Source organism: Apium graveolens, chromosome 8 (genome assembly GCF_009905375.1).
Source record: "Apium graveolens cultivar Ventura chromosome 8, ASM990537v1, whole genome shotgun sequence".
In the NCBI taxonomy this organism is placed as follows: domain Eukaryota; kingdom Viridiplantae; phylum Streptophyta; class Magnoliopsida; order Apiales; family Apiaceae; genus Apium; species Apium graveolens.
Window position 1 is genome coordinate 26,732,758 of NC_133654.1, and position 72,089 is coordinate 26,804,846.

The 72,089-nt window shown below is 34.6% G+C and overlaps 1 protein-coding gene across 1 annotated transcript; it reads right to left on the reverse strand.

Moving 5' to 3' along the window:
* Window positions 1–33,307: 33,307 nt before the first annotated feature.
* On the reverse strand, window positions 33,308–53,446 carry LOC141679016 (uncharacterized protein At3g06530). Its single transcript, XM_074485493.1, has 39 exons — window positions 53,205–53,446; window positions 52,233–52,446; window positions 52,044–52,139; window positions 51,831–51,948; window positions 51,548–51,721; window positions 50,968–51,138; window positions 49,942–49,997; window positions 49,758–49,847; window positions 49,536–49,684; window positions 49,278–49,360; window positions 49,076–49,183; window positions 48,496–48,570; window positions 48,035–48,203; window positions 46,506–46,645; window positions 46,311–46,403; window positions 45,365–45,545; window positions 44,765–44,862; window positions 44,499–44,651; window positions 44,241–44,394; window positions 43,469–43,602; window positions 43,252–43,333; window positions 43,015–43,174; window positions 42,371–42,446; window positions 42,030–42,203; window positions 41,815–41,883; window positions 41,610–41,714; window positions 40,964–41,053; window positions 40,071–40,282; window positions 39,716–39,926; window positions 39,426–39,608; window positions 39,023–39,118; window positions 38,882–38,949; window positions 38,458–38,803; window positions 37,683–37,904; window positions 36,631–37,293; window positions 35,936–36,342; window positions 35,035–35,293; window positions 34,204–34,374; window positions 33,308–33,985 (listed from the first exon to the last, which is right to left on the reverse strand). Exons 1-39 carry the CDS (start codon window positions 53,365–53,367, stop codon window positions 33,755–33,757), a joined length of 6,444 nt encoding a protein of 2,147 aa, XP_074341594.1. The 5' UTR covers window positions 53,368–53,446; the 3' UTR covers window positions 33,308–33,754.
* Window positions 53,447–72,089: the final 18,643 nt, after the last annotated feature.

The window sequence follows — 72,089 nt, forward strand, 5'->3', positions numbered from 1 at the left end:
TTGACAAAGGTTAAAAAAAGATTCTGAATTAATCCATTAACAACTACCTAAGCAAAGCCGTATGGTAACAGATGCCTTATGCTGACAGAAAGGATTGAATGTAATTAAGACCACCGAGGAGTTAATAGACGAATTGGAAAGAGTGGAATCTGAAGTTCAAATACTTAAAGATGATAATACGTGGATATATGAGATTACTTTTTAGCCTTAACTAATCAAAAGGAGTAAGAAATGTTTAAATGTTTGGAACCAAGTTGAAAACGAGCACCACCTATCATCCTTAAACGAAGAGTCAAAGTACGGAAGTGGTTCGGGAACTGTAAGATATGTTGAGAGGATTGGTCTTAAGGAAACACTGGAATGATCATTTATCAGTGATGTCAGCTTTGGAATGCCACCTTACCAAGCTTCATGTGAACGCAAGTGTAGGTCCCCATTTCTATTAAAATAAAGTGGGAGAAAGAAAGTTATCAAATTCTAAGTTAAATCGGCATACCAAGAGCGTAGTGCTATTGGTTGAAGCAGCTCGGAGTAGACAAAGGAAGAAGGCGAAATTGTATCGAAAGAAGATATGAGTATGGAAATAGGACCAGTAGTGTTAGTAAAAGTGTCATCTTGAAAGAAACCGGATAATCTAGATAGAAGGGACATATCAAGTCCTAAAATTAGTGAACCATTCGAGGTATTGATAGATATAAATAAAAGTTGTTCATGAGTTGATATTATCGTCACAAACGTGTGTACATATAATGTGTTGCCTGTCAATGCTAAAGTGAAAAGTATTTGATTTGAATTAAGCGATTGGTTAAGAGCCAATGGGCTCTTGTTTAAGTTTATTCTGTATATAGTGATCGATCAAAATTCTTGATCGTTAAAGGAGAGTTCGTGGAAATAAGAATATATCCATAGTAAGTACGTTTGAAATCTTCGAGTAAAAAGAGTCTACCTGGGAACTAGAGTCAGATACGCTTGACAAATATCCTCACTTGTTTAATTAGACCAGATTCTGAGGACAGAATCTTTTTAAGGGGGAAGGGTATAACGACTCGTATACTTTTATATTATTTAAAAGTGTAATAAATTAATAAATAAATAGTTAAATAAAATATGTGTATTGGTTCTGATTGCTATGTGTTATTTTATTATGATCCCTGTGTGAATAAAGGTGTACCGGGTTGTTTGTGTAATTAACTATTGAGTGGTATCGAATCGTTTTCACTTTTTAAAGTGACTTTAGTGCAAATTTATTTGCATAAATATTTGAAATGTCTCTAAAATTGTTTTTATGGTTTCATAATTACAATAATTATTTTTAGAATTTTATAAAATTGAGAAATCAATATTTTATTATATATTTATCTTTAAATGATTTTCTGAATGCTTTTATTTGTAAAATCCATATATAATTCTATAATTCTTCAAAAATTATGAAACTCATATTTATTCAAGTTTGGAATAATTTGAGAGTTTTAAAATTATTTTGGAAATTTTCGGGGTTAATTTTACCCGCGCGTTGTTTCAGTTATTTGTTAAAAGCGGGTATAAAGAGCATTTTAAAAATTGTTTTAAAATTTCAGAATTTATGTTTTTGTAAACTTCGGAATATTTGTAATATTTTAAAACTATTTTCGTAATTTTCGGAGATTATTTTATTTGCACCACTGGTCCGTTAATTTTAAACTTCGGGACAAACTCGGCTTTTAACTCCTCGTATTTATCTCTAACTATAACGTGTCAATTGTTTACCACAGCTGTGTCCACGTGTTGCAAGCTGGAGGGGAGGAAAAGAAAATAATAATATTAAACCCCCCCCCCCGTTTTGTTCTCTGCGTTTGCCTTCATTTCTCTGTTAATCTCTCTCTCGAATCATCTCATATCTCTCTAATCTCTTCCTTCTCTCTATGTTCTTTCTTTTTTTCCCGAATCCTTCCTCTTCCTCTCTGTTTCACGGCTTTTCGCCGCTGCTCACCGTACTCCGGTCGTCTCTTTCTCCGGTTGGTCCCGTGTCTTCTCAGTTTTGTTTCGTATGTATACGTGTGTATATATATGATTATGTGTATGGGTGTGTGACTGTGCATGTGTGTGTGTGTATAAGATTGTGTGTGTGTTGTGAAGTGTATGTGAGTGTGTGCGTTGATGGGTAGCGGCGTGGCCGTGTTTGTGGCCGCGGTGGTGGCTGTGTTGCTTTGGTTCTTCCTCCTGTTGTTGTTGGGCTGAATTTTTGGCCCTGTTACTTTGGGCTTGGCAGTATTGGGCCTTTTTGGCGTTGTTGGATTGAATGTTGTAAAACTTTTTGATATAATTCCATTTTATTACAGGAATTAATTGAGTAAAATTAGTGATATTCAATACTTCGTGTGGAAATTATTATTAAAATGATCGGTGAAATTCGTGATTGGAAACCTCGATTCGGGTACCTCCGAATTTTGCCGCCGTCGACGATGAGCTTCGGCTGAGTCGACGGTGGACCGTGATGATCATATTCTGAGTCCTAATTAGTAAATAAAAATAAAATACGAGTAGTAATTAATAATTGTGATTGAGTTGGAATTTGAAAATGTGTGGGTTTGATTGGATAATTGTTGCGATTGTTGTGTTTGAGATTTGACGTCGATTGATAGTTTCGACGGGTAGTCCGATAAACAAAGGGAAACGCTGTCCGATTTTCGGAAAACTGAATTACGCAAATACGGAAACGTATCCGATGAATATCGGGATGTCGAGAGACTATATATGTATATGTGTGTGTTTTATACGAAACTTGATAGGTACGATGTGATGAAATATTTTTTTTTCTAAATCGATAACCCTGATTTCGTAAAATAAAGAGTATGGGTATTTTCCGAAAACGAACACTGAACCGATTTTCGAAAACGTGAACCCTAAGTGATACGTGTATTATTATATGAAGTATGTTACGAGTCGGATTTTGTTAACGTTAGGGATAGATTGTTAGCGAGGATATGTGAAGCATAATCGAATGTCTAAGTTAGGATGTTTCAACCTTGTAGGTTCTAATCGGAATGCCCGAGAATTTGAAATTGGACAAAAGATAGTTGGTGGTGAGTCGAAAAGCTCAATAAGGTCCTAATCAAAGAACTTAAGTATTGAGGTCGAATACAGAGTGATATAGTGGTTGGACGTAAAAGCCTAAGCGGCACAATTGGCCCAGAATTGATCAGTAATAGTTGTAAAGCCTTGTAAGGCAAGTATTTCTGAACTTTTCTTCAAGATATATTACCAATGTTTTCGAACTGTTTCATAACATGTTACTATTATTAAACATAACTCATGTTTTATAATGCATATGCTTCAAACTATTTACCCTTAACCTTGATTATTTTTTAATCTTGAGCCGTAAGCCTTATTCTTTGCAAACCGTCATTTGTTGATCCTCAGACACCAAACCATACAAATATAATACTACTCTTCAAAGATATAATTACCAAACACCAAACACTGAAAGAGAATGATTTGAAAACACATGAACTTTTATACTCCAATCATTCTTAATAACCTCAAAGAACCATATCTTGAAAAATCATTACTGGATCTGATACCTGACCCTTGTACAAACTGAAAACCGTTTCTTATATATACCCTTGAGATATCCATGAGTTTCCTTACGTTTTTATGCAAATGTTTAACCATCATCGATTATGATCTTGTTTTATTGAATCATGTTGTTATCATATTGAACTGCTTTAGGATTGGATAATTTTTACATATGTGGACCAGATTCGTGGTCAGACCATACCAATGGTCAAGTTAGGCCAATGTGCGCCTTGGATCCAGTAATTAGAGCAGTGCTGTGTGCTTGCTCGGGGTTAGTGCGTGACTGATCAGCAACCTAACCTTGGTTTTTAAAACTTAAAATGAATATCCAATTATAATGATTAGTTAAAATAAACTTGATTCCTTTAAATCATCTAATTTGATCATTGTTTAACCTCACTTATTACTATTATGACTTGCGGAGCTAGTTAGCTCACTCTTGCGAATCTTTTTATATATGTTACAGTTGAAAAGGATATGGATGATAGTGAAGTTCCTCAGTCCAAAGTGCGGGCTAAGGTCCCAGTTGAGTTGGATCGAGCTAGCAGAAGCTTCATGGGGTAGAGAGATAGTCAAATTGCAAAAATACTTTTATTATCAGTTGTAAGTTAAATTAAAGGGAAATTTGGTACGTTGTAATAAAAATTAAGGTTGTGGCTTGTTTTCATACTTTAACCTGTTGCGATCCGTGGTTTATGAAGCAGGGTCATTATAAATAATATTTCTTATACAGGTTAATATAATGTGTTTGTGTTATGGACCCCAAACTTCTGACCCGGGTTTGGAGGGCGCCACACCTAGAGCCTGGTATGACACTTTATCAAAGTTCCTTTTGGAAAATCATTTCACAAGAGGTACTGTAGATAAAACTTTATTTTTCAGAAATGTTAATGGCCCTAGTATACTTGTTCAAATTTATGTACATGATATTATTTTTCGCTCTACAGATGAGAAACTTTGCAAAAAGTTTGCCAAATTGATGCAAAGTAAGTAAGAAATGAGTATGATGGGAGAACTAACTTACTTTCTTGGTTTGCAAGTTAAGCAAGTCAGTGATGGAATATTCATTAGTCAAACTAAATACATTTTTAATCTTTTAAAGAAGTTTGATCTAATGGATTGCACATCTGCAAAAACTCCCATGGCCACTGCAACTAAGCTTGAACTAAACACTACTGAAAAGTCTGTGGATATTTCAAGTTATAGAGGCATGGTTGGCTCACTTCTGTACTTAACAGCTAGTAGGCCAGATATAATGTTTGCTACATGTTTTTGTGCTAGATTTCAGGCTGATCCTAGAGAATCTCACTTGATAGCTATTAAGAAAATTTTCAGATATCTCAAGGGAACACCAAAACTTGGCATTTGGTACCCTAGAGATTCTGGTTTTGATCTAACTGGTTATTCGGATGCAGATTATACAGGTTGTAGAATTGATAGAAAGAACACAACAGGAACTTGTCAATTTCTAGGAAACAAGCTTATGTCCTGGTTCAGTAAGAAGCAAAATTCAGTTTCTACTTCTACAACTGAAGCTGAATATATTGCTGCTGGCAGTTGCTGTGCACAGATTTTATGGATGAAAAACCAATTGCTAGACTATGGTTTGCAAGTTGAGAGGATTCCTATTTTCTGTGATAACACAAGTGCAATTGCCATCACTGAAAATCCAGTGCAACATTCAAGGACAAAGCACATAGACATCAAGTACCATTTCATAAGGGAACATGTGATGAATGGTACTGTGGAATTACATTTTGTTCCAAGTGAAAAGCAACTTGCAGATATCTTTACCAAGCCACTGGATGAATCCACCTTTTCAAGGTTGGTAAGTGAGTTAGGTATGCTTAATTACTCTTAAATTTGTCAGAGTTATTTTGCAAGTTGTAATGTAGCCAGAAATTTAGTTGATTTTTAAGTCTTGGATGAAATTTTGGCTAAGTCAAAATTTGCATCTCGACGGATGACCCTTATCCCATCGAGTTTAGTCATCCGTCGATATACTACTTGCTAATAAAAGTCAATTATTTTTCTGGAATACTTTATGTCTCGACGGATATCAGTTTATCCTCATCTGTCGAATTGTCTAAATCTCAGCCGTTAATTCCTTGAACATTATCCATCGAGTATACTTACAGTTTGTAAGCATTACACGACGGATAATGGGTGGAATTTTTACAGTTTACTTTTAAACGGCTATTTTAGGCAATTTCTATTGGTTAATTTACTTTTCTTTATTATTTTCATCAGTTAGTTTTGAGATAGTATAAAAGCTTATTTCATTCCAATTGTTTTCTTTTATCATTCTCAAATTCAACTGCTTTTATTTCATTCTCTCTCAAGCAAATATTCTCTTTCTCTTCAAGCTTGCATTCTCTAACAATGGCACCTGTAGTAAAGATTATGTCTCAAACTGGGTTCATTTATGAGAAGAACAACTTCACTGCTTTGGTCAATAAGGGTATTCAGCAATCAGAGGATTATCACAAGATGATGGACTTTGTGAAGAATTACAAGCTAAATTACGCCATGCTGGAGTCACCCACAATCTTCTGTGAAGTTGTTGAAGAGATATGGACCACTGCTATCTACAACTCTGCTGACAAGACCATCACTCTAACCATCAAAGGTAATGAGTTCTGTATCAATAGTGATGTTATTAAAGCATGTTTCAAAATTCCTGATAATAATGTGACTTCACCACACAATGACACTGATATTACCAATATGCTTAATTCCATGCATTATGCACTTCCTACTACTAAACTAAGTGATATTAGGAGATTGGGTCTTAGGAAGGAGTGGAGTTTCTTGTATGATGTGGTTACTAAAGTTTTCTCTGGAAAAGTCAGTAATTTTGATTCAGTGAATATTTCCATGCTTAACATGCTATACATGCTAGTTACAGACAAATTTTATAATTTCAGTGACCTTGTCTTGTTTGAGTTAGGTTTTAAACTAGGTGAGTTAGCTAAAAGAGGAAAGAATATGTATTATGCTAGAGTTTTCATGTTATTGGCCAACCATCTATGTCAAGAGATTGTGCTTGAGAACCCAAACAATAAACTGGCTTGTTGGGTTCAAGAGAGAAGACTCATTGCAGATTTGAACAGAGCCAACCATCACAGGGATGTGCCAATGTTCTATTTTCCTGTAATGCAGGCACCTCAGGTAAGTGAGGTAAGTTCATCCATCCCTACAACTATTCCAACCTCCACCATTTCTTTGACTTCAAGAGTGGCTATGGCAACTGTGCCAATTACCAAATAGTTGCCTACCAAAGCCTCCAAACCCTCTACAATTTCCAAATCTAAATCAAAGTAAACCCCCTCTGGCATCTCTCAAAAGATGCCAGTTGAAAAATCCACAAAAGCAAAAGAGAGGAGTATGAAGGAGGGAAATTCAGGTGAGGGAAGGGGTGAACATCAAAGAAACCCCAAGAATAAGGATGGAGAGTTGAGTGAATCCCAGCCTAGCCACACTGCAGTTTCCCAACAAACTGCAGTGCTTAAAAAGGATAAAACCTCACTTCTAGCTGCATCCTCCCAAAAGGACGCAGTTATTGAACAAAGCTCTCAGCCAAGAGCACAGGCCAAAAGGGTTAGGGACACAAGCTCACCCCAAACTTACACAAGAAAGAAGAAATCTAAAACCTCTGGGGATGCACAGGGCACACACACAGTGCAAAATGGTGCTAAATACATAGTCCCTGCACTCTCTCAAATTCAGTTTAATGTGGCTCCAATAAATGTGGAGTCACAGCCAAAATCTCTAATAATAGAAGCATCAGATACACCATACTCACCAACAAACTCTCTGGAAGTGGATATGATAAACACTTCAATTCCTGATCCCCCTTCTTTAACTCTGTTGGGGAAGCCAAAATCTAGTACAAGTGAGCATCATCTTTTAGATGATTTGTTGGTTCACTTGCCAATTTTTTCAGATACTATTGTGACATCTGTGCCTCAAATACCTTCAATCAATACAGAGTCAAAAATAGTTTCTCTTCCCACCTCATTCATTTCTACTCTCTCGACGGATATTGCTCATCCGTCGAGTAGTGATTGTATCCCGACGGATAAGCTTAACAGCAGTTATCCATCGGATAGCATTACCACTCACTCGATGGATATCACTTATCCGTCGAGTATCTCTGCACAACTTCAAACTTCAATTATTTCAAGTGCAGAAGATTTAGTGGTTGTACAGTCACTCTTAGGACTGAGAGAGGAGAGTGTATTGAGTGAGAGGCCGGGTTGCTCCCAGGCAAAAGGAGAGGAAAAGAGTGAAAATCAGCAATCCATTTATTCAGGATTGGCAAAAGTGAGTGAGAGGAGTCCCACCTTAGTAGGTGAAGGTGAGGGTGTGAGGGTGGGGATCCAGGGTGAGACCCTGATGCAACAAAAGAGAGAACATGAGAGAAAAGCAGGTACAGAAGCTATAAGGGTGGATCCAGCCATTGCTAGTGAGTCAATGATTGTGGATGATGCTGAAAAGGAAAGACAATTTCAGCAACATTACAAAGGTGTAATTGATAACATTTCCTTGGATGCTGACACTTTTACTCACCCTGTGTCAGCCTATCAACTGTTGGCTGCTCAGGGCAATGTGGAGGCAGAACAGACTTTGAACTTAGTACACACTTCAGAATCTTTTCAAAGAGATAAAGCTGCTGTCAATAGGATGCCTTCTCAAGCTGGTGAGCCATCTGAAGAATTTGAAGTAAATTCTAATGATGATGACTCTGTTTCTTTGGATGAAAGCATGAACTTAGGGGGAGATGAAGGCCCAAGTTTTGTTCCAAATTTACCTGAATGGGCATGGACAAAGGAATCTACACCAGGACAATTTGGTGTATCTTTGGTCAAGCAGGTTATGGCTATTCAAAAGGCCCTTCAGGAAACTTCAGATGCTGGTACCAAGGCTATTCTTCAAGCTCGCCTAGATTCTCTACATCTCATGAAGATACAGCAATTAAGACAGAATCTGAGTGTGGATGAACTCAAAGAGGATATAGCTAACTTGAAGACCTATAATTCTGAGAAGCTGGATTCAGTCATGCCATATGGTACCATGCAGGATCTATTACTGAGACTGAGGAGAGAATCAGATTCTGAAAAAAAGCTGGCCAAGCTGGAAGATAGAGTTCAAGTTATTGAGAATTCTGTGGCCATCCTTCTTCAAAATCAACAGTCTCAGACAAATCTTCTCATGCAACTGGCTAAAGCACAAGGCCTAACTCCTCAACTTGATGATAACAAAAAGGGGGAGAGAGAACCAAGTAAGGGGGAGAAAGGACCAAGTGAGGGGGAGAAACTTCAAGTTCAAATTAGCAAAGTAATTGTACCTTCAATTACTGTCTCCAAGCCACCAGTTGCAGATGGTATAGATCTAATTAAAGCAGCAGCAGCAGCAAACTTGAAAGTTGCTGAGAAGGGAAAGTTGAGTTTGATCAACTGGGATAAGATTGATGAGGAGATACAGAAAAAGTTTGAACTTGTCAAGGAGCCAGTTAAGTCAACCATCCATCACTCTCAAGTCAAGCAAATCAGTGTGAATGAGATGAGCATGAATTATCTGGAAAGAGGACAATCTTCCTGCATCAAGTCTACAAAGGCTGAAATAATTCTTAAACCAAGGGCAAACTATCTAAAATAATCTTTGAAGAACCCCTTGGACACTGTGTATGAGACACCCAAGCCTGATGAGAAGAAGCTTCTGTCAAGATCAATTGTCTTCTATAAAGATCCAGCTGATTTAGCTTCAAAAAGGAGAATTGCTAAGATATTCAGAAATGGAAAGGAAATTTGTGTGGTAGCTGGACATCCACAATTTGCTCAAGCAAAGAGAGAAGAAAAAGCCAGATTAAAGTAGGAAAAGAAGCAAGCTGCTCTAGATGACAAAAGAAAGAGCAGATTGCTATCTTGGCCAAGCTACAGGATGTGAATTCATCTCAACAAATTCCCTCTCAACCATCTGAAGCTGCTGAATCAAAGAAGCAAATTGAAGAACAGAAGAAATCTCCAAGAAAGAAAAAATTGGCTAGAAGAACAAAAAGGAAACTGGAAATTGTTGACAAAGAATTGGAAGATCAATTTCCTAAGGTGCCCACACCAGCTATAACTCAAGCATCAAAGCCCTCTGTGGTATTTGAAGATATAAGGGTGGTGGATCCCTACAGGAATATTCATGGTGAACCTATTATGCCCAAGGATGAGCCAATAGAGTGGGATAACATACCAATTCCTGACTTCAGCTTACCAATCCTTAGCAAGCCAAAAAGAACAAAGTCAAGGGCAGTCAAGAAAGTGAAGCTGTCACCTCTCAAATCCAAATCAGTAGTTAAAGCTCAACCCAAAGTCAACAAGGGAGACTACTTGTACTTGTGTGACATCAAAGAATTTTCTGATCTAAACCTCTATCTGGATGAACTAGATGAAGTGAGGGGAATTGATGCATACAGAAACCTACCGGAAAGGTTAGTGTTCAAGTACAAAGGAGGAAAGGAGATTGTGTGGCCACTTCATAGGATTCTTCAAGAAAGCCAAGCTGTACTGATTAAAGTTTATTCATCCTTTAAGAAGAACTTTGGGTTCAATGTCACTGCAAGAAGACTAGTATTGAAGAATATTGAAGAACTAAGAAGTATTAGAGCTAAAGATGCACTCCCAAAGACTCTAATCATCCCATACACAGGGAGAAGAGTGCATCTAAGGCCCTACTGGTTGATGGAGTTCATAGATGACAAAGGTGTGAGAAGATTCTTCAGGTCAGAAGACCAATTGAGTATCTCTAGCAATGAGACTCTCTTGGAAATGCAAGAAAAGCTTGATCTCTCAGAATCTGATGAACTGGAATTCCACAGGCAGCTCCAAAATCAGATTGATGAAAACAACAGGAAGCTTGGAAGAAGATCCAGACCTTCAAGAAACTAGAAAAATTTGCTCATGCTAGAGGAGCATCTTGAAATGACTGTGAGCCAAACTTTGTACATTTTGATTATTTGAAGCACTTTCAGTAATATCTACTTGTCTTTAAAGCTATATGTTTAGGATGTTTTGTTATCATCAAGTATCTCTTAATTTATGGCTACAATTCCAGTAGACATAAATTGGGGGAGATTGTTGTGCATATGTTGTGTACTTGATGATTTCATAAACAAAACATCTAAGTAGATTTTATTTAGTGAAATAATGTAGCACTCGACGGATAAGAATTATAGTCCCGACGGATAACTCATTATAGTCCCGACGGATGTTGACTTATTATCCATCGAGTGAGTAGCTTATGTAATAATGAGTGTGTAGCACAGTTCTGTATACATCTTTGTATAGAATTTGTAATAGCCTATAAGTCATGTTGACTTTAACTAGATATGCAGAATAGGTTGATTAATTGTATATAAATGATGTCTTGTAATTCTGCATAAGTGAAATGAAGTCAAGTGCCAAAATAGCTACCGATAGATGATTAACAAAGCCATCGACGGATGATCAAATGACTATCAACGGATGTTTAATATAGCAGTCGACGGATGATCAATGAAGCCATCAACGGATGTTCAGAAAGTCGACGGATGGTCATATATCCAACGGATGTTCATAAAGTCCAAAGGATGATCATATATAGAATTCAAACAGCAGTTGAACAGTGAAAGTTGAGCACAGCCGTCGAGATGTATACAAATCTACTGTGGAAGCCCTTTAACTGGGTAATAGAGGACGAAAAGTAGCAAAGCTTAAGACTGATAGTTTTATATTTATTCAGTCTTTTTGACTTTGTAATTTTGGTAATATATAAACCAAGAACGTAGCAAATAGAAACAGGTTAGCTGAGATACAAAAACAGAGAAATCTTTGTAAGCAAAATCTTTAGCATCTCCCTGTATTCTCAGTAGTTTAATTTGTAAGCAGCTGTGAGCATTCTTGCACACAGAGTTCTCTCGATATATAATATATATCTCTGGTGGAATTGTTTAAATCCACCAGAAAGTTTTTAAAGACTATTGTTTTTAATTACTTATGTTTTGATTCAATTAAATTCCTATTCCGCATTGTGCTAATCAAAACACTTATATCTATATTCGAGTTGAACATTTTTACTTCGAGAAAAAAGTTCAAGAATTCCATTCAACCCCCCTTCTGTAATTCTTGCTATATTGTTAAGGGACTAACACTGACTCACACCTAAAGACTCACGTTATCACCTACTCGATACAATCCCTAACCTGAATCAGGGACTTGAACATGTAGCTCTGATACCAACTGTGACGGCCTCAACCCCGGGGTCAGGAGTTGACGTCACCAAACACAATAACCAAAATATAAACAACAAGATAATTATTAAAATATAGTAACTTGACCCCAAACCAAGATCCGATCCAGGTTCAAGTATAATTCAGATTCACACTATTACAACCCATTTATTTAACATCTAACACACTCTAACTTTATTCAGCAACTCATCAGACCTCATGGTCTGATACAAACTATCTCAGAGGAGCCGGGTCCAGTAGGGCGGGAACATGGGTCTGTCTGACTGGTCTTCTAGGCATCTACGAGATATACATAATAGTTTGCAAGGGTGAACATAATCGCTCAGCAGTACCAACATATGAATAACGGAGTAAAAGCAATAATGTAACGAGAATAGGAACAGAGCTGTAATCATGATATCAACATTATGTAATGAAAATCAGAGATAACTGGATATCACTAACTAGCATGCTTTATCAAAACAACATAGTAGTGTGCTGTGTAAATACCAGAGTCCAATTTTAGCATGCTAATCATTTTTATAAAACCGCTGTATCAACTACTCATGCTCTTATGTAAATCACAAATCCCAATCAGATACGTAGCGGATATGTGAAGACAGCTGATCAGGCTATCAATACCAGACGGCTCTAACTGCCATCTCATTTACCTGTTCCGGAACTCAGAGACTAGTTAGGTCTCTGACATGCTGGACTAATCGGTTTTATAGTGCACGCAACCGAATTAGCCTCTTACGCCACCTCAATAGGCCTACTCTGTCCCCAATGTATCCCATATCTGATCGTTTTATCCAGTTTTCAAAACACTTGTACCTATCTCATTTTCAAAATCATTTTTTTAACCAGCACACATATAAAATCCATTTCGTAAATCATTTCATTCGAGATAGGTAGCTTGCGAAGTTACTTTTCCCCAAAACAATTTGAAAACGGTGATTTATAACATTATTCGAAATTAATTATTTAGGTCCGAAAATACTTTACATAATTACTTTATTTATTTATAGAATTTAGGACTCAGAACATCGTCATCACCGTCCACCGTCGACTCACCGAAGTTCATCGTCAACGGAGGCACAATTTATTGGCGCCCGATATAATACGGGTTCCCAAATAAATTATACCGATTAATATTATTTCCTGCAACGAAAGTTTTAATTTCACAAATACTAGTCATTTATTTTCCTGCAGAAAAAGAGAATAGGAATTAAAATTATAACAGTTAGCCCACTGCAAAGCCCAGCCCAACAGTCAACCCAACTGCAAGGTCCAACAAAGAAACCCAACAACAGAACCAAGCCCAACAACCATGAACACAGCTGCACACACTGCACAGCCATCTTCCACCGCACACACGGCCTCACGGCCATCACAACACACACACACAACACAATTACACATACACACCATTACACAGGGGACACACATATATACCAATATATATACACATGCATAAACCAACTGAGCAACAGAGTCACCAAGCTCACCGGAACAAAATCACGGCGGCGGCGAAACCGGGGTAACAGGGGAAGCCGGAGAAGAACGCCGGAAAATAGAGAAAGAACGGGGAAAAAGAAACGGGAAAGGAGAGATACAGAGGGAGAGGGATAACGAGAGATGAGAGAAGAGAGATTAGAGATTTCGAGAGAGAGAGAGACAACAGGCCGAGTAACACAGTGAAAGGGGAAACCCCCCCTTTAATTTTTATTTTATTTTTCCTTTCTCCTGCTTACAACACGTGGCAATGCAAATACTGGGAAGCTGACACGTTGTTTTTGTGATAATTATAAAGATTTAAAAGCCTGCTTTGCCCCGGGATTCAAAATTAACGGGTTGAGGTGCACGAAAAACAATTCCCAAAAATTACAAATATAATATCAAAATGTCATAAATAACCTGAAGTTTACAAAGGCATAATTTTTGAAATTTTTAAAACACTTTTTTTAAAGTGCTCTTCGTATCCGCTTTTAAACAAATAACGAAACGACGCGCGGTGAAACGATTCCCAAAAATTTCCAAAATAATTTTAAAATTCTCAGAATAATGCAAACTTAATAAAATATAAGTTCCATGATTTTTAAAGAATTCCTGAATTAAATATGGATGTTACAAGTAAACACACTCAGAAAATCATTTAAAAATAAATAATTAATAAAATATTGATTTCTCAATTTTATAAAGTCCTAAAAATAATTATTGAAATAATAAAATTATAAATATGGAATTACAATTACCATAAAATCACTTTTACAAGCGAAATAAAATCATATAACTCACTAATAAATCACACAATTCAATCCCACATAACAACAAATCATAAATAATTAAATAACAATCAGTAACCGCTGCCAAAATCAATACACACATTTTATTTAATTATTCAAATCTTTATTGCACTTTTAAATATTAAAGTAAAAAGAAAAATACACGAGTCGTTATACCAATCCTTGGAACCCTTGAACCCTTGGTCTTCTACTTTCTAATTCTTTTCTTGCTTTGAAAGCCAATCTTTTTGAATTCCTTTATATACCTTTATCGTATTGTGAATCACCCTATGCTTCAAGATAAATGTTGTTAATGATTCATCTTATTGAATTACATTGGTTATCATATTAAATTGTTTTAGAATTGAATTGTTTTATAAATATGGACCAGATTCGTGGTCGGACCAGATTTGTGGTCATAATAGGCCAATGCGTGCCTTGGATCCAGTATATAGAGCAAAGCTGGGAGCCTTGCTCAGGGATAGTGCATGACTTATCAGCAGCCTAACCTTGGTTTTTAAAATGAAAAGTGAATATCAAATTCTAATCATTGCTTATTTAGAAACTTGATTCTTCTAAATAATTGGTTATTGTTTAACCTCAGTTATTGATATTATGACTTGCTGAGCTAGTTAGCTCACTGTTCCAAACCTTTTTATGTTTTCAACAGTTAAAAAGGAAACTGTTATTTAGCAAAAAAAAAAAGAAATTGTTGGTAACAAGGATTCCCAGTCCAGTGTGCGAGCTAGGATTCCAGGTTAAGTTGGATCGAGCTAGCGGGAGCTTTATATTATAGATGATTTATGCAAGATTGTAAGAATGATATCATTATCAGATGTAAGTTGAACTAGTTGGGATTTGGTACGATGTAATATAAGTTAAGGTTGTGGTTTATTTTCATACTTTAATATGTTGTGATATGTGATTGTGTAAAGAAGGGTCAATGCATATAATATTTTATATACAGATTTATATATTGGGTGTGTGTTGTGTGGGCCCCAAACTTCTGACCCGGTTTTGGAGGGCTTCACAGGTTTGGTATCAAAGCTACAGGTTATAAGTCACTGAAACAAGCCTAGATTATCGGGAATGGGTAGAGGGTAAGATTAGAATTAAGAAATAGAGAAATAGAATGTCGAGAGGTTGAGTTCGACCAAATAGTAGGTTTCAGTGCGATCCGTGATGAGATTCGAGATCCTTATCTAGCGATGAGATTTTTAGATGGCAGCGATGGAATATTCTTTTATCCCTGGATCGTCTGATCATTCGGAACCTTCAGTTGGAGGACCATCATTTGATTCACACCTTGCTCGTCCGCCGGTGTTAGCCATATCACCCCATGTTGCGATGGTTGCACCTTTTCCAGCTAGTATATCATTCCATGATGCGAGACTACCTATTCGAGAATCCCCCACATGCTGATTCTGGTTCTACCCGATATTCAGCTGTGAGTGCATCTTTTCTGTCTATCCTACACCTTGTTCTATACTATTAGTTTAAAACCCATCTTATGGAGTAACAGTACCTACGAGGATGGATTCGGAAGCTACAACATATTATGAGTACACGAGGTATTAGAAAAGGTGAGAAGGAACCTAGAGAGAGGATTCATGTATTCAGAAGGATAGATGCTACCAGATTATATGGAGCTACTAGTAAGTATGCCACCCATGATTATCATGTGGAGTGAGATAGATGGATTTTAAGGGAGTTTGAGAAGATTGGAGATCGAGAGTTTTCTTGGAAGTAGATGATGGTGTTATGACTAAACGTGATACGTATAGTAATAATGTGATGTGATATTGGCCAATCTTGTTTTATAAAATAGATCTGATAGACCTATTATACTTAGTATTCGTAAGAGATAATGATGGGAGTGTTACCAGAATGGAAGACTAAAAGTGAAGTTACGAATAAGGTAATATGCAATGGTAACTGGAGTTTTGTCGACCAATGAAGGCAAAATGGACCCAATAAGGGGTAGAAGATATACGAAAATGAACGAGCTTTCATCTGATTGTTTCTCCAATTTGATACCTTGTAGGGGTTGAGAAGGACGACAACCAACTCATATAGTAATGACGACCAGTTATACGATTTTCAAAATTTTAAACAGTTTTTAAAAGAGATTTTCCTGACAAAAATTTTTTTAAAAGTCCTTTAAATAAAACAAGTTTTAAAAACTTGGTTGTCAAACTACTACTTGAGTTTTTTTGTTTATTTTGTTTGTTATAAGATTCAGATTATCCAGAAGAATACATGTTTTAGAAGTTAATATGGTTCGTTTAGAAGGCCAAGTGGGCCTGCTATTATGGAGAAGATTTTATTGTTCCTAACAGGACTACAATTATTGCTTGATAAGTTTAAATGACAGAACCAATGTACGGAGAAACTATTCATCCAATTTTTTGCGACTATGAGTTTAAAGGGTACGTCGATCTAAAAAAGCTGACTAGGATCAAAGAAGATTGAGAAATTTTCAGAATTTCCTAAAGGAAGAACGTTATTAGCAAAAGAGGCGATATGTTGAACGATCAGCAGCATAAGCGAAATTTGAAGTTATGATTGTAAATCCCGTAATACTGCAAATAGAGTCGAATAATAAAAATATTGAACAGGGAAGCGTGACACTAAAGATACAAGACCTAACAAATGGGAATTCATTATAATGATCAATTTAAGAAAGCATTTCAGAGAACTTTTTAAAGTTAATATATGACTCGGAATGAGATCTATTGATCGGACAAGCGTTGAAGCTATAAACGGATGAAATGTGGGTGGCGACCAATAGTATCATTCTTTCCTATAATCCTATATATTCTTATGAATCTCGAGTACAGTATGAACTTCTTTCATGATCAGCTCTATAAAGTGACAAGAAAATTGTTGAATCTCTTTCAAATCATTCCTCCTTCAAAATATTGATTTCTGATTGAGACAAGCAGTGTTATGGTGTGACGCTTTGTCGAAATGACAAAGAGTCTGGTGGGACGCCACCTAATCATGTGTTGTATGCCATATAGTATGAAAGACTGGTCATCTTGAGTATAAATATGGTTGTCTCACTCATATCCAAATCATCACTCATTTTTTCCTCTTCAATTATGATTTCTTGATTCATGGATCTTTCCGATTATTTCCTTGTACTCTTATTCCATACAAAAGGTTTCCGATCAGAATCATATACATAAATTCCTTCTTGTGTAAGGTCTATTCTTTGACTATTTTAAAAAGGACGTGAAATGAACCCGTGTAGCAGATGGAGTTATATGATGAGTATGGATAATTGCAAGCCAATAAATTATGGACATTTACGTGCAGAGAAGAACCATTAAGCCAATAACGGGATTGTTACGAGGACATCACATCCGAGGCGGAAATCTGTATATATGATTCATTGCAAGTATGAGATTTTGGCGTGAATTGGAGTAGTTAGCGAACCGTATGAGGTAAATTAACTAGAGGAATAAGAAAGTAAAGCTGCGTATATCAGATAGGGCAAATGATTGATTGGACAACGAAAGCGAATGAAGAAATTTTTAATAATAACCAGATACTCGATTAATACATTGCGAAGATGAAGCATACCTCAATCAGGTGGGAGATATTTGTCATGAAAATTCAAGATCGAAGAAATGCTAGTTACGAATAAACTTTGAGTGTGTTCATCAAGGGATGATTGGGTTTTCCCACTCAAGTAAGTGTTATGGTAAATTTAATACCTATAACTGAGCCAGTGCAGAAGGTTTAGTATGGAAAGACATAAGGGGAGATGAAGGTATGGTGGTTTAACTGCAACAATTATTAAAAAGTATTGCCTTAAAGTCAATTGAATTCTTTCACAAGATTAGGATAGTGTTGGTTGATACCAGGTGTTGGTTATCATAGATTGAACAAGTTAACTAAAAAATGTACATTGACAAGGGTAAGTGAAATTTTAATTAGAGAGCTTGAATTGAAACATGAACTAGAAGAATTCTAGAATCATTGGTAATGGTACTCATTAGTGATGTTTTAATCAGAAGATATAAGAAAAGGTATGGTATAATAAGAACTATTCGCTATAATCTTAAGTTGAACTAAAAATATGGGTTGTACTGGTGAGTATTATGAATGGGGGTGAAATGGTAAGTTGAGAAGGTGGAAGTTGATTGGTCTACTTGTGGAATGATTGTTGGTTGCTTGATTGATTATTGGTGTCGCCTTGAGTCTGACTGGTAGTCAATAATATAAAGGAGATGCTGCCCAAATTTTCGAGAAATACCCTACTTTTAAGGATAGAAAGTATACTTCCGTGTGTTATTGATATTCCTGTTGATACTCTAAATAATTATGATCTCGGTTCTTGAAAGAGGTTGTTACAGCCAATTCGACTATATATAATTGGTCTTTGATTTTATTTAGCTAGTCACCACTTGGTGTAATTGATCAGTTAAGTGAGTTAACTGGTTAATTTTACCAATTAATGGTTAGTTAGATGGAAATCGATTCCAATTAGATTAAGTCAAATTTTGATGTGACTTTCAAATCCGAAATCAAAGCAATAAGGAATTGAGGAAAAGTAAGGACGTCGGTAGAATTCAGAAATTGCTGCAAATATATGAGTTTTTACTTGGATGAATATGCCCTTCATAATGGACAAGAAAAATAAAAAGGTTAATTGGATGGACAGGTGAGAAGAATGTTTTCAAGAGCTAAAGAGTTAAGATAAAGCAACGAGAAGGAAGGAAGGAAAGGAAGGAAGAAGGGAGGTGGAATAAAGCAGAGATTAATAACTACACCAATATGGATTTTATTATACAGTCAAAGAGATTTTATCATCTGCAACAAAGTTTTATCAAAGTACGTCTTGTTTCAAAATTGTTTTGATAATCATACAATAAATGATTTACCAAGTATTTCTGTTTCGGACAAAGTATGAGATAAATTTTTAATTCAGTTCCGATTAATGTTGTTACATAGGTTGTTGTTAAATATCGAAGGTGGTATTAATATAGATGTTTGATATTTACTTCAGAATGGGATGTTGTAAGCATCAAAGTTTGTATTAATATCTAATTTGATATAACAGCAAAATAAGTATTAATGTCAAGAGTTTGGTTTTGAATGAGCTATGAGAATGAAGAACAGAAATAGGAAAGAAGGTGTAATCAAAAGGATAATAAAGAAACTTTATAAGATGCCAGGATATAGGTAAGATATGGGTAATATGAAAGATAGAAGTAAGGTGAAAAATTTAGGAAACATTTGCAAATTGAGATAGGGAATGCATCCCAGGAGTACGATCAAGTACCGAGGGCTAAAGGAAAACATTTAGTGACGAAGAGAAAATGGGGGGAAAATGTAAATAAATGTTATACCCACCCAAGAATTAAGGCGGTACATCAAATGCTAGATGGATACATTTCGCCAGGAGACGTTGTAGTGAAATAACCTGAGAACTAAAGGTGAGAAAAGTGTTAATTGCATCATTATTGATAGGTTATCCAAACCTAATCATTCCCTTTTATTAATAAACAGTTCGTCCAATAATTGGGTTAGTTGTTGTTTGAAGAAATGGTGGTACGTCATCGAATCCGGAAATTTATTGTAAATGATCAATATTGTTTGATGTGAGATTTGACAAGAGTATTCAGAATACGATGAATTATGTCGAACCAGAATAGTATATACCACCCCTAGATGAACAGGCATTAAGTAAGGCGGAACTAAAAGATTAGAATTTGGCTACGATAACTCAAGGGATTCAAGCTACTCTGAGAATATGATATGACACATAAATGTCAAAGAAGACTTTCTGATAGTATGGCACAAAGAAAGAATAAACATTACATGTGACTAGACGTCAAGGAAAGCATTGCAGTCAGTTTCGTATGAGAACTTCTTAGAACCAAAATAAATGAAAAAATGGGTTAGAATATGCCAGTGATGCCTCCAGGTTAGTATATTTTCTTCTAAATAGTAAGAGATTTTCGCTCGATAAATATACTCGATTGTGATTCAAGGAAAATAAGATATGGTGATAAGTTTGTGCGGAAATCATATCAAGTCAAGATTTTTTTTTGTTAATTCTTAATCCTGGTATAATTTCGAGAACGTCAGGAATCGAATACGCCATGGTCTCAGTATATCATTCGCAGATGGACAGGAAGATTAAGGGAACGATTAAAGAGCCTCGAATGCGATCGGAAGCGATTACAAACTAGGTTAATTGAACAAAGAAATATATGAGAATGAGGTTCAACAACCAGTAATTATTACAAACGTTTATGAGCACGAATTACTAGAATTAGAAAGAAAAGAGGATTAATACGCATTATGCTGGTCCTTTTGGAACAGTAAAATAGAGAGGATAAGTGTAAGTGAGTTGGCTTTACCACCACACGCATAGCAAGTTCATAGGTGTGTATAGACGTATACTCATGAAGACTAATTTAGCTCCATTATATACAAAATGGAGACTTGAGTTGAGTTATATGAACAACAGATAGAGTATGATGTCGGCAAGAGACTGTTAAGTAATGAGTGATGCTGCGAGTAAAAGTTTATGAAAAGTTATAAGGTTGAGGGATCAACTTGAGAAAATGGAAGTGGGATACTTGAATGTATCAATATCTGGTCCTTAGTGTGATTCTGAGGACAGAATCCTTTTAAGGGGGAAGGATGTAATATCCGGGATATCGCGTGTAATTATTTTATCAATAAATGATTATTATGTGATTATTATGTGAATTTTGGTGAACTATCTATTGATTAATTATAATGTTTAGATGTTTATATGTGATAAAATATGAGAATGTTAATTTCAATATGTCCAGAATAAAATATAAATAAGTGTGGTATTTTTCTGGTGATTTTTGGAGTGTTATATAATTTTATATCAATTTATGAATATATTAATTATTTTCTGAATAATTACAAAACTATTTTATTAAGTCGGGAATCGTACGATCTCAACCGTTTTTACGTTTTTACAACCCGAAACTCTTCTGAAAACTCCTTCCTAACCTATTCTGGTAATTCCGGACATTTTCGTGTTTTAACTTTTTCGATCCGAATTACGGTTTGACCCATACGCGTCCCGGTGTACAATTTTCAATACGATAATTATTTCGGTATATCAACAAAACCCATATTATGGAAAGACGGGATAATATTACATTAGTTGCGTATAAAGTGTTTTATAAGAAGCCCGATTTGGATAATTATCCAATATGGGTATCAAATCGGATCATTTTTGCAGTTACTTAGCGGGTAAGTAACTAATTTATCGATCCAAAATGATTCAACACGAACCAATATTCCATAAATATATATAACCCTTTTATTATTTCATTTTATTCATATAATCATAATCGATCAGTAGAAATATAGAAAATACAGAGAAAACCCTAATTAAACGTCGCGTTCTTCATAATCAAACGCACAAACGAAGGCAATATCGAACTCCGATTCGGGCGTGCAATATATTAAATCGAAGCACTCGAAAAGTTCTTTCTAAATCAATCAACCATTCTAGTGCAGAAATCAAGGTGATTTTCTTATCTATTTATTTTAATTCAAATTATTTAATAATTAAAATATGAATTTTTGTTCTTGATGTTGTTTGTGTAATTTGATGCTTGAATCGTGTAGATCTTTTCTTCCTGGTCATTTTGGTATATTATATGACTAATTTGGAGTTCAATAACATAGAGAAATTTGGGTTTGATTCTCGAATTTAAAATTAGGGTTTATATTCGAAGGTTGAATGTTCTTGATTGATTTTGGGAATTCTTTATTTAATTAATCTGGGCTGATTCTGAAGATATCATCATGTAGATCGTGTTCAGAGGATTCAATTCCTCTTAGTAATTTGTTCGTGGTGTTGTTGAGTGAAATAATCATAGGTGGCCGAATTCTTGTGCTTCATCGCCGGCTTTAATGGGTTTTTTTTGCCGGAGAAGAGAAACCACGGCCTGTTTGCAAGTGTGGTTGCAGGGTTTAAAGTCCTGGGTTCACCAGGTGCGTTTTGGGATGAAGATCGGCTCGAACCGTATGGTTCTTGCCACTCGCGAGAGTCACCGGAAACGGTGAAACACGGCGGTTTCTAGGGTTTCGGTCGAGTTCCGGCCGGACTCCGGTTGTCTGCCCCAAACCCTTTCTGTTTGATCCATTTTTCCCTAACCCCAATATCAAAAATTTGTTTCTATAAAATAGTTTTTAAATTTAATCCAAAAATCTAATTTTAATTCCAAAAATTATTCTATTTATTTATAAATTCAAAAATAAATCTAAATTATTAATTAATTAATTTTAGTTGATAATTAATTATTTAATTAGTCAATTAATTTAGGTATTAATTGATTTAATTAATTATTAATTAATTTTAATTGATTATTTAATTAGATTTAATTATTTCTTTTGATTTAAAAATTCCGAAAAATAGTTTCGAGTTTTAAAATATTATTTTAAATTATTTTCAAGACTCGATAATTATTATAAAATTATTTTAAAGTCATATTCGGGTGTTCGAACCCTATTATTTAATTATAAATTGATTCGGAGTCCCGTTTTAATTCAGAAAAATATTCAAAAATTCGTAAAAAATACCTGGAAAATCATTTTGACTCCGAATCTTCCTTGAAAAATTATTTTGATCTAATATCTTGTGTGCTATATGCTACGTGCTATCTGATTGATGTTTTATACGCCTATGTGGTTATTGTTTGACTGTTTTAGTCATAACTTTCAATCTGTAAATCAGATTTGGGTGAAATGAAGGGTAGATAAAAGCTTATGACGTCTATGTGACAATTAGAATAATATGAGTTTGAATATTGATAGATACTTGTGATGCCTAGCAGAGTAAACGAGGCATAGAAAAGAAAGTCAGTGATCAGTAAATAGAACTGAAGCGTAGAAAGAGAAGGCGAGTGATTGATAAATGGAAGCAAGGCATAGAAAGAGAAGGAAAGTGATTGATGAGTAAAACTGTTAGATGAGTACAAGTAAAGTTGGAAATCATCTGTGATAAGGCAAGTACTTCTGAATCTTCTTCATGATATATTGCAAATATTTTCAACCTTTCTCATAAAATATTGCTAGTATTCAAATTAAATCATGTTTTATATTGCAAGCGCTTTAAACTATTCAACCTTGAACCCTGATTCTTATTGATCTTGAGCCGTAAGCCTTATTCTTCATAAACCATTGATTGTTGAATTCTCAAATACGATCGAGACACATATGATACTACTCCACAAATACATATCTACCACATACTGATTTCCTAATATTGAATTGCTTGACATACCAACCCTTATTCCTTGTTTAACAGAAGACCAATCCTTGGAACCCTTAAATCCTTGGTCTTCTACTTTGTGATTCTTTCCTTGCTTTAAAAGTCAATCTTTTTGAATTCCTTGTTATACCTTCATGGTATTATGAATCACCCTATGCTTCAAGATAAATGTTATTTATGATTCAGCTTATTGAATTACATTGGTTATCATATTGAATTGTTTTAGAATTGGATAGTTTGATAAATGTGGACCAGATTCGTGATCGGACCAGATTCGTGGTTATAATAGGCCAATGTGCCTTGGATCCAGTATATAGAGAAAAGTTGGGAGCCTTACTCGGGGTTAGTGCGTGACTTATCAGCAGCCTAACCTTGGTTTTTAAAATGAAAAGTGAATATCAAATTCTAATCATTGCTTATTTAGAAACTTGATTCTTCTAAATAATTGGTTATTGTTTAACCTCAGTTATTGCTATTATGACTTGTTGAGCTAGTTAGTTCACTCTTGCAAACTTTTTTATGTTTTCAACAGTTGAAAAGGAAATTGTTGGTAACGAGGATTCCAAGTCCAGTATGCGAGCTATGATTCCAGGTTAAGTTGGATTGAGCTAGCAAGAGCTTTATATTGTAGATGAGTTATGCAAGATTGTAAGAATGATATCATTATCAGATGTAAGTTGAACAAGTTGGGATTTGGTACGATGTAATAAAAGTTAAGGTTGTGGCTTATTTTCATACTTTAACCTGTTGCGATTTGTGGTTGTGTAAAGAAGGGTCAATGCATATAATATTTTATATACAGATTTATATATTGGGTGTGTGTTGTGGGCCCCAAACTTCTGACCCGGGTTTGGAGGGCGTCACAGGTGTCACACCAATTTTGTACATAATCTTCATGAATTCGCCCCCACAAATTATTCTTGTTTAAATATCTTCCGGTAATTGGATCGATAGATTCTCGAACCCAAGAAACACATAATTGCAGTTCTTCGGAGGGAAGCCAATTAGAACCCATTTTCTTATTTATAAATATAAATAGATCACAAAATTTGTAGGAAAACATGAGGATAAAAATATTGATGTTGCAAATGAATGTTTAAGATAGCTATTTATAGGCAAAAAAATGAACGTTGAAATAACTTATAGCCGTTAAAAGCTAAATAGTCGTTACTAGCAACAAGAGCAGCAGAGTAGGAGTTAAAAAATCCCGCAATCAGTGGATCCCAGCAATTAACGGCCATTTCCTACTCCATCAGAAATCAATGCCCAGCCTAATGAATTGATGGTCCATCAAAATTTGATGGAGCAAAACTTGAACGGTTCCATACATTTTATTCAAAGCACCATTAATAAAGTTGATGAATCAACTTTATTACACCCCCGGTGCATGTGCTCTTAGTCTTTTTTTTTGAAATAAAAGTACTTACATTTTTAAATTATATCAGAATTCAGTACATCAAGCATAAATTCAGGGACATTTCCCTTCCATTCATGAAAACCTAGCATAGAAATTGAAGCTTAGCTATGAGTTACCATGTTTACAATTGAGTGGAAATTGAATTTTCGGGGGCCACCATTGCAAGCATCTACTACTATGCTCTGGGTCCGTTTCAGAAATATATTTTTTAAACCCCAAATGTTCGGTCCAACCAATAGCGTCCTTGAGTTTGACACTCGTTCCCTGTAATAACCCCAATTTTTGGAATTTTTGAAACCCTTATGAATAGTGATTTTGCTGATTATGCTGAATAAAAAAACTTTGCATACCACACTATGTAGGGGTTCTTTTATTGTTATTCTGATATCTTATTAGCACTCTATATGATATATAAGTGTATGTAAAGATCGTCAGAATCCAAATTCGAACACTTTGATTTTTCCCGAAAATCCACCAGATAGAGAAAGAATTGAGTATAAGGTAACAGGATAAAAAGGATTTAAATTCAAAGATTATAAGAGAGGATCATAAAAAGGAATTTAATGTATTGAGAAAGGTTAAGGGAACCCAAGTAATAAGATCCCGGGTATGATCCCTCAAACAATAAATGAGAACGAAAGTTAAGCGAACCGTATAACAGATCAATGGTCATTAGCCAGGTGATTAGGAGTTAATCAAAGAGTTAGTGGAGGGTGATGTCATCTCACCAACAAGAAGAGGACAAGTGTGGGATGATGATATAAGGGGATGACTTAAGCATGACACAAAAGGAGGGATAAGTTGGTTGATTGTGAACCATTCATTCTTTATAATGGTAAAAAGTTAATTAAACAAACAAAAGGATGTCAACCAAGCAAAACAAATCAAAAACACAAAACAAAAAGTTGACCTTCATTATCCAACAAGAAGCTCTCGGCTTTTCTTCATTTTCAAGGAGAAAAAAATCAAAATCCAAGATCCAAGCATTGCTAAATCATGAGGTAATTATCCAAGGTTCCTTATACATAGATATAGCTATCCCATGAATCTAAGCTTCAATTTCATTCACAATCTCTTCCTAAAAATCATGGAAGAAGAGGGTGATTAGTGTTTTTCAAGAACTTAAAATTTTGTTCTTGAGTTTTTGTTTAGATTAAGCTTGGATAAGGACTTTCAAGGGTGATTCCAAGCTAGTTAATTGATTCTCCACTCTCCAAGGAAGGTATAACCCCTCCAAACCCTAACTTTACTTTGAATATTAGGTTTAGTTTTGTTGTTATGATTCATGAGAAGCATGATTCTTGTAGACTTAGAGTCTGGTTGGTTTTGTAATGAGTTGGAGTTGTAAATCTTGGATTATTGATTAATGAACTTAAGTATAGTTTTAATTCATGTTTGAGAATAATATAAATTGGAGAACTTGAGGTGTTGGGGCTGTTGTAGTATGGTATGGATGGATTTTGGTTGTATGAATGAATTGTGGTTGATTGGTGGTTGGTTTGGAGTAGAATAAAAATTGGTAATCGCGTAAACATAGCCGTCGTAATGTCCGATTTACTTTAGACTGTTTTTGTTCTTAAAATTAGGACCCGAGGACTCACTGTTAGGTTTAGACCATTGCCATGATTAGATAGTTCATGTTAAGAGCTTCGTTTTGATATGTGGTTCGTTTGAATCCGATGTACGGTTTAGGAGAAACGACCGTTTTAAGTAACGGCATTTCGCGAACGAACCATTACCCCTCGCCTTACTTTAAAACCTTGGTTAAGGCCTTTAAATGACTAATTGGAGTATGAAACAATTATGTAAAGTGGATTAGGCAGTTGGTAGAGTACTCGCGAAAGAATCGCCTTAAAATTCTTAATGGTTAATTTATTAAAAATGGTGGAGCCAAGGGTACTCGAACGACTTAAGTGAATCGTTAAGCGCAAAAGTGAACGTTAGGGTTCAATTGGTTAAAGTCTAGTTTCTTAAGCGACCGGGGTTTAATTCCGACTTATGTTGTTGTTCATAGGTTATCGGACCCACTCTAAGCTTAAGTCTATCCAGGAGCACTCAGGCAAGTTTTTCTACCCGTTATATTGTTGTTGTGATGTATACATATGTATATGCATTATCTTGTGATAGATGCATGATGGTTAATTAGAAAATTCTTGCGATATATTGTAGCATGTGATATGGTATATATGCATGCCTATTTCGTAATCTTGATATATATATATCTGTTGATTCAGTTGATAATACCTATGCTAGAGATAAGCGGTATTTGCGTATACCCTTAGTATAGGGGACCCAAAGGTGAACATTTTTCTAAAACCGGGAGTCGATGTTCCCGAGTATTATATATATATTTATATATATATATATGAATAGTTTTCAAAACTATTATTCGAATAAGGTTTATTCGATAACTTTATTTTTATTAATGAATATTATTTTGAATATTCATTCGAGGACTTATGACTCCGTTTATTTTATTTAATGAATATTATTTTGAATATTCATTCGAGGGCTTATGACTCCGTTTATTTTATTAATGAATATTATTTTGAATATTCATTCGAGGACTTATGACTCCGATTAATTACTAATTATTATTCTTTATTTTATTAAGGAATAATGTGTCGATAATCAAACTCACTTTTGATTATTCAAATAAAGATAGTACTTTCGTATAAGTATATCTTTGGTTATTTAATATTCATTGCAAGTATAAGTTTTAAAACTTCTACTTCAATTATTTTTATAAAGATTATTCTTTATGAGAATATTATTTAAATAATAATATTAAAATATTTTCTAATATATTGGGACTGATTTATTTCATTAAATCAGCATTACTCCAAACACTCTTTAAAGTGTTTTCGAGTCTTCAAAATGATTTTTAAAAATTAGGGCGGATCCCAAAACTCATTGTTATATTTAAGATCTTCCTTTCGAAGGGGATTTAAATACTTGTTCAAAACCTGAGGGATCCGGCTCTGTGGTGTATTTTATATTCGCAACAAGGTTGCTATTTTGATAAAAGAGTTTTTGATTACTTACCCAACACTCGGGAAGTAAAATTCTTGGAACAAGTTAATCCATTAACAGGCATCGCCTAGGAAATATCGGTGAGTTTTCCTTTCCAACTAGATACGACTTCTTGGTGGAGCCGTATCAACAAGTTTCTACTTGGGAAAGGGGGGACGAGCTTTACGTTTCAGAGTCATGGATTTCATCTGAACTAGGAGTGGCGTAAGTGGTCGAGTGGCGCCGGCCCAGCCTTATTATATTGGCCCAAATGGCCTGGAAGTTCCGCTAAGACGGTCCATTCCTTAGGAGTCCAGTGTTCGGTTGACAAGTAAATCTGATAGGTTCTCCTCTACATGTAGAAAATGGTGGGGTTGCACTACTGCGACTGATCATCGTAAGTGGTCTTCCTGGCGCGGCAAACTCCCGTAATGAGTTCATCATCCAGTTGGATATTTCTGCAACACTACCCGAAGCATTTCGGTCGAAAGGCTACGAATGGGTGGTTGTCGAAGCATTGACAGGGTTAAGCAATTATAATGGTATTTTCATCAAATGAAGTATCTCGTAACTTTATTTCATTTAATAATATTTCAAGGATTGAATCTATTCAAGTCTTATCTTGTAGTCTCATCTATGTGATGAACTTTTGAAACTGATTATAACTTGAACGGTGGTAGTTCAAGTAGTATTTGGGAAAGATATAAGTATATTGGGGTATCTTGTTACTTCATCTTTTCAACTTATATCTGGTTATTGATCATCTTATGCATGACAAAGATTTTCACAAAAACGTTGAGACAAGGTTAGATATATGAGATCACCTTGCAACGATATTTTTATACAGTTATAAACTGGAACTCTGTGTATATTATACATGGAAGAGGACTTCCAAGATTTTGAAAAGTATATATATACATACATACTGAATATTTTGTGACTTGGTCGCGTTAAGATATCAAACTTGGTTCATTTCTTCTTGACCAAAACTTTCATGAGTACTATGAGAATTCTCATATATTGTTAATTATTATACATATTATTTCGGTGGGCTTGTTGCTCACCCTTACTTTCTTCTTTAATCACACAACAACAGATAGAAAAGATGAACAGGACCAAGCTTCCAATTCGCAAGCGGTTAGGAAACGTTCTGCGGTTTTCTGAAAGCGTTGATGCCGCCGTAACTGAGGTAGGAACTACCAATAGGCTAGGCTTTCAACTATTGATGAACCAGACTTATGTATATTATGAATTGTAATAATGGCAAAGAATATGTAAATTATTCAGAAACCCTTTTGAGGTGAAATGGTTTATAATTGTGGAATAAAATGACTTGTGTTATTTTTGGGTATTCATCTCTGAGACTATAACTTGTGGTGTGTGTGTATATTGTGGGGTCACAGTACGCAGTAGTTGGTTGATTATTAAGATTAAGTATTATTAAGGGAAATGGAACTCGTGACAAACCGGATCCCCGACCCCGGATTTGGGGGTGTTACATTCCCTGCAATTTCCATACATCTCGCGCGCAAAAAACTTGATCTTGGTCTCTAAGAACAAGTGAAAAAGGATAATACGAGCCTATATTGGTATAGTTTATCATTTTAATCAATATGACTCAATTTACTAACAATTTACTCCATCATTCAGTCTGGAATTAATTGCAGTTTACATATTTTCAATAAATCATTTTAAAACCTGGAAGTTTGTAAAACATGTCATATTATAACTAATCAAACTTGTTTGTTAACGATTTAACGGTAACTTAACATTATTCTCCATTTGAAATTTAATTTTTTGTTTTACTATTTATTATTATTTAATTTTAACGATGCAGAGAAGGAATATGATGAATTAGAGAGTAACTCATCCTTCTCAAATTTCAGGGATGTAAAAATATTTTTTTGAAAACGTATCTATACTAAACTATAATAATCAGAAAATGATTTAATTTGGTTAACGGTTACGGGTGTTGGTCTCAAATGTCATTATTTGATGAATAATGGTCTTCAATATCATTTTATAAAAAAGATAGCTTCAAATGTCACTCTAAACGGAGATTCGCTTTCTTAATTAACCAAAACGTATTTGTGCATTACATTTTCCTCTTCTTCTTTCTTTTTGAGGAAATCGCAATACGTAACTCGAGAAGTAGCTTTAATTGCCGAAAACGTGAACTTCGATTCCGTTTTTGTCTTTTTATGCCAAAATGTGATCTATTTTTTTTATCATAGATAACCCGCAGCCGCTACCCTTCGGGTGCGCACTGGGTAAATCCTACGGGCTCACGCAATAGCCTGCAAACCACGGGAACCAAGGTAAACCGCATTTAAGCGACAGGCACTGGCTCAGGAGGCATAATCATAAATTTTCCTCCTGTTGGATTCGAACATGTGACCAAGAGAATAGTTATCCACTCTTTAAACAACAAAGTCAACCCTTGCGGGCTGATCCGTTTAGTTTTGAAAGAAATGAAATCGTAATATGGACTAACATTTTTTCAAAAAAAATTACCAAAAAACTAGATAATATTATGTTTTCAAGCTAAAGGGTGTTTTCCTCTTATTTTATTCATATTTATAAATATTAAAATATTTATAAACCCCGACATGAGAATTTGTGAATCCTAAAATATTAAAAACGGTTAATAATTAGAGTTTGATTAGCCCTAAACCCTAGATTAAATCAGGGTTTAGGCTCTTCCTAAATCTTAAATCTTAAATAGGTGTATCTCTAATTAATCATTTTTTTTTAATATTTCTCAAACACAAAAGGGTATTGTTAAATCCTAAAATGTTAAAAATTGTTACTTAGATGTTTTTTTATTTAATTTTTTGATATTTCTAAAATCCAAATGGAGATTATTGAAACCTAAAAAATTAAAAAATAATTGAATTAGGGCCTACGCTTTAATTTTAAAAAATTAATTAAATTTGATCAAAAAGTTTAATTAAAAAGTTTAATATTTTTGAAACCTAATAGAGAGTATGAAAATATAAAATATTAATTAAAAAAGAATAAAAACATATTTTAAGTTATATTTTATTGTTAAAAATGTAATATCAATTCTTGTTTAGGTCCCCTAATATTACTTAAAGTGGCCCGCAGGGGTTGGCTCGGTTGGTTAAAGAGGGGATAAATATTCTCCTGTTCACAGGTTTGAATCCTACGTGAGAAGAATTTATGATTATGTCTCATGAGGCAGAGCATGTGCGCACCCGAAGGGTAGCGGCTGCGGGTTAACTACGATAAAAAAAAAATTTAATTTAAAGTGATGTAATAAATCAAAGAAAAAATTAAAAAAAAAAGTTGAAAAACGTAAACAAAAGTGTCGTTTTTCTTATTTTTAAAAACTTTAACTAAGGGGTCATTTGTTAAATCTGAACAGTCATTTCTGAATGATAAAAATTTCTGGATGGTGAGATTTCTGAAAATTTGAATGAATAATGTTGTCTGTTAAAAAAATTTATACATTATGTGGACGATGATAATTAGTTTTAATATTGAATTTTGTTTAGAAATTTTTTTTATATCATTATATCAATATTAAGATTAAGAGTAGAATCAATATATTAAATTAAATAAGTAAAGGAATAACACATGTCAATCTTAACATGTCAATCTTAACAATTACTATAATCTCCAAAAGCACATGAATTAAAAATTTCTATTGTGCGTTTATCCTCTTCTTTTGTGACTTTAGAAAAACTATACTATTATTCTAAATTTATTGAGCTTGATGTCATATTTTAATCATTTGATTTACCTAAAAATTAAATTTTAATAAAATAGATACATTTAAATATATGTTACAATAACTTTATTGTCACCCAAAAAATAGTCAAGAGAAAAGATTAAAAAGTGAATACAAAACATATATATGCATTCCTTGAATATTTATAGGATAGCAGCGTATTGTTCTGGAATACAACAATTTAAAGAGTATATGGACCATAGAGGTCATAAATTGGTGAGTGGGTTGTCCAGAAGTTTTTTCCTTTCATCCATATTATTATATATAAATTAACAAACAATGTTGTTGACACCGTATTCTGGATGAGACTCTAAAATTTCTCATCTGGTTATTATTAAATGAGCCCTAAGATTTGCTTTTGTAGTGACACTTGGCCATCTTTTTACAGAGTGATATTAAGGATATTTTGTCCTTAAAATAGTGGGATCATGTTAAATTACAAATACATTTTCCTAATTATTTTAATATTTTTATTATAAATTTATAATTATTATATATTAAATTATAATAATCGGAATGAGATGTAATTTATTTTTAACAGTGGTTCCCTTGTTTTAGTTATTAAAAATTAAAATAAATTGGGTTGAAATTGTGAAACTTTGACGAATAACTAAAAGATTTCCTTTCTTTCGGTTATTCCTTTTCTCTTCCCTAGTCTATTAATAACAAAGCTAACAAAGCTTTTTCCAATGTATAAACTAAAAATTCCAATGACTTTGGCTACTATAACCTTGCCGACCACTATTTTTCTTTTTTCTAGACATCTATACTATATTATAATAGATGAAACATTAAAAGTTTGGTAGTCCGTCGTCCGGTACATGCTGAAATTACTAAGTTACCTTACTTAACTATTGTCAATTTAATTGGTCAGGTGGTAGGTCAATTAATTCTAATTCTAGTTGATATCGAAGTCAAATTACTCTAACAATTTAATTTCTATTTCATATACAACTCTATATCATTATAATTGATATTAAATTTAACTTCTTTTTTTACCAATTTAATTTCTAATTAATATTAAGTTATATATTATTTTAATGTATATTTCGGCCTAAAATAAAATTATCTTATTGATTCAGACTTAAAAAATCGGAATAATGAGCCTCGGGCTATAAACAAAATATTTAAAAGTATAGTTGATCAATACTTGCTAAAATTACTTAATTACTCGTATTTAATTATTCTAATGTTAGTTAGTCGGTTGCTTCATGAAATCATATTATTTAAAATTTTAAATGACAAATTTAAGAATTCATTTCAAATTTTTTTCTAGAAATTATATAATATTAAATAGTATTAAACTAGTATCTGCTAAACCACAAAATTCTTATTATTCTAAACTATCACCAGACCACAACTTATCATGATCGACTACACTAATTATTTTATTATTTTATTATAAATCTATAATTATTTTTATATTTATATAAATATAATAAAGTTAAAATTATAATATGACTAACTAAATAAAATTTTATGATTTTATTATAAATCTATAATTATTATATATTTATATAGATATATTAAAGTTAAAATTATAATATGACTGACTAAATAAAATTTTAAAGATATACATTAACGTAACCCCTTTTAAAGCTAGTATGTTAAAACAAGAGAAATTAGGTATAACTCTCTAATGGTATATCATATATACTCGTATTACAGACCCACAATCCGTATTAGATTATGTTTAGGAAGCAATATTAATGCAAAGTTTAAATTGTTAAAGGACAGTCTTAAATATTGCAAGCGCAAATGTTATATCGACTATTCTTTGCATTTATATAATTACACAATTTAATTTATGTTTAATTTGTCATTTTCTTAATAAAAGTAAAGAATATTCACCTCACCTCCTAGATATAATGTATGCTCTACAAGACACCTTTAAAATTTTAGAAAAATATTTTAAAAACTTACAAACATTAACGTATGCTCAGTATCACTTGCAAACTGCATTGGTCAAAATTTGCAGCATTTTTCCTTCCGAAAATTCTAAACACCACACCTTATCTCAACTAGGCTGCACATTATGATGTGCTCTATATACACCATAAACAGGGAGAGGGGTTACTACCAGAAAATTTCCGACTGAACCATGACAATCGCCCATTAATTTGATGGTAATTCGGTCTGCATATTGTTTTGCACACTATTGAAAGTGGTTGATCTACAAATCATATCCTCCTTAGAGGTATTGACGAAGGCTTTCCCCGCTCATTGATTCCATTTCCTTGAGAATTTCTTGTGCGAGAGACTTAACCGGTAATTCAACATCCTCGAGTAGTTCACCAAGGAAGGGAATGGTTTCAGCTAAGAATACAAGATATTCTTCTTTCAAATTATCTACAAGGTACTTAACAATTCGTAAAGCCAGCATACGGGTACGTAGATTTTCACTACGTGTTTGCATCAACACCTGATCAATGATGATAAATCATGTAAATAGCCAATACATAAATTCCATGCATAAATATGTCAGTAATATATAACAATAGACCGCTATCCAAACAAAAAAAAAAGTCACATTTTACATGTAACGGTTATCAAAAAAGAAGTCACATGTAACATGAAGATACGGTAGAGGTGATCAATTCAGGTTTATTTGTATAAATTGAAATATGATCTGGTAGTTACCTCATGGTTCAGGGGCTTCCATAGAAGGTCGCTACCGGCTGTAACAGCCATCTGACCAACACAAGTTACCAACAATTTATCAACATCATCTACAGTTGGTATGTCCGCATAATGTTCTATACATCTTGGCGGTTCAGTGTCAAGCTGTGATATAATGGGCTTAAGCAGAAGCTGCAGATAAAAAAACAAGAGGAAAGTGATTAAATGGCGAAAAGGATCGTTTATCAAAAGGTTACACGGATACAGCTACTTGAGGTTAAAGTTGTAACTTTAATTCCATAAATCACATAAGCTACCTTGATACATACATATAGGAGCAGATGTATTTTAGTGAACAGAACTATATATATAAGAATCTAATCTTATAACTTATAAGAGAGAGGTACTAGTTAGGTCAATGGACCATTTAGACTATTTAGAACGATAACGTAAGAACTTCCACTATGAAATAATGAATGACAACAAAAACACAAAAAGTATGACGAAAAACAACTCCTTAAAAAAATATAAAGATTTCTCAATTGAACCTTTATCGGTACAATATTACTTGATCATTGCCAAAGAACTTTATTAGAATTACTTGATGCACTATTCCCAGAATCCCGGCTATGCTAACAAGATGATAGTTTTACGATGCCATTTATTTAATTATTCAGTAATACATGGTCATCCCCGTTTCGCTTGACATGAACTTAGTCACCAAATTTAGCAGAAACAATACCCTATATTGCTAGACAAATGAAGTATGAACAGATATAGTATGTTTCATATTATAAGGGTGTTGTTCCCTATTAATACATTGAAGTTCATACGGATAGTTAGTGCGCTTGCCTGGAAATTTGAAGAGTCAAGAAACTTGAGATTTCCAGTATCATATAGAAAACATTTATGTAGGGATGACAAAATCAGTGTGCGGAGGTGCCACATTTCAACAGACAGTGTCCCACTTCCACCCTTTTCACTACTTTTTTCTTCCGCGAACTTTGCTTTCTTTTTCTTCCGAATCAGGCTGACATCTCCCACATCACCATTACTAAGATGCCGTACACAACCATCCAACAAATATTTGAAGTATGGAACAAATAACGACCTGACAAAACATGACCACATCAGTGTACAAACCATAACAGAGTGATAAATGACAAAACAGTATAAAAAAATTACTTCACATTTTAGAGACACGACTAGGTGATTTAAGAGACTTCATACTATATAACAAGAGGATATCGTCGTTGCGTTGGGAAAGAGGCACAACAAAAAGAACGAGTTACTAATATATAATCTATAGCATTCAAGCTCCTACAAGTGACCAAAGTTCGATCAGGAAGTTACAAAAGGAAAAGGAATATCTTTGACATTTATGTCAAGTTCAGCAGTGCGACAATAACCAATATTTATTGATTGGCAGAATGCAAGATAATGCTAGAGCATGCTACAAAGTTTTTTGTGTCACTGCACTGATGCAGAAAGATTTGCCGTATCGAGTAAAATTGGTGAATTCTAGTGCTTGAATGAAATCGTTGGAGAACTGATATTCGATCGAATAGACCTAAGTTGTTAAATTTAACCAATCAATTTTCATGTGTAACAATAACATTCTATTAACATGCCCTATAAAAAGGATACTTAATTTAGTCCTAAAATTTAAAATTTAGAACAAAGATGTCACATGGTAATTGCACTACACCCATGAAGCACAACACTTTTTAGAGACAGAATGCAAATGACTCACCTGTGGCTTTCAGCAAGTTTATTCACCAGCCCATAAAAAGATATAGCTCTATCAATGTTCAGTCCAGTTCTTTCACCATCTTCCACATATGATTCTGACCATTCAATACTTCTAATAAAAAGAGGCTTAAACATAGTCTCCGTCAGTTTCAAAGTCAGAATTATCATCGCATTTATGACATTTTTCTCAACAAGATTAACATTCCTGATCGAAACAGCCTTCTGACAGCGCAGATCAAGTGCTACCAAGCACAAATCATAAATTTTAACATGGTTAGCACCCAACGATGATCTATCCATTGTACCGATTAAGTTTGCCAATAATTCAAAGACAGTTGATAAACTTGAATCCCCAGATTTCATAGCTTTGGAATATATACTTAGAAGGGGAGAAAGTAGCAGCCGAACCTGGAAAAGATAAGTAGGAGCAAGTAAGACAAATGTTGGTCGAAGGGGATGATTTGGTAGAGAAAAATAGAAACTACTCAAATTGGTTACGAAAGTTTCATTCGCCTTGTCAGCTAAGTCTACTATCATTTTACAAACTACTAGAAAGTAAATGTGATTTTTAAACAGTACAAAATTCATGTTGAGTGTCCCATGAAACCATTTGATGTGTATTAAAAGCCCATCAAGTCTAATAGAACTCTGCATTCCAGATCATGGCAGCATAAATAGTTATATGAGAATACTAACCGGGACTTTTTCAACAATAAGTTTTCTTACTGCATCTGCTTTAAGCTTGAACTTTGGATCACCAATTTTAGTGAAGTCAGGATGCAAAACTACAAGTTCCAAAATATCTCCAATGAAAGGGCTAAGAAACCCACCAAGATTGTCTATGACTGCCTCAAGAGTTACGAGTACAGACATAAAGAGAGTTTCCTTAGGATTTGCTAATGCCGGAGAAATAGCATCAACATAATCTGATGAGGAGATACTACGGGTACTCTGTAATAGGTGACTCATGATAGACGGAAGCTCAGAGAGTGCTTTTGGACCAAGAACATTGATCAAAGCACCAGCTGCCCTTAAACAACTACAAGATACAGCTAAGTTATCTGAATGGATATTCCTGGAGATGGGCGCAAGGCACAGGTTGAAGCTTGAATCATTTGAAGGAAATCTATTAGCCAAGACTTCCAAAGCTGAAACTGCACTGAGTTTTAAGGATACAGTTGACTTGTCGTCAGACTTGTCGACTAGCTTCACGATTTCTGAACACAATTTGCTAAAGGATTCCAAAGCACTGGCATCTAAGTGAAGCCAAGAGTCTTTGCTGCCATTATTCACCACCCTCCTCTCATGCTTTGGTTGCATGGAAGTGTCCTTCAATGTTTCACAAAGAAGCCCAAGGGCCTAGAACCATATGAAGAAAAAAAAATTAAATAACAAATAGCAAACTTTTGATAGAAGTTAAAATAGATAAACAAATTAAATTAAGTACCAATTAGCACTCATGAGATTCTCCTAAAGTTCATGCTACGCATGCTTTTTTGAATGTTGTAGAACCTAAAGACCACATCTGGTCATCAGCTCAGTAGCACTAAGTGACTAATGTTAGATGCGCAGCACTAATGTTAAAAATAAACATGATGAACTATTACACAGTTCAACCCTCCAAAGAAGAAAAAAGGAAAGCATACTGGCACACAGCGTACATGCCAAGCTAAGACGCATCAAATCACTAACGTAGTGGAAATTCCGACCTTTTGACAATCAAATAATCGATGCATTTGTATTAGTACCTTTCTTTTGACATTATAGTTAGCATGGTCCAGTAATTTGATGACAACTCCAAAGTATGCTGAAGGGAGTAGTAGAAGTCCCTTAGTAATATTTTTCAAGATTGTGCGTATGCGCTCCTTTAAATCTTTTCCAATGGAAGAGGGAAGACCAATTTGCTTTCTCTTTGAATCAGCCAATTGCAAATGAGAAACAACCTGCTCTGTAAGTTCCTTAACTGTTCCCTGAATTAATATTCAAAATTAGGGTAAAATAATATTAATAAGAATCAAACAGAAGAAAAAATCCCTGTAAAATTCTATTCCCGGAAAAAATAAATCAAATTTCCACAATAGCCTAACATAGGCAGACAATTTGTTAATTTCAGAATAATTATTTGCTATATGGTTTGAAAAAAATAACTAAGTGCAGCACCAGAATATTCTCATTTTATCAGAACTTCAAATTTGAAACCAATTCCTTAAATATATATATATATATATGTATGTATGTATGTATGTATGTATGTATGTATGTATGTATGTATGTATGTATGTATGTATTTGGAGGATCACAGAAAGTTGACAACTGGCGACATGAAGGCAAAAAGCTAATTTAGAAGACCAACAAAGACCTGCTTAATAAAAAATATATTTTATCAATGCGGCAGGAACAAGGCAACTAATAACATAGTATACTACAGTAATTCTGCATCTGCTTGATTTATGTAAAAAGCATTCCCCAACATGTACAATGACAATAAAGAGACGACATTTTAAATTTTAACTAAGTATGAACCTGAATATCATCCGGATTATCCACACACTTAAGCTTAAAAGAAATTTCAGGATCCTCGAGCTTGTCAGAAATAAAATGCACTGCAACTAGCAACTCCATGAAAAGTTCCTTGTTCCAGGAACCCATTTCTATCTTCTGAAGCACCATAACAAGGGAAGGAAGCCAGATCTTGCAAGAATAATGTGCACTTATCTGTGTTGCAAACATATACTCCCACTGTGTATGGATTGAAGTAGTTACACGATTCGATGAATGCCGGGTATCGAGGGAGAAGTTTTCTTTGGAAGCCATGGACCGGAAAAGGATGAGAAGAAGAGAAGCTAGACTACCACTTTCTCCCAGAGTTCTGTAAGTGAATTTCATTATACAAAGGAAATTTTATGCTTCAAATGTACCATAAGTAAGCTGAATTGTATAACAATACCTCAAAAGGTGCGATATGATTGACAGTCTTCTATGTTCAGCAACCTCAGGCAACACTCTCACGAAAACCTATAATACCACATCTTCAGTTAGAACTTATTAGTATCTCAGCAGAAGATTGCTTCAGAGATAAACACATCACCTGAAGCAATTCCTCGATGTTTCCGGTCTTAGATAGCCAACATGGAATAATGACAGTTATAAGATCTTCAAACACTTGTTGTGAGTGGCCGTCCAACTACAAAATTGATCTATTAATCATAAGCATTCATAATTACTTAGCAAAATATTACAATCATATAATCACTCTGCTTTTAAGAAATCTGCCAATTTGCAGTGTGCATCAGAATTCACTTGATGAATTTCCAAGAACAAGAAATATCAAAAATCCTTGCACCTTCATTACAAAAAGTGAACTTAAAAAAGACCTATTTAATACAAAATTATTAATTTTACAACATATTAGTTACACTCTAACTTCAAATTTTACAGAAAAAAATATATTGCAACGAAGCAATGAAGCAATAACATTATAAATCAATCACCTGTGTCACTGCTGATTCCCCAACAACAGCCAGAATATCTAGTATGTGATCCAGAACTCTGGCTGGAATGACCTTTGCAATAGTTGATAACAGCAGGAAGACATGGTTGCGGGTCACTGCATCCTTTGAAGAACGAGCACATTTGACTAAAAGTTCCACGTCAAAATTATACATCACCTCATCCTGCCATGATCATTTAACGCAATGTAAAAATGAATTACAAAACATTTATGGCCGGAATGTCAAACAATATCTAATAGAGTAAGAAGTACAGTATATGTGAAAGGAACCTTTTGTGGCAGGGAAGTAATTAGTGAAGCACTAATGTCCTCAAGAATCAATAATAATGATTGTTGAACATAATATAAAGGGCTGGAACTAGTTGGCGACACCTCGGGTGAAGCTTGAGTACGATTTTCCTCATTTTGGGTAACCATGATCCAATAATCATCCATAAATAGCGTGCCAAGAAGTTTAAACAATGGCTCTAAAATTGATGCTCTGCACGCAAAGATCAAAGGAACTCAGTGCAATAGGATAAGGAACTAAAAGATGACTACAATTCTGGATTGATTAGTCCTATCGAAGAAAATTAGTTGGGAATAATTTCTAGTTAATGAACAAGGTGTCAACTTTTGAACAAACCTGTTTTCAATGTCTTTCTTCAGTCGCATGATATCAAGAAGAGAACTAAGAAAAGAAACTATGCTTCCGCATCTCAAGGCTGCATCGTTATTTTGGGCAGAGTTGAGATGACTCGTTGATTTCTTTTTCTTCTTCCCATGTGCAGGTTTGTTTGAGAAACCTTCCTTCTTCAGAACAAGGTCAAGAACCAGGCCTACAGTTGAGCTTGAAATCTGCAGCATTAGAGCAACTTTAGAAATGTTTCACGGTGTTAAAGGCAAGTATCTCCATTGCTTCTAATTCAACATTTCAGGAAAAAACTAAATATCTCATAATTAAATTGTCACTTGGTCCAAGATAAGACATGAGAATAAATTATATAATACACCCAGTCAAGGCCAATAATCACTTGTTAATGGGTTCTCCGTGACTTGGTTCAATAAAAATATCACTATGCACGGATGCAAATCAGAGCTTCAAACTACTGCGGATATATAGTAGGTTATAATGTGATTAAAGGACAGTGATAACAATTCACAATGTAATCACTATGCATACATGCAATCAGGACTTTAAACTTAAGAAATATAGAATGTAAATGTAGATCAATGAGTGTTTGCATATAAAACAAACTTCAGAGTGCTTATACACTTGTAGTTCAAACTTGTTCAGACAAAGCCAGTTAGACATAAACATAGAGAGATTTCTTTATACTCTTTGCTGTTATCAATGAAATCTAAGTCGCGATGATAAGGCAATCTACTGTAAAAATGCTAAATGGACCCACACTTTGGACCTACAAATGAGTCAACTATTATCAAGTTTGACAACCAGATGCATTAGGGCAGGTAGTTGTAATATTTAAATGAAAGCAATAATACTACAGAGCAAATTAAAAACAAAAAGAACCATACCTTAATCCGCAAAAGTGCCTCTCTAGTAGCATTGTGTATATCAATATTAGCACTGTGAAACAGGACCACGAGGCTTTTGAAGAGTAATTCCTGCCAAATATTAACTCCGTGAAATTCTCATTCCACAAAAAATATAGAATTATTGATTTTGTTCAACCTAAAATTTAATAATGAAAAGGATGTGATTTGAACATATTCCGTTGATCTACAAGGAAACAGCTACTCTCAAGACTCATAGCTTTGGGTTTTAGAGACATCATCACCTTATCGCATCACACATTTTTGAACTAAACCTACAAGTAGGAGTGAGGCTCGAGTACATATCACCCTCCCAGGGCCCAGAACTTACTTCCAAGTAAAACTAACTGGGTTTGTTTCTTGTGCCTTGGGATTCTGTTTAGAAATATATTCATTGAAGAAAGGGAAAACAAAAATAAAAAGAAGGTAATGTCATAATAGTCATCTTGAAGGCTAATACGCCAACCAACAGGGACCCTATAACATAAGGACCATTTTAATTGTGGCACGTTAATCCACATAAAAGCTTAAATATAAACATAAACAATAGTAACTGATTAAAAAAATTACATAAATTACCTAGGAGAAGAGGTCAAAGGGTACAGAGCAGAAAAGAAAGAAGATAAACCTGGGTCTCTATCTTCAAACCTCCGTAGAAGATACTATTAATATTTTTCAACACAGTAATACAAGGTTGCACAACAGCAGGGTCTTCAGAAAATGTACCCTCGAACTACAGTAACAGAACAAAGAGCATATGTTTACGGGCAAATCTTGGAAAATTAGTTTATGGACATTTGGAAAGACCATAAGGAACGCTACAAGCTACTCACCTGCAAAGCTTTCAATATTTCATCTTCGTGATCAGAACTGCCAGACAGGGAAACAGGCATCGTACAGAACTACAGAGGAAAACAGGGTCAAAATTCAGCTGAAGCTTTTAAGAAAAAGAAACGGACAAGAAGCGGTGCTAAAAAAGATTTCTATAGCATTTTAAAGATCAATTCAATATTTGCAATAAAATATAAAGGGAGGATTCATGAATCACCTCCAGTAAAAGGCACATAGTATCAACTTCAATCTTTGATAACTTCATACATAATTGATCATTTCCAAGGTGAAACTGATGGCGACGGTTCAGAAGTTCATTCAGCAATAACTCAACTTCCTCAACAAGCATAACTTCACTCCCAACTCCTTTGAGCAAAGATAAAAGCATTAGCTGCATAAAACAAAAGCAATAACCAAGTCAGAATTGTATCCTTTCTAGTTGTGCCATCACTGCTAGATGACAATAATTGGAAAATATTCGACTTCAGCAAATGAATTATACAGTAACTCCACTGTGACAGAAAACTGGAAGTAAAATTCAGTAAATAAGATACTGACCTTTCCATATGCAGAAAGTTTAAGAGCAGATGCAACAAGGAAGTGCATTATATCCTCTTTCACAGACTTCTCAAATCTGAAAAAATGGATCAAAAACAATTGTAAAACAAACAAACAAATATGCATTTGATGAAGTAACTCACAGTTTCAAAAATTACCAGTGACGCGTGAATAAAATGCATTTATATTGATAAAAACTTGAACTAAAAGAGAATAAATTATGGTACAAGTGGATATGAGCATTCACTTTAAAGTTGAAGTATTAAAACTGTGCGAACGAATTAGAAACTGTGTGGGACCACTAACAGCAATACGGTATCATAAGTTGATTCTGGTGAAAACTGAGAATTATGAGGTATGTCGAGCTAACCAAGACCGTTGACAAATTTCTGTTCTTGGATGAAAGAAAACACATCAATTTAGCAGTAGCTAACAACTCTACATATAAAAGTCCCCAACTTGTATAAGATAGAGCACTACAAGTCACTGGAAAGAGTGGGGCAAAAAGTTTCCGTGACATTCATCTGTCACAGTTCGCATGCATTTCATGTTAGAACGTATAACTTAACATACAAAAGAATGGCATTGAACCTTAAACTTCGGAAAGGCTTGAATTAAAAGTAGTTAAAGGTTATTTTAAATACCTCTGTCCAACGCTCTCAGAAACTAAAATGCTATGATGGGAAGTGCCTAGCAAATTTGTAAACAACGAGAGGAGAATATTTTCGTCGGATACAATTAGCCTCTGTTGCTGAATCAGTAATCCTAAAAGCTCCCCCAGAAACTGACTCCCCAATGCACTTCCTGTAACTTCCTAAATTATAAGGTCCGTATAGAAGAATTTTGAAGATGAACAAACAACATACATTAAAAGTCAATACCATTCTTTCTTCCTGAAAGAGTAACACGTGGCCATATTTTGAATAGCCCTTCAATGCAGCTCATAGCAGCAAGACGTACATCCTGTAAATATACCCGTGCAAATGCAGTGAAGCACATAAATAAAAACTATAAGGGAAAAATGAACCTAAAATCACTGGAAAACATAGAGATACTTCTCCAAAATAGATGGTCTTGACTAAGGCTATGTTACAGTACCTGATTATTACTGTAGAGTGCTACAAGAATAGAAGGGAATTCCGCAAGTAGTTGAAGAAGTAAGCTCTCATCTGACTGAGAGCAGAGACGTGCAAAAGAATGTAGACTCTCAACTTTAACAGCGACAGAAACACCTAAGATCGGAGTCCCAACATTGAATAAATAATGTGCAAGATAACTAAAACAAAAAACATCAAGTTGTTCAAATCAATTTTCAAGAATAATAATGACATTATTTGGGTCTTAGATTCTGAAATATTAGCCGTCCCTTTTAAGTCCAGCATTCAGGTGTAAAGAAAAATAAAAGTTACATCAAGATTCCATAACCTTTGTCAGGCAAAACAAACTTCCAACTTCTCAAATTAAAATTGTATTTACAAAGTCTACCATTTCACAAGCAAAAAATAATAAGAAATTAACGTAAGGAAATCAGCAAATCTACAGTACAAAATCCAAGTGGATCCATTATAAACAAATTTTGTGAATTCCGTAGTTCAGAATCAATTCCTTGATGTTCACGATAATAAAAACCCCTTGAAGGGTTCCTAAGAACTAATTCAGATCTCAAATTAAAAAAAAAAAAAAAAAACCATTAGTATATTTCAGGTTTAAAAATACAGCTAAAAACCATCAAAGGAATACATATAGTTCTTCTTGCTATGGATGATGTCAGATAACGAATATATTTTGAATATTACTTCATATTTAAAAAATTCAACACATCAAACAGACAATCAAAATGGTAAGGTGCTTGTGAAATCCACAAACTAACCTTCATCAGTATAAAGTTTGGAGAGAAACCGGACAGGGGAGATCTTGCACTTTCTAAAATAATTATTAAGATGTTCCCTAAATACCGGCTTTGGTTGAGAAGCAAAGAAGGTAAATGTCTCTTGAAGTGTGCATATCAACTTTTTATTCTCATCCTGAAAAATATATGAACACTACTTTAATATCCTTAAATTAGTTAAAATCAAGACAATTTTCACTAAAGAAAGGAGGACATATTCAGATCACTTGTGAAACCAACCTCTGAGACATCTTCAGGTGCTATTGTGATGATTGCCTCAGATACCTTCCAGAATAAGCACCTTAGTATTTTAGCATTCAAGACTTTCAAATCGGTGTCGAAAAGAACATCGAGGAACATTTTGCAATCACTATCCAGCAGTTTTGAGTAAGGCTGTGAATCATATAGCAAAGTTAGACAGAATATACTAAACCAAACGCCCTAAAACAATTAAAAGGTTTATTTCTGCACACAGAGTACTGCAACCAGCAAGTTCATTAAGCTACCTCTGTTACATCCAGATTCCCAACAGGCTCTAGCACCTTCAACTCATTTTTTAGAGCTGGAAAGCATGTTTCATACAGTGTGAATAATTGAGAAACATCTGCAATAACGATAATTGTGTCATATTACACTTCAGCTCCAATAGGATTCAGGAAGTAATACATAAATAAGCAATGAAAATAATACAAATACACTACTTATTACACAATAACAATGCATGACAAACAATGATCTTAAATCCCTGCTACGATCTAAAAGTACCATAAAACGAAGCAGGACGAACAATGATAAAACCTTAACCTCTAATAAAAAACGGAATAATAGTAATGCAACAACCTTTCACAATTGCATCAAAACCTCTGCTAAGGCAATTAACAAGCAATCCAACTTATTAGAATGTCTAAAATCTACTGGGACATGGGAAAAGTGTGCAGTAGTTGTGTCCAGCTTATTGTCCATTCATAGAAAGACGAGAAGAAAAACTATTGTACTTGTACAAGGTCCTCCATATATAAATAAAAACTGATTTACACAAAGCTACAGCAAATAGCTTTGAAACTAATATCACAGTATAGTATTACACTGGTGCCAGGATATCATACCAATCTTCAGTCTCGTAAATGACTGCAGTAAAACCAAGAAGAATAATGTTTTGGACAAATCTGAAACATTGCAACACTCGACCAGCCAAGGCATATACTCCTCAGGGTGCATTGAAAATGTGTCAGCCATCCCACTAATGGTGTCCATATTTATATATGTTATGTCCTCAAGTTTTAAAGCCTGCAACCCAAAATTAATCAAGAGTGTACTCTCATTCAGAGATTGAAGTATACGCTTTGATATGATAAAAATAAATAATTATATGACAACAAAAATAAGAAGCTAAGTATTAATATTTTTATCTAAATAACAAATATAAATATATTTACATTCAGAAATTCACTACATGAAACTAATTAAACTTTAAAATTCCAAAGTCTTGAAACATTCAAAACTCCATCCGAAGTAACAAACTTAACATATATCCACTACCATATGATTGATTTACAAGACATCCCTGTTCAAGCTTTTAAACACACACGCCACTAATTATATAAGAAAAAATAGACGTAGATAATATACTATAAATTGGAATCGAATTTTCATAGTGTAGAGGTTCCAATTCAGTATACAGCCAAACACAAACAAGTAATTAGTTAGGTGCCACATAAATATTTGGGCACATTTTCACATTTCAATAACCACCTTTCTAGTTCTCAAAGTTCATTCAAACAAGTACCATAATTAAATAAGTTCAGATAAGTAGCAGGAGTAATCGCAAAAGGATACGCTGCGAAAAAAAAGTGATGATAAAGCTGGCCTAAATGTGAAGTGATACATTCGTCATATGATAAATGATCCGATACAGAGCAATATACAGCAGTATACAACTATCACTCACATTAAGTGAATATGAATTCATTTATGGCAATATAAAATTTAAGGGGCAAATTCCCTCTATTTACCAAGATGCCGTATAAAAGAAAGATATTTATGTATATATACCATCTGTGGATAGCAGAACGTGACAAGATTTGCGTAGAGAGGCCACTTTACTTCTTTTGTCAAAGATATAGCTTTCCAATTCAAGCTTTGTGTCTGCATCAAAGAATTAAAACTGGAAAGTTAAGAACAAGCCAAGTACCAATAGTCAATACAAATATTAACTGTGACACAATACGAACTCATACAAAATATAACCTTTGGAATGATTAGAATCAATGGAAAAAGCATGGAAGCAAGTTGTCTCGCATATTTTTCTTGCTGATGGAAATTTAAAACAGCATGCTCCAGGGAGAGTAAAGCGATATCAGCAACTAGGGAGCTATTATCTGAGCAGCCTGCAGTACAGATAGTGCATGCAAAAAACTAAACTCAACAATTTACCTTTACAAGACAATTTTAGACTTTCTAACAAAAACTTAACAACACATATATGTCTACAAAGGAATACATCAAAGCAAGAGAAAGAAAAATGTCAGACACGGACAAGGGCAGTGTCTTGTCATTGATATTAACGCATGAGAAACAGATGGAAGTTTACATGCAACTCTTGCCAAGGACAAGCACTGATCTTAGTTCGATATAACACATACCGCTACACTTAACACATCTCTCCATATAACTTATATCCCCTCAAGAAATTGCTATTAAACCCAATCCAACTAAATTCTCAAACAAGAAGCATTCCGAAGCACCAGAAGTTTCAAAATATGGTAAATATTACAAGACAATAAACTTGCATAATGTGCTGCAATCACGCTTTATAACTCGCAACTAATAGGAATAACCCTGGCAATCTTTGTCACATATATAACCACAGCTATCGCTGTCACATATATAACCATAGTCAATTTTGTCACATAACAGACCTATCATCCAAAAATATAGCTATTTATATATATAACCATAGCTATCCTCCAAATATACACACCGCCGCGTGATATTAGAATAGAGGACCGTAGAGAACCATTATTTAAAAAATATAAATACATAATTTATTTCATTTTTCATCATATACGGTTACAAATTTTAGTCACCAGATTAAAAACGTAGTTGCACAATTTTTTTCTTCAAAAATTCATTGAAATTTGATGAAATAGCTTAAAGTGGTTATGTAGTAGAATCACATTAAAATCACACTCATCCAAAATTACTCCACAGTAGAATCAAATTTTAAATCAATTTTTTTTCAAATTTCAATTGTTAAACATTTTATTATATTTAAATATAATTATTATTCTACATTAGCAACGAATTTGATGAAATTCTATAATAGAATCAAGAGTTATCTACGGTTCTCTATATAAGAGGGTTCTCTCTTGAAGAAAGGCCTATATGTGTGTGTGTATCTGTGTGTGTTGCCTTGTACTCCCTCCACTAAAGACCTGCCCATAACTCGCATGTCTTCAGCTTCAACATATTAGTTCAATTTATCACATCTAAAAACCGAACACCAAAGTGAAGCATATAAGAAACTACAAAAGATAACATTCCAGATGAACATGAACTGCGCCGACTAAAATTCAGACCAAATTAATGAACACTTCGGTCTATAATTCTAGACAAACATGTTCTCTACCCTGTTTATTGACTTGACAATTGACATTAACACTAAACCGGTACAAAGAATGTATTCCATTAATATTAACATCATGTACCAAAAAAGTCTAGGTTAATACACATGAACAAGTACATTGGATGACGAATTCATGTTAGAGCACACTCACGTGTCATTAAATTGCGTATGCATCTTTGTAGCACCTTATGAAGTGCATCGAGTAGAGATGATGAATTTAATAATTCCGACAATCTATCTAATTTCAGAGCAGCCTGAACAACACTTAGATCATCATCTTGTAACCTGCGCAAGACCGCATCCTGCATAGCTGAAAACCTCTGTTCAGCAGTGAGAAAAACATATCAGAGGTCAGACACAACAAAAGCTTGGCATAAAAATGTCTGTAGAACACTTCAAACACACTGTACTAAAGCTTAAGGACTAAGGATCTTGAAGAACCTTCCGCAAACAAAGAGTGAAAAGTGAAAACCAGAAGTAGCGATATAGTAACACGCAAACTCTACTGTTAACTGATTCCCTTAAGAATGTTAATTATAATGGAACAACTGGTCATTTTACACATGGACAACTGTCTTATGGTATTAAAAATTAAATTTACAGCAAAATCACCTGAGAATCAACATCCTTGCTTTTCAGAAGACAATTTGTGTCGAAATTCGAGAGTGTAATACGGCGAACCTCAGCCTATGCCATAGAAGAAATACAAGAATACATATCATAAATCTCATAAAAGAATAGGAATAACATGTAAACATGAATCCTGCACACACAGAAGCCAATAAGATGGATACAGGTGTCTAGACCACAACTGCAGAACTATGCAGAAATAACATATGAAAGTTTGGAGATTTGGGGAGGGGGTACGGTACAACGGAAAAATTACATATCCCTTAACAAAACTAAAAACACATGACAAGCCATTAAAATATAGGTGGAAGCGGAATGCTTTTAATAATCTAATTAAAGCACAATCGGTACAATAAAAGTTCTGCAATTAATAAAAACATTTTCACTACTCATGATTCAAATCTCAGTCTCAGTAACTGTCACATATTCACATACTACCACCCCTTATTTTCGTTTCTAACAGTTTCTTGGATTAATTATCACTCTGGATACATGGGGAAGAAGACAATTCCTGCTTCCCACCAGAGTATGTCTCATCGTATGTAATTATCCGAAGTCTTACCTTGGGATGTTCAAGTGCAAACCATATCTTTGAATCAGAAGTCGACATATCCTGCTTTCCGTCCAACATCTGACACAGAACCTCATGCATGGAATCCTCTTTCTTGGACTGCATTTCAGATCATGTACTATGTGAGAAACAAAGAAAACAAAAGCAGGAACCAGGAAAGAATGAATAGAGAAGGAAGAAATGAATCTCAAACCTCCAAGAAACTGTGAACAGCTCCACGTAATTCACTTGGGTATCTCCTATTAATGTAAAGAAACACTTGCTTCACTTGACTTCCTAATGGATCATATTACAGACACCCGTTTAACAAAGATAGGACAGTATAAGGAAAAGAATATAATCAACATTGCCACGACATGCTAAGTGAAGATACATATCTACATATTCCAAAAATCTTGGCAACGAATTGCAGTCAGCACAGAGTATAAAATAAAGTATATACATATATAACCTGACTCGTGTGAAGCCAATTCACTTTTAGTCTTGGACAACCTCACGCAGGTATGGAGGAGCTTAGAAACCATTTGGCTAACTAAACCTCTAGCTGGAACTGTCTCAATGACTGAAAGTAGAGTACGATAGCAAAGATCATCTGCAGGACTGTAAACAAAATGTCATTTATAATATTATGAAAAGAAACAAAATTTTGTGACACAAAAGTTGAATTTCCAACCTGTACTCGAGGAGAGACTCCAACAGAACAGTCAGAAATTTATCAATGTTGAACTCCTTTGTCAGCACAGTAAGAATGCCCGGCAGATCACTAAAGGTACAAGGCATAACACTTTTAGGAATGTGAAAGAAAGTGCAATATGTAAAACATAAGACAAATACATAGTAGTACCACCAAAAACTACCTGATCACCTTCAAGGCGTCCACGACCTTCTTTGGGAGCATGTCAACAGCTTGCAACTATGATTTTTAATATTAGCATCAAACTCCGTTTAGGAGAGAGATTTAAATAATAATTGCACAGTAATATATACAAAAAATTTACCAGAGCTCAAGGTATGAAAGGCTTCCATAAATTCATTACTACACACATTTATTCCTACATAATGTTCCTATGCATGAATGAATAACTTAAATTATTAGTGCTTTATAGTAGCATATCGCAAAAAATCAAACCAAAAACATGTAATCTCAACTGAATTAAGCTTAAAGTCATCCCTAATTAGGTGAATATGGAAGTATATAAAGACCAGCTTCTTTACTTTCTATATATTGCAACCCCTTAAGAGGTGGATCACTTGAAAATATCACGAAGTATGATAACTTTAGCCATAGCTTCCCTTTCCTAGTTTTTCCTCCTCCCTATATCCGTTCCACATACTGTTCTAGATATTTCTCTTTCTTATTATTTCTAAGAAGGCTATATATTAGTAACATAATATCATGTGCATTGATTGTTGGTCACCAAAGTAGCAGCCTGCCTTCTGATACATTATATGTAATTGACCACCCCGAAAAACCAGCATATTGATCATATTTTAACCATTTTTAATGGCTCATTTTATATTCTTGGCCTTTAAGAGTACCCACATATATGCATGGGGAATGTTGTAACGTTGATAAGAATTAAGCTATTTAATATATGATATCTCTGCAACATGTGTGTGCATGTTTTTAAGTACGCATGCATATACATGAATAAAAATATATATATATTTTAAACACCATTTCACCATAAAAACTTTTATCCTCACAAAAACATTACATAATAAGATACATAAACTGCAGCAGTTTGTGTCAATTAAATGATAAATATTATATTAGCTGCAAGAGTTGATGTATGCTAAGAATAAAATGTACTGAAAAACCTAGGAAGCACATTTTTAACAATTTAAATATGAAGATCTTCAATTTTCAGTATTATATATACCTGAACAAGACTGATCAGGGCCATAAATGATGCACGAATCCATTGCAGATCAGTTGTTTCTGTTGCATCCTTTCGAGCTACAACAGCAACCGACCGAATCAAACTTTTCACAAGATCAGGGGCCAATGCAACCTTATTAGCTATTAATGTAACTATCATCAAAGCACCAGCCTGTATAAAGAATAATTGCACGGACATTTAGGAATATCTTACTAGTTATGATTATTACTAAAAATAATACAAAAAATATTGAGGCAGCAGGTTTTGCCTTAATAAAAAATTAGTCATTCCCCACTATTATACTAAAGTAAATACGCAACAATACGGATGTAAACTTGTTCTCCATGTGTTAACAACTTAACATAGTGGAAATAATTAATGAATGTATGTAAATAAATCTCCACATCTAACATCGTAAAATACTGGCAACATATAATAAAGGGAATAGTTTTTAATAGTTACTTAAAGTTCTCACAGAAGGCAAGTAGAATCTTAAAAAATATTGGGATTACCCTGTCAGGCAAGGCATACACATAAATAACATCACTATCCTTGACGAGAAGTAGAATATAACACTGACCTTATGATCAGGTTCCACTTTGACATTTGGCTGAAGGCCATAAACTACATAAGGAAGAATTCGCTTCACAACATTAGTATCTACAACAGTAACAGCGCCTAAGACCTCAATGATAACTGCTATGCAAAATCTCATCACTGGCCGTGATGGCTGAAACTTCTTTGTTGGTAGAGCCTAAAGAATAGCAGTGTAAAGATGTGCATATAAAACAAGACTAAGAACATAAACTTATTAGTGATAGCTTATAGAGACGATAGATAAATAAACCAACAAGATTACTTACATATTCGCACAATGCATCCAAAACCCCCAGATCACGAATACATTGTTGCACAATAACCTGCCTAGGTGGTGCAGCCCCCGATGTTTTAACACCCTCAAGAAAGTTCCATTTACTATTACTACATCACAGGAAAGAAAGATTTCATTACACATGGAATCCTCTGATAAACTATCAAACTGGTAATAAGAAATTTAAACAATTAGCTTTCGTTACCCTGTATCCAGTAGTTGCACAATGCGGACAAACGCGTGTGTATCATGGTATGGCAAAGCACACAGAATCAGCTCTTCCGTATTGTACACATGTAACCTAGAGTACCGGAAAACAAAAAATGATCACCACAACTTAAAGTACACAAAAGCAAAACATTCTAGAAACCGAAATAAATGAAGGCATCCTTACTTGTATCGACGTATCAAGTACTCAAGAGTCTTTAATGCAGCAGGTAATTCAAGATATCCCGATAATAACCGCAAATATGAGCTAATTGACAAATTGATTTGTTTGTTTTCCTCTATTCCCTTCAGCTCTCTATCGATTTCTCTACTCTTATCACTAAACAAATTATTCTTGTAACTCTCAAACCTTCCATCTCGAGTTGCAAGAACTTCCAATCCTGAAATTTTATTCAACACAATCATTTGTAACCTCAACTAACAAAACATCTTAATTTTTCTATTTTCTTCTAAAAAGCAGATCAGAATTACTATAAATATACAACTAAATATACAATAAACATCAATTTTCCTCAAAAGCAAATTAGTTATAGTGCTATCCATACGCAATTATAGTGCCGGGACCTTTATCGAGCTGAAATTCACAATATCTATTACATGTGTAAGAACTTACTAAGATTACTAATTTACAGAGTATTAACTTATCAAGGTTCTACCATACATGTTTACATATTATACATATGCAATTTTAGCTCCACTGCCTTTATTGAGCTGAAAAATACACTGTGACATTCAGTTGGAACTGAAAATAAAATAACTTATCGAGATTATCAATTTCTCAAGTATTAACTTAACAACGTTCTACCACACATGTCTATGTAAAGATACATATGCAATTTTAGCTTCAGTACCTTTATCATCGAGCTGAAAAATACACTGCATATATTATGTAGGGACTGAAAAGTGTAATAACTCATCGAAATTACTAATTTACGGAGTATAACTTATCGAAGTTCTATCATACATATGCAATTACAGCTTTGGTACGTTTATCGAGCTTAAAAGTACACTATATCAACTACGTCGGGACCGGAAAATGAACTAACGTATCGAGATTATCAATTTATCGAGTATCAACTTATCAACTAATCGAGATTCAACGGAACAAATTCACCTAAAAGTGTGGACGCGTATGTACCTGAGAGAGCGATGCTAAGAAGTGATTCGAGGTCAATATCAGCAGCTTCTTTGGGATTAAACAATATAGAAGGGCGAGTAAACGGACGCTTCTGAGGCGCGTCTGTGTCGACATTAATCAACGACTTAATTGCTTGTAATTGAGAAGCAATTGAACTCGCCATTTCCGAATTTCTGGTAAATTAGGGTTTTGTTTTGGCGGTGATATATATAAACCCTAAATAAACCCTCGAAACAGAAAGAAGGTAGTGAATGTGACCCGTTATAAGATAAAAATTTGTATTTGTTACGGGCCGGGTTATATTGGAGTTGGGCTTTAGCGAGTTTCGGATGAATAATTTCGACAATTTGCGGCCAGTGCGAGATATTTAATATTTGTTGAAGATATGTTTGGTTTTTTATTTACTTTTGGGTTTTAAAAACTTTTTGATTTTTCAAAAATAATTGATAAACTTTTGTTTTATTCTCAGAAAAAATTTGATCAATTAATTTTTAAAATTTGATTTAGTATTGTGAATTATTTTTTGAATATTTGAAATAAATGAGTCTAACATATTAGATACTATTAGGATAATAAAATATATATGTTTCTGTTATGATTATTCATTCTTTGAATAAATTATTAACTGATAACACTTAAATATATGTTTAGATCAAGATATAATATTGTTAGCAAAGCAAGGTTGGAGGCTTCTTGTTAATCCTTCTTGGCTACAATTTTGAAAGGCATTTATTTCCCTAGAACATATTTCCTGTGTGTTTCAAAAGGTCTGAAAGTTTCTTGGCTTTGGAATAGTTTGCTCCAAGACAGAGATATTTTGCTTCCTGGTCTTCGCTGGCAAGTGGACAATGGTAGGAATATCAACTTCTGGTGTGATCGTTGGATTCCGAATAACTCTAATTTTTTTGTTCGTGATGTTAAGGGTTCATTCAATGTAAATTCTACGGTAGCTGATTTTATATTAGGCGGAATGTGGAATTTAAATAAGCTTAAAGAATATGTCTCTGATCAGTCAGTTTCATAGATTTTCTCGATCCCAATTAGCCGTACATATGCAAATTATCGTCTCGCCTGGCATTTTAAATCTAGAGGTAACTATACTGTCAAATCTGGTTATTATGTTGTTTTGCGCCTTAAAGAGTCCTCTAATCAGCAATCTTCTTCTTCTTCAAATCCGAGCAAATCTTTTTGGAAGCTTTTATGGTCCATCTCTGCTCCGCTAAAGTTAAAACATTTTTTTGTGGAAGCTTTGCTCAAATGCATTGCCAACAAAGGAAAATCTATTTAGAAGGAAATATTCTCGTTGTCCCTTATGCCCAGTTTTTAATAATAAGGTCGAAAATGTGGAGCACATGCTTTTGGATTGTGATTGGACTCGGCCTGTTTGGTTTTCATCTTCGTTACACCTTTTTCGTCATCTCCTGCCAACAAATTCTATTGTTCAGTGGTTATCTTCCATGATTTCGATGTTTGAATCAAAAAAGGACATCTTGCATTCCATTTCTACCTTTGCTTTTGTGGGTTGGTCTGTGTGGTTGACCTGAAATCAATTTGTCTTTGATCATGTTCCTGTTTGCCCGGTTTCAACCATCAATTCTAGTGTCCAAACTCAAATGGAATTTTTATCTCTTTTAGAGACTTCACGCGTAGAGCCTAGAAGTTCCAAGGACAATTATTCACTGTAATGGATCCCTCCCCCTACAAAGTTGGGAAAATTTAATTGTGATGGAGGTTTTAAAAATGGCTTAGCGGCTATTGGTATTCTCGGGAGAGACCATGTGGGTCAGCTTTTTGATGGTTTGGCTTGTTGTGTTCAAGTTATTTCCCATCTTCAGGTGGAGCTTATCGCCATTCGAGAAGCGTGCTTGCTCATCAGTCAACAACATCTATCTTCTGCTATTGTTGAATCGGATTGTAAAAAATAGCGGTTGATCTTCTTTCTTCAGATCTTCAACCTCCTTATAGTTGTGTTATTTTAGTTGATGATATCAAATCCATGACGTCTCAATTTTCCACTGTTTTTCGTTTGTGCTTCGTCGTTGTAATGTTGTTGCTCATTGGATTGCGAGGCAAGCTTCTCGCGGTCAGCTTCCTCCTGACTAGTTTTTCTCCCATCCAAATGATTTGCTCTCTTTGATGAACAGTGATTTCTCGAATGGTGTTTCTTGAGTTGGTTTTTCCAACTCTTTGTTCCTGTCAAAAAAAGAACAAGATATAATATTAGATTACACTTCAATTTACGGAACATCAAACTCAAAAACGAAACAATCCATAAAAATCAAAGCAAACGGTTGAAACTTCAACTTCAATATATGTTTGGACCAAGACATAATATAAAATTACGCTTGGACTAACGGAATATCAAACATACAAACAAAATAATCACTAAAAAATAAATCAACAGCGTAATTTTAGAGGAGCCTTAAATTCGCATGCCCACGTTAGGTCAAACAATTTATTTGTGAAACAATTTCTTAGCCAATCACCCACATTTTTGAGCTTCTCTTTATCTTCGTTTTGAATCAAATACTCAACTTCATTAATGACTTAGAATCGTTAGGCCACGAGTAAGTCTTAATTTCATAATAGTAATATTGTTCTTTTTGGGCAGACCTACGCGATTTTTTTAGTACATCCCAGAACATCTCGTACTAATTGAGTTAATTGGTTATTCTAAATATAATATAATTTCCTCTTATTTACTTGATATGGTAGTTGGGTTAATACCACCCACCAATCTTTTATCAAACCAAGAATCAAAAATCTTGTGGTCTTACACCTGCAATTAATTTGTCTATATCTTGCATCACTAATGTACTCGCAAAAACCACAACCTGAACACCTTTTAGAAGACTTTCGACATAAGGCACCCCGACAGATCTATAATCTCCACTGGGGGGAACCACTCACATATCACAACTGTAAAACATTATGTTGGATTCAACCGGATTCAATTCATTATTTGTGGCTCATCGAGTATTATTACCAATTATTTAAAATAAGACTTGAGTCTAATTAATAATTAAATATATGAATAGCACTTAATATATATTTAATAAATACATCCAATATACATTTATTTGGATATATATAATTGCTTAAGTACCCAAACTCATAACTTTGATGAATGGTAATGGGTTTAGCCCATTAGGGTTGGTCACATTATTCCCTCTATATAATGAACCTTATGTTAGAACAAAACTTTACATTTTCCCATAATATTTAAAAAAATACACACACCCATCCTTACGTATAGAGGAGAATAGTGAAGATCAAATTCCTCAAGAACTCAAACTCTTCACTCTCTTTCAAGATCGTCAATGGCCTCTTTCGATTTAGGTACGCTTCCACTATAAATATATACTCATAGTTTTAATCGGGCGATGCATGAATATATATTACGTCATATTTATATACATGATTTAGTCTAACAATTAGTATATGAGCCAGCTCATATATTAATTCTTTGAGTAGAATTATAATATGATTTAGATCTCCCTGTATATGATAATAGAGACTGATGTTTGATATCAGTTTGTATTTGTCGTAATGTTAATTACATAGAGTTCATTTATAGATTACATAGTACATAATACAAAGTGCAAGACATGCCTATACAATAACAAGACTAAGTCATATTGACAACCATGAGATTAGTTGTTTGATAATTAATTTTGTATTTTGTATTGTATTACTTGAGTCTGTAAAAAGGTTAGAAAATTAGACTGGAGTATTTTTCTGTAAATAGATTCAAGTTAGGGAATCAACTTTGGAAGAAAATCAAGACATGATCATGCCTCAATGAAAAATGAAGAAGTTTGGAGTTGAATAAAACTGTTTTATGAAAAATATTCAAAGTCAAGATATCGACAAGTGACAGATCAAGCAATATCGAGAAGTCCAGAATGACTTATGAGAAGTCCAAATTGGCTTATAGAGAAGTCTCACAGATATCGACAAGTCAAATGAATATGTGAAGATTGGAGATATCGACAAGTTATTTATGCATGTAGATAAATCAGAGATATCGACAAGTCAAATGAAGATGTGAAGATTGGAGATATCGACAAGTCAATTTCTCATTAGAGATCTTAGAGATATCGACAAGTCAAAATATATATAGAGATCGTATAGATATCGACAAGTCTATTCTACATGTAGAGATCCCAAGCATATCGACAAGTCATTCCACATGCAGAGATCAAGAGACCTCGATGAGTCAAATATACCTATAGAGAACTCAAAGATCTCGATAAGTCATTATACTTATCAAGATGTCACTTATCAATAGAACAATCTGGAGATCTCGATATACCTCTCAAATATAGAATGCAAACAAATTCAAGATTCAAGATTATCAGTCAATAAATGATCTATCAACTAGATTGAAAAGTCTGCAAAGTAGCTGGAGAGAATATAAGATCAAGGGTCAAGATTAACTGGACAAATGATGGTTACAGACTTGCAAGATTTTGCACAAATTTGTTAAGCTAGGAATGGAAACAGAAAAAAGTAGCTTTAGAAAGTAGTTTATTACATTTTAATGCAAGTCTTGTAAACCTGTGTTGCTAGTGTATAAAGCATGCATTGGTCCTTAGTTTAGAAGTAACAAACAGATTCATATTTTCTTGTATTCTCTCAAGGAAGAAACTGAGCTCTTATATTTTAAGAACACAAAATTTGTAGCAAGACAAACTTAATTAATACAAATTAAGTGAGTTTTGAAATATTGTGCTTGTTGTTTTATTTCAGTTAAACACAATATCTCTGCAAATTAAAAACTTCTTTGTTCACCTAATATCCAAACTGTTTAAAAAGGCTAAAAATCCAAATAAACACATCCCCCCCGTGTTGTACTCAATATCTAACAAGTGGTATCAGAGCCAAATCCAAAAGTAAACAGATCAATATCTTGGAAGTATGAGTGCCCAAAATATAAGTAGTATCAAGATACCAGCCTTTGATAAAATCAACTCTAAACTTTGGAAAAGGGAGATGATGTTTTTCATAAGAATGACCAACCCACTGTATATCCAGATTATCAAAAATGACCATTTTACTCGCATGAAAAGGGTTGATGAATCAACTGATGGAGACAGGATCATCCCGGCTCATTATACCCCTGAAGACTCCTCAAAATACATTGAATCTGAAAAGGAGAAAGTCTCTCTAGATAGTGGCCTGCAACTAATTTTGATAGAGTCACTTGATAATGTTATGTATAACAATATTGTCAATTGTGACACAGCCAAACAGATTTGGGAGAAGTTTGAGATTTTGGGTGAGGGTACAGAGGAAGTAAGATCTAATCAAAGGAGAATATTGGTGTCTCGGTATGAGGGATTCATGGCAAAGCCTAAAGAAGGAATTACCAAAGTTTTTAAAAGGTTTAACAAATTGATAAATGACTTGCAACTTCATGATAAATATTATGAAGCTGAGGAGGTTAGCCTAAAGTTCTTGCTAGCTCTTCCTGACCAACTTGAACATAAAATATCAGCTATTAGAGAAGGAAGAAACTTGATCAGAATGACACTGAAGGTTTTATATGGGATCTTGAAGATATATGAACTTGAAATGCTGCAAAGAAAGTCATTAAAGGCAAACCAAGGACACGTGATTGATGGATCAGTTCCTTAGTTATTAATGAAAATGAAGCAAGTGAAGATGAACAAGATGCTCAAGCTCCAATTATTCATATTGTGGAGCAAAAGAACAAAGGACCTCAGAAATAAGTTATTTTGGAGCTAGAGGAAGATGAATTCTATACTCTTGACGAGCTTGATGAGATGGATCAATATATGGCTTACCTAGCTAAAAACTGTTCCAATATAAGGGTCAAAAAGCCAAGGTTTTTCAAGAACAAGGGACAGTCTTCCAATAATAACAATTGGAATCCAAAAGCCCAGTATAATTCAACTAGCAAAGGTGGCTACAAGACTGGATCTGTTAACAGATCAAAGATAAGGTGCTTCAACTGTGATGAGTTGGGTCACTTTGCTACTGAGCGCAGGAAGCCAAGAAAAATGAAGAAGGATAAAGCCTATTTGGAATTAGAGGCAAATTATGAAGCTCTCTTGAAGAAACAGTAAGGAAAAGCTTACATAGTTGAAGGCAAGAGTTAGGATGATATTGATGAAAAGATGAGAATGAAGAGTTTGAAAATTATGCACTTATGGCTCTTGAGCAAAGAGAATCATCCTCATCAAAATATGAGGTACAACTCTAACTACCATTGGTTTAAATACAAGCCAATATAAAGAAACTGTTGAAAAGATAAGTGTAGATATGTTTCATATACATAAAAGTATGGTGGCAGCTACTGAGGAAGTGAGCAGGTTGTCAAAGATAAATGAGAAGCTTTAGATTGAGAAACAAGAACTAGAACTGCAGCTTATTGAGCTTGAAACTGTCAAATAAGAGAATAAATATTTAAAGAATAAGCTCAAGTGTGCAAGTGAAATAGAAGTTGTGTCGAGGGAAATGTTGGAGAAGAATGAGGTGAAACTGAAGTCTTTCAGAAATGCATCTCGGTTGGTTGGTGTTGTGCAAGACATGCCTGTACTGTAACAAGATCAAGTCAAATCGATAATCCTAATTACATTGTATGGTAATCTATGTTTGCATCGTGTATTGTAACACTTAAGTCTGTAAAAATATAAATAGACTAGGCTGGAGTATTTTTCTGTAAACAGTCCCAAGACTAAGAATAAGCTCTGGAAGAAGATCATGCCTCAAATAAAGTATGAAGAAACTTGGAGTTAAATAAATCTGTTTTATGAAAAACATTATAAGTCAAGAAGTCTACAAGTCATAAATTTTGTGTTATAGAGAAGTCATTCGAGAACTCCAAAATGACTTATCGAGAAGTCAAGAAAAGCTACTAGAAAACTCAGAGATATCGACAAGCCAAATTGAAGACATGAAGATTGGAGATATCGTTAAGTCATTTCTTCACTAGAGACCTCTGAGATATCGACAAGTCAAAATATCATTAGAGATCTCTGAGATATCAATAAGTCAAAATATCACTAGAGATCTCTGAGATATCGATAAGCCAATTTGTCACTAGAGAACTCAGAGATATCGATAAGGCAAAGTGAAGACATGAAGATGAGAGATCTCGAAAAGCCAAATTCTCTTATAGAGAACTCAGAGACTTTGATAAGTCAAAATAACTATAGAGTAATGAGAGATCTCGATAAGCCAATATACTTATCGAGATGTCAAGTTCTCTATATACCAAACTGGAGATCTCGAGGTAAAACTCAAAGTACAAAGTGCAGACCAATTAATTATCCAAGATTATCAATCAACAAACAATCCAATCAGTTGGATTGACAAGTCTACAAAAAACATCTTGAAGAGTACAAGATCAAAGGCCAAGATTAACTGAAAAAGTAAAGTCACAGACATGCAATATTAACAAAGATACACTAAGTCAAAAATAGAAAGATTTGGTTATCCAAAAGTAGGGTTTAGTAAATGCTACTGCATGTTGTGTAATAACCAATGTTTACTCTTTTATAAAGTAAACACTGGATGTTTTGTTTTAAGTTGTAACAATTTAGATAAAAAAATCTTGTATTCTCTCAAGGAAGAAGCTAAGCTCTTTATCAACAAAGAGCCTAGAAATTTTGTAGCAAGACATTTTTAATTTTAATATAAAATTGAGTGAGTTTTGAAAGATCTGTGTTTACTGTTCTTACATGTTTAAATTCAGTACTAACACATTTCACTACAAGGTTTTAATTTACTTTGTTCATCACCATAAACACTTCAAGAAAAGTAGAAAAATACTAAAACACATTCACCCCCCCTCCCCGTGTGTGATTCATTACCTAACAAGTGGTATCAGAGCAAAATCTGAAAGTAAATAGATTCAAGATCTTGGAAGAATGAACACACAGAAAATCAGTAGCATCAAAATCCCTACTTTTGATAAGACTAACTACACTCTATGGAAGAAGAAAATATTGCTGTTTATCAGGATGGCCAATCCATTATTCATTCAGATCCTCAAGAATGGGCCTTTCACTCCTATGGTAAGAGTTGAGGAATCTACAGATGGAGACATGGTCATTCCAGCTCATTATGCTCCTAAAGATCCTTTAGAATACACTGAGCCTGAGAAGGAAAAAGTCTCCCTAGATAGTGCCTTGCAACTGATCATGATAGAGTCACTTGACAATGTAATGTACAATAACATTATCAACTGTGACATTGCTAAGTAGATCTGGGAAAAGATAGAGATACTTTGTGAAGGAACAGAGGAAGTTAGGTCAAATCAAAGAAGGATACTGATTTCACAGTATGAGGGTTTCATGGCTAAGCCAAAGGAAAGCATTACTGATGTGTTTGAAAGGTTCAACAAGTTGATTAATGACTTGCAATTGTATAATAAATATTATGAAGCTGAAGAAGTGAACCTGAAGTTTTTGCTAACACTCCCTGACCGTTTGGAACATAAAATTTCAGCAATCAGAGAAGGGAGAGACTTGAGCAGATTGACTCTGAAAGTTCTATATGGAATCTTAAAAACATATGAATTGGAAATGATACAAAGAAAATTATTAAGAGCTGGTCAAGGGCATGTTGTAGATCGTTCAAGTGCTCTAATTGTTAATGAAAGCCAGATCTCTGATGATGAGCCAAGACTCCAGACTCCAAGTGTCTCAACAAGTGAGCAAAGAAATAATGATTCACATAAGCAAATCATGCTGGAACTGGAGGAAGATGAGTTCTACACCCTGGATGAACTTGATGAGCTAGATCAATCAATGGCCTATCTGCCAAGAAAGTTATCTAACATTAGAGTAAAGAAGCCAAGATTCTTCAAGGGAAAAGGAAAATCATTCAACAAAGACAGCAGCTGGAAAGGAAAAGGGAAGTACACACCAGATAGAAAAAATGGCTACAAAATTGGATCTATTGACAGATCAAAGATATGCTGTTATAACTATGATGAGCTAGGCCATTTTGCTACAAAATGCAGAAAACCCAAGAAATCAAAGAAAGACAAAGCTTATCTTGAACTGGAAGAAAAGTATGAAGCTCTTCTGAAGAAACAGCAAAGCAAAGCCTATATTGCATAGGAAAAGAGTTGGGATGATTCTGATAATGATGAAGATGAGGAAGTTGGAAATTATGCATTTATGGCCTTGGAGCAAGAAGAGTCATCCTCATCAAAAGCACATGTACCAACTCTTACCACCGTTGATTTAAATGTGAGTCAATATAATGAAATTATTGAAAAGATTAGCACAGAAATGTTTTACATCCATACAAGTATGGTTGATGCTAATGAAGAGGTTAGCAGACTAACAAAGATAAGTGAGAAGCTTGAAAATGAGAAGCAAGAAACTGAGTTGTTGCTGGTGGAGCTTGAAACTGTGAAACAAGAAAATGCATATATGAAGAACAAGATCAAGTGTGCAAATGAGATTAAAGCAGTATTGAGGGAGAAGCTAGAGAAGAATGAAGTTAAATTGAAGTCATTCAAGGATGCATCTGAGCTAGTTGGACTGTATCATGAGAAAAACAAACCATGTGCTAACATAACTATTAGATTTGATTATGAGGCCTTGAACAACAACAAGAAAGTTACAAATGACAAAGACAAGAGCATTGTTAGTTAAGATGTCCTGGTAATACTGAGAAAGGTTAAGTCACCTATGTTCAAGGATGAAGAAATTAACTTCGGTGAAAATGAGTTGATAATTAAACAGGAGCTAGGAGATGAATATGCTGCAAAGATAAATGAAGAAAGCTCTCCTGTTACTGAAGTTAAATTGAAGCTCATGGATAACCAAGATTACAAGACACCTGTCAAGGAAACAAAAATTGAAGATGCAAGAATGAAGAAGAAGAATAGAAATGGGAAGATTGGGATAAATAAGAGCAACAATTTTGCTTATGTTGTAGATGCTCCAAGGAAGAAATATGAAAAGTGTGGCTCTATAAAGCACCAAACCTACCTTTGTAAAAAGGTTTTTAGCAAGCCAGTTGAAGGGCCTGAAAGTATAATGAAGCTAAGGCAAATGATCCCTATTCATTTTGTGATAAGTTTGATTGCATTCCCTGTAGCTTAAAAGTAATGAAAAGTTACCACAAGCTGAAAGTTGATCTCAAAAAATTCATTATTGGATCTACAGCTGCAAGGGAAAAAGCACAAATATCTATGAATGATATTTTTTTTGAGACTTCTAACTCTACTTTTGTAAAATCAGTTAACAAGAAGAAAGTACCCAACACTGCTTGGGTTTCTAAACACATTTAAACTCATTGTGTGTAGGGCAAAATGAAGAGGGTCATATGGATCATAGACAGTGGATGCTCCAGGCATATGACAGGTGATAAGGCCCTGCTATCATAATTTGAGGAGAATGCTGGCCCTTTGGTGACCTTTGGAGACAACAGCAAAGGATTCCTTTGTGAATATGTTGTGCACTTGATGATTACCTAAACAAAACATCTAAGTAGATTTTACTTAGTGAAATAATGTAGCACTCGACGGATAAGAATTATAGTCCCGACGGATAACTCAGTTTGAGTACCGACGAATGAGTAATTTATTATCCATCGAGTGAGTAGCTTATATAATGATAAGTTTGTAGCACAGGCACCTTTGTACAGAATCTGTAGTAGCATATAAGTCATGTTAACTTTAACTAGATATGCAGAATAGGTTGATTAACTGTACATAAGCAATGTCTTGTAATTCTGTATAAGTGAAATGAAGTCAAGTGCCAAAATAGCTATCAACGGATGCTTAACAAAGCTTCGACGGATGATCAAATGACTCTCAACGGATGTTCAAAATAGCAGTCGACGGATGATCAAGTAAGTCATCGACGGATGATCTGAAAGTCGACGGATGATAATATCAAGATTCAAACATCAGTTGAACAGTGAAAGCTGACACACAGCCGTCGAGATTGGATACAAACACTGTGGAAGCCTATTAACTGGGTCATAGAGGACGAAAAGCAGCAAATATCAAGACTGTTAGATTTTATATTTATTCAGTTCTTTTGACTTTGTGATCTTGGTAATATATATAAACCAAGAGAGTAGCAAATAAAATAACTAAGAAAACTAAGTGAGCTTAGAAACAAACACAGAGAAATCTTTGTAAGCACTATCTTTAGCATTTCCTGTGTTCTTAGTTGTTCTATCTTGTAAAAGCAGCTGTGAGCATTTCTGCACACAGAGTTCTCTCGATATATTAATATATATCTCTGGTGGAATTGTTTAAATCCACCAGAAATTTTTTAAAAACTCTTGTTTTTAATTACTCTTGTTTTGATTCATTAAAGTTTATATTCCGCATTGTGCTAATCAAAACAAATATATCTATAATCGAGTTGAACATTTTTATTTCAAGAAAAAGATAAAGAATTTCATTCAACCCCCCTTCTGTAATTCTTGCTATATTGTTAAGGGACTAACAATTGGTATCAGAGCAAACTCTTAATCTACAAAGAGTTTAAAGATCAAAACAATTCAGCAAGATGAACAAGAAAGATGTTGGAATCAAGATTCCTTTTCTGGATAAAGATAATTACCATCATTGGAAGGTAAAGATGCATCTTCATATGCTTTCTCAAGATGAGGCCTATGTGGACTGCATAGAAAGAGGCCCTCATGTTCCAATGAGAGCTGCAACAGGAAATGAACCATCAGTTCCAAAGTCAAGGCATGAATGGTCGGATCCTGATCTTGAACAAGTCAGGAAAGATAAAAATGCCATGAACATTCTGTTCAATGGTGTTGATGCAGATATGTTTGATAACATCATCAACTGCAAGACTGCCAAGGAAGTTTGGGACACAATACGGATAATTTGTGATGGTACTGAGCAAGTAAGAGAAAATAAAATGCAGCTCCTGATTCAGCAATATGAGCATTTTCACAATGAAGAAAGTGAGTCACTCACTGACATTTTTAGTAGATTCCAAAAGCTACTAAATGCTCTTAAATTGCATGGAAGAGTCTATCAGACTAAAGACTCCAATCTGAAATTTCTCAGATCTCTTCCAAAGGAATGGAAACCAATGACAGTCTCATTGAGAAACTCACAAGATTATAAGGAGTTTACTTTGGAGAGACTGTATGGCATTCTGAAGACCTATGAGCTTGAAATAGAGCAGGATGAAAGAATGGAGAGAGGAAAGAAGAAAGGAGGATCCATTGCACTAGTTGTTGAATTGGAAAAGGAGAAGGAAGTGAAGATGGAAGCTGTGGAATCAACTTCAAAGGCCTGTGAAAGCAAGGGTAAAGGGCTAGCTGCAGAAAGTGAAGATTCTTTGAGTCAAGATGACATGGAGGACATTGATGAGCACCTAGCATTCCTTTCAAGAAGATTTGCCAAGCTCAAGTTCAAGAAGAACTTTGGAGCTGCCAAGCCAAATAGAAACATGGTGGATAAATCAAAATTCAAGTGTTTCAGATGTGGCTTGGCAGGGCATTTTGCAAATGAGTGTAGAAAGTCAGATTCCAGTAAGAAAAGATTTGAGTCTGTGGATTATAAGAAAAAATACTTTGATCTACTCAAATAGAAGGAAAGGGCTTTTATTACACAAGAGAATGACTGGGCAGCTGATGGTTTGGATGAAGATGAGGAGATCAGCTATGTCAATCTAGCCCTTATGGCCAAGTCTGATGAAACAGAGACAAGTTCCTCAAGCAATCAGGTAATTACTACAAACCTTGGACATTTATCTAAAGCTGAGTGTAATGATGCAATAAATGATATGTCTACAGAATTGTATCATTTGCGTGTTACACTTAAGTCCCTCACTAAAGAAAATGCTAAAATCAAAGAAAACAACTTGTTTTTGAGTGAGAGGAATAATGTGCTTGAGTCTCAGTTTGTTGAGTTTGAGAAACTAAAAATTGAGTGTAGAATTGCTAAGGAGGAATTAACTGAGTCCTTGAAAAAGGAAGAAATTTTAAAGAAGCAGCTCGATCATGAACAGGAGGTGATTAAAGCATGGAAAACATCCAGAGATGTTCATGCTCAAATCACCAAGGTTCAAGGAATTGAGTCCTTTTGTGATGAAGCCTGGAAAAAGAATAAGGAGAAACTAGAACCTATTTTGGTAGATGGATTGCTGACAGATGTAGACTCGACGGATGATGAGGACTATCCGTCGGATAACAAAATGTGTTATCCGTCGAATGATAAAAATCCTCATCCGTCGGCTGTGAACAAACCCATTAGTAAAGCCAAATTAACCAAGTTTAATGAAAAGTATGGGTCTGTTTCCAAGAACTTTGTTTCAGGGGAGTCAAGTCAAGCCAAGAAAGGGAAGAAGGCTAATGTTGGTCACATGACTGTCAAACAGTTGAGTGACAGACTTGAGAAGATAGAGGTAAAAACAGAAACTAAAAGGAAAAACAATAGGAATGGTAAAGTAGGGATTAACAAACATAACAACTACACACCTGACAAATATGCTCCTAGAAAAATCTGTGTCAAATGTGGTAGTGTAAATCATTTGTCTGTTAATTGCAAATCTGCCATGTCTACTCCCATGTCTGTTCAGCCTCAATTCTCTAACATGAATGCCATGCCTCCTATGCCTGTTAATGCTATGCCTGCACAGAACATGAATGCACAGTTTGCTAATATGCCATTTGCACCTAATCCATATTATGTTGCATACAATATGCCTCAAATGCCATTTAGCATGCCTTACTAGAACAACATGTTTGCACCAAGCATGCCATTTCCTGTTAGCCATAACATGCATAATAATTCTGTAGCACCTAGTGGTTTCAAAGGCCCAACCCAAATGACTAAGGAAGAATCTGAAATTCCTAAGTCAAATGAGTTAAAACCTAAGAAACAGAAGAAGAAAGCTAACAAGGCAGGACCCAAGGAAACTTGGGTACCAAAATCAACTTGATTTGATTTTGATGTGTGCAGGGAAACAGAAGGAATCTTTGGTACTTGGATAGTGGTTGTTCAAGACACATGACTGGTGATTCTACCCTGCTCACAGAGTTTGAAGAGAGAGCTGGCCCAAGTATCACTTTTGGAGATGACAGCAAAGGTTATACTGTGGGATATGGCTTGATTTCAAAGGACAATGTCATCATTGAAGAGGTTGCCTTAGTGGATGGTCTCAAACACAATCTGTTGAGTATCAGCCAGCTTTGTGATAAAGGCAACTCAGTAACCTTCAACAAAGAAACCTGTGTTGTGATTAATAATCAAAACAACAAAGTGGTTCTCACTGGTGTGAGAAGAGGAAATGTGTATCTAGCTGACTTCAACTCAAATAAAACAGAATCTGTAACTTGTCTTCTCAGTAAAGCAAGTCAAGATGAAAGTTGGCTATGGCACAAGAAGCTATCCCATTTGAACTTCAAGACCATGAATGAGCTGGTAAAGAAAGAGCTAGTTAGAGGCATTCCTCTGGTGGAGTTTACAAAGGATGGACTGTGTGATGCCTGCCAAAAAGGGAAGCAAATTAAAGCATCATTCAGGAAGAAACTTGATTCAGCAATTGAAGAACCTCTGCAACTGCTTCACATGGATTTGTTTGGACCAGTCAATGTTTTGTCAATCTCAAAGAAAAGATTTTGCCTAGTAATTGTAGATGATTTCTCAAAGTTCTCTTGGACCTATTTCCTAAAGTCCAAAGATGAAGCTAGTGAAATCATCATCAATCACATAAGGCAAGTTAACAATCATCCTGATTTCAAAGTTAGAAGAATCAGGAGTGACAATGGAACTGAGTTCAAGAACTATGTCATGAGAGCATTCTGTGAGGAAAATGGGATCCTGCATGAGTTTTCAGCAGCAAGGACTCCACAACAGAATGGAGTAGTGGAAAGAAAGAATAGATCTCTTATTGAAGCTGCAAGGACAATGCTTAAAGAATCAAAATTACCAACATATTTCTGGGCTGAAGCTGTCAACACTGCATGCTACACTCAGAACATCTCTCTGATTAATCAAGCAAAATGCAAGACACCTTATCAATTGTTCAAGAACAAGAAGCCAACTCTGAACTTTCTTCATGTCTTTGGCTGTAAATGCTATATTCTGAGAAATCAAACTGACCAAAATGAGAAGTTTGATGCTAAAGCAGATGAAGGAATTTTTGTTGGATATGCTGTTGGTAAAGCATATAGAGTCTACAATCTAAGAACCAACATTGTTGTTGAATCTATACATGTTGTGTTTGATGATAAAAAGATTGAAGGACTAAAAGATGGAGATTACCATGAGAGCCTCAAATTCGATAATGTTGAGATGGTCAGTGAAGATAGTGATGATGAAAGTGATCAAGAAACAGTGTCTAAGGATAATGCAGACAAATTTACTACAAATGAAGCACAAAACTCAACATCCGTCGAGTTACATAATGCTTCATCCGTCGGAAGGCAATCTGTATTATCCGTCGGGAGACAACCTGCCTCATCCGTCGGTACTCAAAATTCACCATCCGTCGGGTTATCAAAAGGAGCAGAAAGTCAAGGCAGATCACCCATAGAAAGCACCCCAACTTCAAATCAAAGATCCACAAACTCAGGGGGAGTTTCTAGCAATCAAAACTCAATCACACATCAAGACAACATTGAGGTCTCTTCATCTAGGGCTAATCTACCTCAACCAAGGAAATGGACAAAAGATCACCCCTTTGAACTGATTATTGGTGATGTTTCTTCCAGAGTTCAAACCAAGAGAGCAACTCAAGAAGAATGTATATACATCAGCTTCCTGTCTAAGGAAGAACCAAAGAAGGTAGAAGAAGCCTTATTAGATCCTGATTGGATTTTAGCCATGCAGGAGGAGCTAAACCAATTTGAAAGGAATAAAGTTTGGAAGCTGGTACCCAAGCCTAAAGGAAAGAATCCAATAGACACCAAATTGGTATTCAGAAACAAGATGGATGAAAATGGCATAGTAGTAAGGAACAAAGCAAGATTGGTTGCTAAAGGCTATTGTCAACAAGAAGGGATAGATTTTGATGAAACATTTGCTCCTGTTGCAAGACTTGAAGCCATCAGAATCTTCTTAGCCTATGCAGCCCATGCCAATTTCAAGGTCTATCAAATGGATGTCAAAAGTGCCTTTCTGAACGGAGATTTGGAGGAAGAAGTGTATGTAAGTCAACCTCCTGGCTTTGAAGATCCAAATTTCCCAGAGTATGTCTACTATCTATTGAAAGCACTTTATGGACTGAAGCAAGCACCTAGAGCCTGGTATGATACTTTATCAAAGTTCCTTTTGGAAAATCACTTCATAAGAGGTACTGTAGATAAAACTTTATTTTTCAGAAATGTGAATGGCTCTAGCATACTTGTTCAAATTTATATAGATGATATTATTTTTGGCTCTACAGATGAAAAACTTTGTAAAAAGTTTGCCAAACTGATGCAAAGCAAGTATGAAATGAGTATGATGGGAGAACTAACTTACTTTCTTGGTTTACAAGTTAAGCAAGTTAGTGATGGAATATTCATTAGTCAAACTAAATATATTTTTGATCTTTTAAAGAAGTTTGATCTGATGAATTGCACATCTGCAAAAACTCCCATGGCCACTGCAACTAAGCTTGAACTAAACACTACTGAAAAGTCTGTGGATATTTCAAGTTATAGAGGCATGGTTGACTCACTTCTGTACTTAACAGCCAGTAGGCCAGATATAATGTTTGCTACATGTTTGTGTGCTAGATTTTAGGCTGATCCTAGAGAGTCTCATTTGATAGCTATTAAAAGAATTTTCAGATATCTCAAAGGAACACCAAACCTTGGCATTTGGTATCCTAGAGATTCTGGTTTTGATCTAACTGGTTATTCAGATGCAGATTATGCAGGTTGCAGAATTGATAGAAAAAGCACAACAAGAACCTGTCAATTTCTAGGAGACAAGCTTGTGTCCTGGTTCAGTAAAAGCAAAATTCAGTTTCTACTTCTACAGCTGAAGCTGAATATATTGCTGCTGGCAATTGCTGTGCACATATTTTATGGATGAAAAATCAATTGCTAGACTATGGTTTGCAAGTTGAAAGGATTCCTATTTTCTGTGACAACACAAGTGCAATTGCCATCACTGAAAATCCAGTGCAACATTCAAGGACAAAGCATATAGACATCAAGTACCATTTCATAAGGGAACATGTAATGAATGGTACTGTAGAGTTACATTTTGTTCCAAGTGAGAAGCAACTTGCAGATATTTTTACCAAGCCACTGGATGAATCCACCTTTTCTAGGTTGGTAAGTGAGTTAGGTATGCTTAATTACTCTTGAATTTATCTGAATTATTCTTGCAAGTTGAAAAGGAGCCAGAAATTTAGTTAATTTTTAGTCTTAGATGAAATTTTGGCTAAGTCAAAATTTGTCTTTCGACGGATGACCATTATCCATCGGGTTGAGTCATCCGTCGATATACAAATTGTAAATAAAGATCAATTACTTTTCTGGAATATTTTAAAGCTCGACGGATAACATTTTATCCTCATCTGTCGAAGTGTCTAAATCTTAACCGTTAATTCCCTGAACATTATCCATCGAGTATACTTACAGTTTATAAGCATTACACGACGGATAATGGGTGGAATTTTTATAGTTTATTTTAAAACGGTAATTTTAGGCAGTTTCTATTGGGTAATTTATTTCTCTTTATTATTTTTATCCGTTGAGTTTGAGCAAAGTATAAAAGCCTATTTCATTCTAATCATTTTCTTTTATCATTCTCAAATTCAACTGTCTTAATTCATTCTCTATCAAGCAAAAATCCTCTTTCTCTTCAAGCTTTTCTTCCCTAACAATGGCACCCGTAGTAAAGATCATGTCACAGACCGGGTTCATCTATGAGAAGAACAACTTCACTGCCTTGGTCAATAAGGGGATTCAGCAATCTGAAGACTATCATAAGATGATGGACTTCATGAAGAACTGCAAGTTAAGTTTTGCTATGCTGGAATCACCCACAATTTATTATGAAGTTGTTGAGGAGATGTGGACAACAGCAATCTACAACTCTACTGACAAAACCATCACTCTGACCATCAAAGGTAATAGGTAATGTTTTCTGTATCAATAGTGATGTCACAAAAGCATGTTTCAAGATTCCTGATGACAATGTTACTGCACCACACACTGACACTGATATTGTCAATATGCTAAATTCCATTCATTATGCACTTCCTACTGCAAAACTAAGTGAAATTAGAAGACTAGGTCTTAGGAAGGAATGGAGTTACTTGTGTGATGTAGTAACTAAGGTTTTTTCTGGAAAAATTAGTAATTTTGATTCTGTGAACATTTCCATGCTTAACATGCTATACATGCTAGTTAGAGACAAATATTACAACTTAAGTGATCTGGTTGTGTATGAGTTAGGTTATAAACTAGGTGACTTAGCCAAAAGAGGAAAGAATATTTACTATGCTAGATTTTTTATGCTTTTGGCTAACCATCTTTGTGAAGAGATTGTACTTGAGAACCCAACCAACAAATTAGCTTGTTGGGTTCAAGAGAGAAGAATCATTACAGATCTAAACAGAGCCAACCATCACAAGGATGTGCCAATGTTCTATTTTCCTGTAATGCTGGTACCTCAGGTAAGTGAAGTAAGTTCATCTACACTCTCAACTATTCCAATCCCTTCTATTTCTTTGACTTCAGGCATAGCTATGGCAACTGTGACAATGACCAAACAGTTGCCTACCAAAGCTGCCAAAACAACTGCAATTCTTAAATCCAAATCAAAGAAAACCCCCTCTGGTATCTATCAAAAGGTACCAGTTGAAAATCCTACCAAACACAAAGAGGGGAGTGTGAAGGAGGGTAAGATAAGTGAGGGAAGGGGTGAACATCAAAGAAACCCCAAGGATAAGGTTGGAGAGATAAGTGAAT

Bases quoted from the DNA above. Each gene is read 5' to 3' on its own strand.
- LOC141679016 (XM_074485493.1), bottom strand. From the start codon at position 53,367: ATGGCGAGTTCAATTGCTTCTCAATTACAAGCAATTAAGTCGTTGATT. The intron at 41,054-41,609 runs GTTTATCTTCTT...AATATTTGGCAG, and splicing joins GTTTGAAGATAGAGACCCAG to GAATTACTCTTCAAAAGCCT. The intron at 35,294-35,935 runs GTGAGTCATTTG...ATGTTTTGTCAG, and splicing joins AAACTTGCTGAAAGCCACAG to GTCGTTATTTGTTCCATACT.